General features: G+C 40.4%; 1 protein-coding gene across 3 annotated transcripts; it reads left to right on the forward strand.

The window, feature by feature from the left end:
* Positions 1–4,924: 4,924 nt before the first annotated feature.
* Positions 4,925–37,816, forward strand: fign (fidgetin). Of its 3 annotated transcripts, XM_037108625.1 has the most exons (3): positions 4,925–5,116; positions 6,384–6,418; positions 30,929–37,816. In XM_037108625.1, the coding sequence occupies exons 2-3, from the start codon at positions 6,394–6,396 to the stop codon at positions 33,163–33,165; spliced, it is 2,262 nt and encodes a 753-aa protein (XP_036964520.1). In that variant the 5' UTR covers positions 4,925–5,116; positions 6,384–6,393; the 3' UTR covers positions 33,166–37,816. The 3 variants fall into 3 exon arrangements, with proteins under 3 accessions (XP_036964520.1, XP_036964522.1, XP_036964521.1); XM_037108627.1 differs by lacking the exon at positions 6,384–6,418; XM_037108626.1 differs by lacking the exon at positions 4,925–5,116 and having other exon boundaries at positions 6,142–6,418.
* Positions 37,817–72,089: the final 34,273 nt, after the last annotated feature.

Genomic DNA, 72,089 nt, shown 5'->3' on the forward strand with positions numbered 1-72,089 from the left:
ATGCACGGATGTTCATACTCAGACCCTCTTTTTAAAAATAACTAAAATATTCTTTGAATACAAAATGCATCAGGATATAACCCAGCCCTGCTTTAATGCTTCAAGTCTAATTACACGTGAGTGTTATTAAAGCACGTCTTCTTCTTCTTCTTCATTAGTTTGTATGATTTTTTTTCTTTTTTTCCCAAAACAATGGGAAAAGAAAAGCGAGAAACAGTCGCCGCTCAGTCGCTATCAATGCAGCACACTCTCTTAATATTTAATTAAAATGGATCTGCTGGTAAGTGTGATCAATATCCGGCACCCTGACTAGATTGCTTTTCCAACCTCTTGTGTCACAAATAAAAATGTTTTTAATAATTACATATGTTTCGGTTGCATTTTGTTTTTTCACAGGATATAAGGCTGATACGGCTGCATTAAAGGTGCACTGTGCAGTTTTTGGAGAGGAAAATCTAATTAGAACAGAAAGATCCTCGTTGATTGATTGTCACGCGCGAACGAGCTGTCTCCGCTTTCACTGATGAATAAACTGAATAAACAAACTGACTTTAAAGGCCAATGCAGATCCATATTGTTTTACGGTGTGGTTAAAAGAGGTGGCAGGGTCCGCCAAATATAAACAAACTGTGTTTGGGGGGGGATAATCTTCGTCTGAATCCAGATCTTTTATTCAATCACGGAAAAAAAAAAAGAATAATCCTGGGTTTGTATTATTAGCTGCTGTTATATTTCTGTGTTTGAATTTCTTTTCCAAAACGACATACCCCCCTTTAAGATGTTAGTGGGTATTTCCCTGCTGTCGACACTTCGCACCAGTGAGTTTGTTGACTGTTCCAAATACTGATGACAGCTTAAGATGTGATTTCTCCTCCACATAACAAACCCCCGGCGTAGGTCCGCGAGCCTGTTTGTTCATCCGCTGGTGCATGAATCCAGCACCAACTAAGAGCACGTCACTTCTTGTTTCTCGTTTTCCTGCTGGTCATTCCTGTGTCCGCGCACGCGCGTGTGTGTGTGTGTAGCCGCCCGAGTGGAAGTAACTGTGTTTATGTTGCAGGTAAATAAGGCAGCCTCTCCCCCTAATACAGCCATCTTTCTGTAAATACACAGCTGTGGCTGAGCGGTGCAGCCAGCAGAGGAGAACGGAGAGGGGATTTGGCCACACCTAATCAATCACTGACAGATTACTGCTAAAGCCACTTCCATACACATTAAAGAGGGACAAATGCAGAATTGCAACTGAACAAGTTCTAGTTTTAAGCCAACAATGGGACTTCCTGGTGATTTATCAAAGTCACCACTGGCGAGCGGCACGCCCGTGTGATTGTAGTTCACAGCAGACAGAACTGAGGCGCAGCACTGAAAGGAGTGTTTATGCCCTCAGCTGTGGCACTGTCAGCCTTGTGGAATTTACTGTAAATCACATTGCTTTTATTGCAAGATTTAGTAGCTTATCCTCTGTGGGCTCTATTCACTTCAAGCTTGTCCCTATTAGGATTTTAGCCCCGCTCCATACAGGGACTGGGATACACATCTCGCAATAACGTGTGAAATCAAGCTTGTAATTTTGTACTTTTTGCACATCTTTCTGTTCATAATAGCTGGTGCTCTTTTGTAGTGTTTCACTGCTGTCTCGAGCCTCAGTGTGTGTGTGTGTGTGTGTGTGTGTGTGTGTGTGTGTGTGTGTTGTATTATTTCTACTCAAAGACTTCAGTTCCTGATGAGAATCTCTGCCTCTGATAGCCCTGAGAGAACAGTGCGGCATTTTTGCAAATTGGGTTGTTTACAGCCATGAATAGCCCCAAACCGGATTTGGTTAAGTTGTGTGATGATAGAACATGTAAATGTAAACACACAGTTTGGGGCAGGCATGACCTTTTTTTTCTTATATCTATTTCCGTTAAAGGTGCACTACATAGTTTTGGGGAAGATATTTTAGTCAGAGGAGAAAGAACTTCATCGACTGATTTTTTTTTTTTTTAATGTCTGAACAAACTATATAAACAGACTCTCTTTAATTTCATGCCTGAATAAACACACAAAGTCAGTTTGTCAATTTCATTCTGTTTTATATGTGGCGGACCCTGCCACCTTTCTAGTGTTCTGGGGACCTTATTTTCCTCTAAGAACAGCTCGTTTATTCAGTTATGGGAAAACAAATATTTCCTCATTAATATTGTAAGTATTAAAATTCTGAGTTTGAATTTCTTCTGCAAAAGCAACATAGCGCCCCTTTAAAGACCGATGCTACATGCTGTTTTTATTATACAATGTTGAACAACCATCTCTGTAAAGACCAATCAATAATTTGACAAACCGCTGATAAGGGAGCAGGAAAAAAAAAAAAAAAAAAACACCTCTGCTTTGTAGCATCAAGTTGAGCGCTCCTGTGAGAAAACGGCACGATGCAGCTGGTTCCTTCAAAGTCAGTGCTTTGTGGCAGAAACAATAAAGGCCCGGCGACGTCACTGAAGTGATCGCACATGACATCAGAGTCTGTAGGCAGAAGGTTAGCAAACGCAGTCACGTGCCGAGTAAAGCCCTCGCTCCTGGGGGGAAAATGAGCAATTCCACCGTGTGTGCACGGCAGAAAGTGTTTGACAGCTGTTCAGTTTTTATACAAGCAGTGATTATTTCTCTGAAATTCATCAACGGTTTGCAGCTTCTTAATCCTTTTCAGACATCAGCTACTTGATAACATATCCGATACCGGGCTAACTTCTCTATTTCCTTTATTCCACCGTGATGTCTGATGTGTGTCAAGGAGGATTGGAGTGTGTGATGGACATGAACTGTGATCCCTGTTGCTGCATGTGCGGGTGTCTGCATGATGTGTGTATTGACGTGCTGTAGCAAGAGTTCAGGGAGGCAGCTGAGCAAAATAATTTAGAGTGTCCTGCCTGCTGACACAAGGACAAAGGCACAGACTGAACATGCCCATATGAGGAAGGAGACAATGGACGTGGCTACACCTGGAAATGCACTGCTGTTGTTTTCGCCGTGACCTCCACGGCACACAGTGATTTTCACAGGCTGTTCCTACAAGCGTGGACACTCGCTTCTGGTCGAGTCAGCTGGGTATTAACAGCACATTTGTTATTTCCACCGTGGTTAGGAAAACTCTTGATGAGCACACGCGCCTGTTATTACGACTGCTTTCTCTGCTTCTCGTAGTTTTTTTTGTGTGTAAATCTTGGACATTTGTGACAAAATCTCCAATACAGAGATTAAAAACAAACAAGAAAGAAACACTGCACACTATCAGGGACAGTAACAGTGACTGATGCCGGACTGTGTGAGCTATCTTTGTCCAGCTCGGTGGCCGCTCTGTGTCCTGCCTTTTGGGTAGGATTTCTCTAAAGAGCTCTTGCAGTTGGAATTAGCATGGTGCAGTCAAGGGACTACTGAAGGCTGAATCAATGCATCACTCCCAGGGCCTTGGCTATGGATATGAGAGGGCATAATGGGACTTTTGGTGCCGATCCTCATATCATGTTTCTAACCAGGGTCTTCGTGCAACGCTTCCCCAGGAGAGGAGAAGAGATCACCCCCCTCTTTCAAGGCTGTACACAGATAACTGAGAGGGACTGCTGGAGGATAACCTGGAAACGTTTGTGTCAGGCAGGGAGAGGAATAGAGCTTTTTAAAAGCTTTTTAATGAATCAGATCCCTTTAAAAAGGTAGTTCTGTCATGTTTGTTGTGTAGGTATGAGGCTACCGCCAGCTGTCAGTTAACTACAAGGGTGAAACAGCTAGCTTAGCTCCATCTGACGGTAACAAGATCTGTCTGCCAGCACCTCCAGTGCTAACTAAAAAGCACATACTGTGTTGTACTACTGTATACATCTTGTTTGCATTTTTTACAAGATGGTTTTATGGAGGACTATTTGTTAGCAATTGTACCATTACGACTTGCAGGCACCTGGCCTAGACTCACCCAAATTCCAGTCTTTATGCTAAGCTACGCTAGCTAATGGCTGTTGTTCATAGTTAGCGGGCAGTTACATGGTATTGATCTTCTCCTTTAACAGTAGAATGGAACGAGTCTGTTGGTGCTCAGTGGGAGTCGCATATACGCAAATGTGTCCGCCGTCTTGGACGCCTAGGTACGGCAACACCACTTGGACAAAATGACTTGCACAACTGCAGTGAAACCAGAAATTTGTTAAGTTAGCTTAAGAGTATGATTACAGCTGCTAATGATTCATTCAGACGGCCGGACGTTGTTGCTTGTCGACATTTTATTTTGCTGTTATGTACTGTCCACATATTTTGACAAAATGTAGCCTACCTTTATGCTGTGGCAATATTTCTCTCATGAATTCCATATCAGTGTATATTAGCAGCTCACAGAACTGATGTACTAAAAATAAGGTGAAAGTAACAAAAAATCTGTCCATATTGACAAATGCAGTTATGGAAGGGTGGTCCATTTTCTGCGTCGAGGCGGTGGCCATGTTGGTGTTGAGCAAGACGATGTAGTTCATGTAGTAGTTTAACACAAAACTTAATGAAATTTTACTTAATTTACTACAAACTGAGACTTGAATGTCTTTTTGAAAAAAATGTCTTTAAAGCTGACGAACAACATGTCCAGAGGGGATCCAGAAATTGTCTCTCTCCATTATTGACCATACAAAGTTTTTTTTTCCCGAAATTAGTTGGGCTCCACGGAACAGTAGCACTATTATAAGGCTATTCAAACATTATACAGAACACATCATGTTTACAGATGTGCAGCACATGATGATTATATATTGGCTGTACAGTAATCTGCAGGAGGAGATAGCAGACAGCAGCCTTTCATCACACTTAACCCACAGTGAGACGTGCTCATGGCAGCCCTCCTATGAGCTCGGGATGATTCCCTTCGAATTTGGCTCCGGCCGCAGAGAGCATGCGCAGTGTGCAGCGCGCTGCCTCCAGTCAGTGGAGCAGCTGTCCAGGGTTTGGAATTCCAACATGGCAGAGGCTGTGGTCAGTCTTCCCCTCACTAACTTGGAATGGTTTCAAATCGCGAGCAGCCACGCTTAACCTCCGCTCGGCCGTTCATCTGCGCGCTCGCCGGATCGATGGTACTATAAACCCCGCCGCTGCCCTGTCACCTACACAGGTAAGTCTTTCTGCCTTTTTCTACCGGTGATGTTGACAATTAAAAAAAAAAAAAGAAAAAAAAACAGAAAGAGAGAGAGAGGGAGAGAGTGAGCCAGGAAGAGAGAAGGAGAGACGGAGCAGCCCTGTGCGCGCAAAACGCTCGCGGAGAGAGAGACCGCGCCGCGCGCCAGACAGACACATCTGCAGCGCGCGGACACTCATCTGCACTCCGCGAGCGGCGAAGCCGAGCTGTCATCGCTTATGAGAGGGCAAAACAATAATATTAATGAAATAATAATAATAATAATAATAATAATAATAATAATAATAATAATAATAATAAAGGGATGAAGTTCCGGGAATGGCGCAAGTTTTGCGATAAACGATCCTCTCTGCGTAGTTGTGAGGAAGACGGGTGGCGCACACGACGGGAGCCAGTGCGTTAAATAACTTTCCCCCGCGACGAGGAAGTTTTCTGCATGCGGGACTGAATTAAAAAATTTAAAAATAAGAAAAATAAATTTAAAAAAACTTAAGCGCAGGCGGGAGGTTAATAGATAGATGGCTTGTCATTGCGCTGCGTAGCGGGACAACTGCCGGCAAGTAATCTATTAAACAAAAAAGTAAACGGGAGGGAAGAAGAGGAGGAGGAGGAGGGGGGGGGCATCGCGCCGCTTCAGCCTCCTCTTCCTCTAATAGGCGGCATGGAGAATGTGTGTTTTGTGTCATCTACAGACTCTCACACGCTTCCTATCCTCTCGTCTCAACTCGCGCAAGAGGAAGAAGAAGAAAAAGAAAAAGAAGAAGTGACAGTCTCCCAGTCCGCGAGCGTGTGTGTGTGCGCGCGTGCGTGAGTGTGTGCGAGTGTGTGTGTCTGCCTCCCTCCGTCCAGGGCTCTCTCTCTCTCTCTCTCTCTCTCTCTCTCTCTCTTTCTCTCTCTCTCTCTCTCGTTCTCCCTCCCTCCCTCTCACTCTACCTTCCTTCCTTCCCCCTTTTTTTTTTTTTTTTTTTTGTATATTTCATTTCATTTCCACCCGCGCTGTCCCTTAATTACACGACCTAAATGAATACCTGAGGAGAGAACAAGGGGAGCGTGTATTTTTTTCTTCCCCTTCCTCAAAGTTGTGAAATCCGATAGCTGCAGGAAGAAAAAGAAAAGAGAGAGAAAGAAAGCAAGAAAGAGAAAACAGAGAGACAGAAGTGGCTTTAATGAGAAGCAACCTTTGGAATTCCTCCTCGTGAAAATTCCGACTCTGCTGTTTTTCCCCCTCTCCTCTTGTTTTTAGGCTTGAAGACATGATCACTAGCACCAGTATTTATGGTACGTTCATATTCTTTTTTATTTATTTTACAATTATCACTACTGTTGTTTGTTATTGTTGAATACTTGTCATGTTTGGAGGATAAAAAAAAACAAAAGAGAGCAAAAACACAGGCTGTTGTTGCAGTGATGCATTATTATTTTTTCTTTGTGCATGTTTGTCTCATCTTTTTAAAAGTCATGGTGATACATAGGTGCAGGGATGAGGGGCACGTTGTGTGGTTAATCATTTTGTATATATATATACATTTTGATATTATCAATTATTGTGAAGGTTACATTTTTAATTTGCTCTGCGTGCAAGTTCAACTTTCTGTCTCATTGCACTGCTTTCATATGTTCTTGCATGCACTCACACTGACAGTATGGTTCCTTTGTGAATTTATCCAGAAGGGGCTGCACAAAAAAATGTCCACCCCTTTTTACGTATTATGTCATTATTCAGCTACAAATGTTATATTTGTTGGATATGGTCGATTGAAAAATGACATTTATTTCATTTTGTGTGGATGCACGACGTGGCTCAGGATCTCTTGTGATTGTGTTGAAAATAGGTGAAATTGGAAACAATGCAACTCAGCAGCACGGTTTCACAATTATCTGTAAATACGCTGCAACTTGTGTTCAGTAATTGTACATTTGAAGGGTGTTTGAAAAGCAAAAAGTGCCCCTTTTTTTTTTTTCAGACTTGGTAGATAATACAATAATGCTATAATATAATTGTGGGGTAATTTGTGGTGCACCATGCGATGTAGAATGACTTTTACTACAACTCACTTGGACTTCATTCCTCAGTTAACAGGCTGTTTGCTTTTTTTTAAATTCAGATTTCCAACACTTTTAACAACTCACATGCCAAATTAAACCTCGCCCCGAATGCAGCGTCAGGACTGTTATTATTAATGTTCGGGTGGACGAGCCTCTCAACGGGTCTGAGCGTGAACACAAAGTCGGGAGGAGAAGTAACAAGTTGTGTGCTGTCTCTCTCTCTCTCTCTCTCTCTCTCTCTCTCTCTAGTTTTTTTTTTTTTTTAATTCAAACACTTTGTCCCAAGTGAACCCCCCCTCCACCACCACCACCACCTCCGTAGCACAATTTACTTAATTGTGTTCACACATTTCATTTGCATGTTTTGCTCTGAGAGGAAATTAACATCATCAGCAGAGAGTGAGCTGAAGTATGTTTTCATTCCTCTTCAGAAATAACAGCGTCGCAGCATCCGTCACTCAGTGGAGGGGAGCAGAAAAAAAAAAAAAAAGAAATAATGTACATTGCTACTAACGTTCATTACGGTTGAGTGTTTGGTTGTAATGTGTTTTGGTAAAGTGGGTTTTTAAAATTTTGTTGGTCGGATTTTTATGCGTTTCGTATTTGGAGCCCCTTTTTTTTTCTCCGTGTGCTGGTTGTTTTTATATCACAAAGGAACTTTTGATTTGAACTGCTCAGATTTGGATGCTGGCAAATAGTTTGAAGCAGTTCTTCAATTGATTATATTTTAACCCCCCCCCCACACACTCCAGTTTGTATTAACTTGTAATATGTTTCGATTGCGCCGCTTTTATATTTTGGATGACGTATTTTCATGCTGCCACATGTTCACAAGTTTTTGTTTTAAGTGTGTGGTGCAGGAAGAGGTTTGTCCTAAAATATCTCAATACGTCTCCAACGCTAAAACATTGGCGTTTATCAAACTGTTCCCCTCAGATCCATCATCCTAAACATCCTAATTATCAAGATCTGCGTTCTCAGTTCAAAACCTGGACAGGTTCCACGTCTGATCTCCTGCAGCGCGTGAGGTGATTCTCGCAGGTCCTTACTTAACCCCGGAACACCTCCGGCGTGCATGGAGAGAAGCTGACAGCTCTGTTTATTTCTGATAGGACGGCACTTATGATAGCAATCCAAGCTGTTGCCTTTGACGTCGAGCCTGCGAGCCCCCCCGAAGTTGACGACAGATGCTGACCCTCCTGTTTTCATCGCCCTCTTTACCGGGTGTCACACATGTTCACACTTCCAGGAGTGACTGTAAATACCGGCGAGAAGTTGCGCGGAGTAAACTAAATAATTGCGCCCAGTGACGCGGGGACGTAGTAACACGGTGGTTATATTTAGTTGTGTTGTGCTGAGAGAAAGGATGGCTGCAGGAGAGGCGCAGTCAAGTACAGCTTTGTTTAATGTATCCAGACACGCTTTTGTTTTGTGTTTTGTTTTTTGTTTTTACAAAAGAAAAGAAAGAAATCACAAGTCATTTTAAGATTTTCGAAATCGTATTTTTTTTAAAGGACAAACGTGTCTTTGTCATTTATTACACTCCAACTGCAGCATATGAATAAAATGAGGCTTTTATTTTGCTGAGGAATATTCCCGAAGTGTCGTAGTTTACACGAGAACGCAAACAGAAAAAACAAACCTTCACCACGCGACTTACATTCGTCTTCCACCTGATGGTCTCGTGCGTCTGTGTGAAGCCGCTCTGAAATGTCATGTCCACGGTCTGAATTTGTGATTGCAAAAGCTGACAGCATTAGATAGCGGGGCCGACACTTTTTATAGCCGCACTAATGAAGACAATTAAAGACAGCTCCTGAATACCTGCGGCTGACCCTGTGTAAACACCCCCTGGGATGTCTGCAGAGCTGTCGTGAATCAATGAAATATTCATCTTTGGAGATGGATCTATTTGTCAGTTATCCCATTCAGCCCCTCTGACTACACCTTCACGAGATCAGTGCAGGATTGTCATCTTTAAGCAAATATGTTAAGTGGTGTCTTCACATAAAAAGAGAGGAGGGAGTCCCCCGATGGGGCGAGACGCTCGCAGAAGGGACAAAAAAAAAAAAAAAGAAAACCTCCAATCTTTCTTCTTTCTCCCCTCCCTCCCTCCCTCCCCTCTCTTTCTCTGTTTCTCTGCCTCGCCGTTCGTCTCTCTCCCTCTCTTGTATCCACATCTCTGTCGTTTCCCTCATGGCAGCTCGCTATGTTATCTTTGTGTGTTTCTCTCTGCGCTGACAATTCTCGCACTGATCTAAGTTGGACTGCATTAGAAAGTGGAGGCAGCTGTCTGTTGCTATACTGAGGGACGTGTTTGCTCTACTGCAAAGATGAAGGACCATGAATCCTTGACATCCTCCCTTCCCCCCCCCACCCCTCCACCACCACCACCACCTCCTCCCCCTCCTCCTCCTCCTCCTCCTCCCACCATCTCATTTAGACACAGCGACTGTCTGCTCAGACTTGTTTTTTTTTTTTTTTTTCTCCTCTCCTCTGAGTGACAGCATATGGCATAGACGTTTTCTAAAATGCATGTGCCTACCATTGGCTGCGTGCGCTTACCCTTCATGTGTCTCCTAGCTACGGGCCTGTCATGTTATTATTCTTTTTTTTTTTCTCCATCCGATTCAAACAAAAATGCTCTGCGTTTAATTCGGTTCAACAGATCCTGGTTGATAAAACAACGCAGGTTTGCATTTCAGGAACTGTTTAGTCTCGTTGCACAGGCTTCTCTTGTTGCGTCTTATCATGTACATGAGGATCGAGTGCACGCTTGTGTTTCTCTTTTATTTCTTTGTTTTTTTAAGAAGCTAATCTCCCCCACACACACACACACACACACACACACACACACACACACACACACACACACACACACACGTCCTCTGATGTTACCACGATCCATACCATGATGCACAGTGCGCTTAAAGAGCTGATTATGATGGAAACACATGCACGAGCCGTGTTGCAGGGCTGCTGTATCCAGGCCATACATGCCAGGCGTGTTATTGAGTGCAGCATTTGTTGCCTTAAACTCCTTGTTCTCCCTCATTTCGACACATTGAAACAGAGGCTTTGTTTCGCACGAGGTGTCTCTGCACTCATAAGGAGACGAGGCAGCTCAGAGCCTGCTGGGGATTGGCTAGAATAGACAATCCCCAGGTGTACTAAACTAGGTTTAGCACTAAGGCTTTTAATCTGGACTTGTAGGAGATTCATGTGCATTCATAGATTTGCCTCTGTAATTATCATACCCCCAGTGGCAGCCAGAGAGACGTTTGCCTAAATCACTGATGTCCTCATTACACTGTTTACATTTTAATTAGACATGCAAAAATCTTGATTTTTCTTCTTCTTCTTCTTCTTTTTTTCTTCTTTTTTTGTGGTGGCCAAAAAAGATCACAGATTCTTCCCTATCTTTGGTTTTTGCAAAGATGGACTGCGCCTAGAGTAAAAGTCTTGCTGCACGTGTGTGCAGCTCACACACACAAAAAAACAGATGATTCCTTCCTCAGTTCTTGTCTCATCAAAGGTGCAGTAGGTAGAAAATGGGAAGAAGACAAAGATCTTCATGGTTTGATTTTTTTTTTTCTTTATGCCTAAACGAACTAAATAAACAAACTCTCTTTGTTTCCACTGACTGAGTAAGCTGAATAAACAGACTGACGTTAAAGGACAACACGGTCTCGTGCTGTTTTACTTTAAATGTGGCGGACCCTGCCACCTTTCTAGCCTCAAACACTGTTCTGGGGACCTTATTTTCCCCTGAGAGCAGCTTGTTTATTCAGAAATGGAAAAAAGACACTTCATAGTGCCCCTTTAAGGTACCCTCCTTTACATACCCTTAAAAGGATTTATATGTCGTATTGTGACTGAGAGTGTCATTTTATGACCAAGGACTGAATGGAGTGGCTTCATCTGTAAAAAAAAAAAAAAAAACCACACACACACACAACATGCAACACCTATGACTGAATCTGCCTCCTTATCTTCAAATTATGTCTTTAGTCAGATTATTTAATGTTATTCTCAGCCAGTGGATATCCAACCCTCAAGGACTCTGATTAACAAAAATCTACAATTACAGGGCTTTTTGAAAATAGCTGGCACTTTGAGCCAGTCATTGTGTGCCTGAGCACTGTTGCTTATCATTGAATAACCTTGGTGAAGAGAGGTGTTTTTTCCTGTCCTTCTTCCAAGGTGTTTCTCCTTTCTCTTTTTTTATGGCGTGCTGTTGGGGAGTTTCTGGAGTATTGTGAGAGGGCAGCCAGCGTTTCACAAGAGGATAAGAGAAAACTCAATATTTTGCTGTATTGAAATTCCTCTTGTGTTCTCACAAAACAGCGTCTGACTAATCTGGCGATCGAGGCCGCCGTTCGAGCTCGACTGAAAACCCCCTTTTAAGTACTTTTTCAGCTCTAACTCCATTATATGTCTATCCGAGCAATGGCTGTTTTAAAATGTACGTTTGTCAGAGTTCAAACCCTCAAATTTCTCTCGATGCTGACCTGTCTTAATCAATATAACCCCCCCCCTTAATTAAGATAACACCAAGAGGCTGTGATCTTACATAAAATGTAGCTTCCTCTAAATTTAATAAGAGATAAAATACCCCAAGAATGAAATTAGAATTTAAATACATTTATCTCACACATGAGAATCTTTTTATTTTTGCCATTGTTTGACAGTATAATAGCCTTACAATTCATGTATTTAAATACATGCCTGAGTTAACTTTGATATTTATATTCAAGAGCGTGCAAGCCTTTGCTCTGAATATAAAAACTTCATCTTTTGACTGTTCCTCAGTGTCCCATTCATCACATCCCGTTTGCTAATTGTCTAATTGTCGGCGATCAGGCGAGATGTGAGCCATCAGTGGTTCCTCGCAAAGTTTTCTCAGCGATTCATTCATCCTCCGCGGAGTCGGGTGGCTGACAGGTTGGCGGCGCGCCAGGTGCTGGCAGAGGGAGCCTTGAGTGCCAGGGACGGGGAGGAGAGGATGGTAGGAGGTCTGCCTGATGGTGTGGAGAGGAGGGAGATGAGGATGGGGATGGGGACGGAGGGGTGAGTGCACACTGCTGCCATGGAGGTTTAAGGCCTCAGGCTGCGGCAGAGGCAGCGGGTGTCTGCATTGACATTGTGACGCAGGATGTCTGGACGTTCTGAGGATAGACGGTGATGTTATGGATCGTTGTTAAAGGTGCACTGTGTAGTTTTTGGGAGGACATTTTAAGAGATCTTTATTGACTTTATTTATTCCTGAACTGAATAAAACAAACTGACCTTAAAAGATGAAACAGTTTCATAGTTTTTAACTTTGTTCATATGTGTCGGACCCTGCCACCTCTCTAGCCTAAAACAGTGATCTGGGGACCTTATTTTCCTCTGAGAACAGCTTGTTTATTCAGTTAAGAAAAAAATATATATATTTCTGAGTTTCTTTAGCTAGGTGTTATAATTGGAGGTCAGTTCATGGCTCCAGAATGATTGAATATGAAACAATGAGAAAAAAAAAAAGGTTCTGATTACTAGTAGATTAATGATGAACGCTGTCTCCCTCTTTTTCTCCCAACAACTTGACTCTCACTTGCTTGTTCAAATCGAACAGTCACTAGAAAGTCTTGTCGTCTGGCGCGTCATGGCCTATTTGACAGTCCCTTGTAGAGTCCAGGCGGAATTAGATTAATTTACATCAGAAAAATGAGAAGAAAAGGGGGGTTCAGCATCATCAACAGCAGCTTCATAAGGGCTGGTGCTTCTTTGGTGTTCATTATCAAGAAATCACCTCGGGGAGTCATGTTGACTTTGCGCGGTCTAAAATAGCTGTTGCAGTGGGCTGCCCTACGCTCACTTCCACTTGAGGTATCTAGGGAGGCAAGGTGGAAATACCAAATGCAGGTTTTGCTAAACATAGCAGAGGAAATCTGGCTACTAGTCGAGTCGCACTGTCTAGGATCTTGTGCGCACTAAACAAAAGCTGTCGGGTTAAAGGAGGCACAGCTCCAGAGGTTTGGCTTGTTGTTGCCCACAGATCATTTCTTTCCTAATGTGAAAAAAAACTACATGTTTATTGTTCCCGATTTAAAGGGAAAATGTACTAACATTATGTAATTGTTGGCATTCACAGGCCTGCGCTCACAGTTTATAGCCGTGTTTCTATACGCTACAGAACAATAGTAGATTCATTTACTCGGAGCGTGATGTTTCTGCAGTCCAAACCCTGACTGCATCGCCTCTCCCACATCTTTAAATGGATCCCATGAGTCTTCAGCTCTGTTGTTTCCATTATTCATTTCAAAACTTCCATGTAGCATGTCGAGGCTAGAGGGGTGAAAAATAATTTCGTGTCTAAAAAAAAAAAAAACGAAAAAAAAAAGAAAAGAAAAAAACTGATGTAGAGCAAAGTCACTGCTTTATGCAAAGTGTGCCATGCCTTGGGAGCATGTGAGCTGGCGTACTGTAGGAGGAGTGAGTGCTTGTGCAGAGGACGGTCTGTGTGTGTGTGTGTGTGTGTGTGTGTGTGATTGTGTGTGCGTGTGTGTGTGTGTGTGTGCCTGTCAGTCTGTCAGCCAGGCCTAATGTGGCTCCCTAGAGGTACCTGGGGGAGACCCATCTAGCACCCAGTCAGCCTCTGCTGGCGGCCAAGTGGTGACAACGGGTTCCCACAGAGAGAGGAAGTGTCATAGTATGTATGTAAACTAGTGACAGATGACTGGAGACATGTGGCCTGTAGACACTGGGCCTGAAAGTAAAGCAGATTTGCCTCTTCGACTTCCTTTTTCTTGCCCCCCCCCACTTGAGACTTCAGAGAGCGAGCATCAAGCTCCACAACAGCGGCGAATACATTGACAACAAGTCAAAGATGTGAATAAAAAGGATGCAAATCATTTGGCATGAAAAGACACATGCTATGCGCAAAAGGTTTCGTCTCCCTTTGAAAGGCGGCAGCAAAGGAGTGAGGAGTTTTTAGTGAGCGGAGCTTCAGGCAGCTTTTCTAGGCCACAGGTCATGTGGGTCAGTGTTACACTCCCTGCAGCCTCACTTCAACCCTCGGTCTGGAAATAGAACATGCAACGTCACCCAGCCAGGAGGGAGGTAGATTCCAGACCTCAGTGGCCACGGGCTGCACATGTGGAATCTGCTCGTGTAGTTGACCCCAAACGTTTGAAACTCAGAACGCTCCCAGTAGGATATTGTTATTTCATGCATACCCAAATGAGCACGGCTGTACGAATCGCCTTGCACAAAGTGGACCGGCATACTTAGACTCTTCACTGTCGGCTGTTCGCAATTCATCAAGGGATTCTCGCACTAGCCGGAGGCAGATTTATTTAACAGTACGCACATAACCTGTAAGAGAGGCGAAACACAACAAATAAACTGTGGAGTATTTTTTTTTATTTTTTTTTTTATTGCATATTTCAGCCAGCAGGCCGTTTGCCTACTTTCCTCTTTTTGAGCACTCATTGAAATGGATGGAAAGCTGGCAAATCACTGATACACAATCCAACCAGAGTACAGTGAAGAATCGACACGCTTATTGCAAGATTTCATCCGAGCTTTGAAATTACAAACCATCTAGCACCTCTTCTGTGAGGCCCTTCACTGTTTTGGAAAGAAGCAGTTAAAAAGTGTTTGGTGATTTAAATTCACACTGTTATGACAATACATCAGATTCTTCCAAGAGGGTTTTTGCAGAAAGAACAGGCAGTGGAGTGTGGCTGAAAATACAACAGGGTGAATCAACAGTTTCCTCCAACGTTACCTGGAAAGACAGGAGGAAGTCAGCAGCTTCATAGTCATAGAGCTAGATGCTCATTTAAGTCAAAGGCCCCAATATAACTTCATGTGTACAATTTTCTACTTGTTTAACTGAATTGTGATATTTATACATCTGCCATTAATCTTTATTGTATAGAATATGTACCGTATAAAAGAGTGAGAATAACCCTGATCTTAAATAAATTAGAAATTGACATCGTGTTGATTATTCACGCGTGATATGATCACATGACTGATGTTCAGCTTTCATTTTATTTTCACTTCTTTCTTTTACAAAAAACGCAAAGTTAACCAAAAAAAAAAAAAAAAAACATATTGGCACATACCAGACTAAAGATACACCGGCACTGACATATACGGCTGTCACCATGTCAGATATTATTGATCGTGAATTTACAATATAATCACAACATCTGTAGAACATTAAAACAAAAACTGCTATCAGTCAAATTCATCGTTCAACGTTGTTTACTGTGTGTTTTGTCCCTTTTATGGCAAATTAAGATTCATTAACCACAACTGTAGAAAAATGGCAAAATGACAGAAAGAATGCATTTTTCCATTATATGGTGGGTTGCAACCAGCATTAAACTGCATAGCTGCTGTGACAAAGTAGAAACATTGGCAATTGGAAAAAAGGCAATGTATTACTGACACAGAATTGTCAAGTGTGAATTTAACACCGTATCAATATTTCCTTTTTTTCAAATGTCACGATTGTCTGTATCGGTATATGATGACACCCCTATCTGTTTTTTTTTGTTTGTTTTTTTTGCAGCACAGGATTCATAGTTACAGTAACTTTGTCTTTCTATCTTCCCCTTCTTTTCTCCCCTGCAAGGGGCACTTCACCTCAACGTCCTTGAGAACATTCCAGATTCCAGATTTTGTATTTCCTCTCGAGGACACATCATGGTTTCCAGTACCAACCACCTGAAACGTAACCAAAGCATAAGATATTTAAAGAGAGGCAGAATGTTTATCAGAAATGCACTTGGTTAACATGCTACCTTGGTTTTATCGGTCTGCAATGACAGTTTTAACAAAGGTGGCCATTTGCAAAGTATTTTGGCAAATATTTCTCTCTGTAATCTGCAATACTTTTGCTTTTTGCACTCAGACAGAACATGATATTCATCCCTGAGGCACTTGTCATTCCACACAAGTGCAACATCTTTTATTCCTTTCCAGACCTTCATATCTTCCGGTTATTAGAAACAACAGAAAGCCTGGTAGATACTTCTCAAACTGAGTCTTTTAGCGTCTCTTCGACTGCGAAAATAGCCATCTGATGATATCGCATCTCTGATCCCACCACCATGTATGAACAGCCACATTCCTCCGATATTTGCTGCACATATGTAATCCACGTGCATAATATCTTATTCAGTCGTGTTAACCTGCACGAAGCGTCTGATCAGTATTTGATGATTAGAGTTGGAGTACAGGGTGATTGCGGTATTATGAGCCTCGGTGAGTTGTGATAGTGAACACCTGGCCCTCCTCCTAATAGCGTCCATTTGAGGGAAAGCTGTGCGCCCAAGTGACACCTCCTGGTCCCGCTTTCTATCCGGGGAGGTAAAATCTATCAGCGCTGATGAGTTCGTGCTCCATCAAATATATCCGTGCCAAACTGTTTATTCTGAGCTCCGATAGTGCTATTGTGCTGTTCTCCAGTCCGTCTGGTGCACAGATCCCGCTTCACATTGGGAGCAATGGCTGACCCTAGGTTGTGTATATTGATGAGTGGGATTTGTTTCTTAATAGAATTGTGTCTAATTAATTAGCTTTTAATTGGTTGAACTCTGAACGTGCAGATGCAGCACAATGTAGAGCGATCATTACTTTAAACCGCATCTTAATGAAACGTGTTTTGTTGTGTCCGTTGAATTTGTTTGGTTTTGTGACGTTTGGGTTCCTCCGGACTCGCCCGAGGAGTGGATTTATAGAGAGGCAGAGTCATCAAACAAAGGAGGATACTGAAATATTTGAAATGCCCACCTCTCAATTTCTATTAATTATCTCATTTATTTTTCACAATTGCGTTGTGCCACAGATTGACCTTATTTCTTTCCTTCATTTCATAATCTATTAAGGGGTGCTCTGGAATCACTTTCACTGCCTGGACTTTCTCGCTTTCTCGCCCCATTTCTATCGAAGCGCTGAACATTTTGAAGGGTGATACTCTGTCATTCAGCTGCTTCATACGCTTGTCTTCAATGGACAATTTATACAAATCATGTATATAATATAAATGTGTACAATCCATGTTTTGTAATGTTTAATTTGCTAATGATGAGGCTGCATTTCCAGTTGTTTGGACCCCAGACAGCTTCTGATTGGACAGTGAGTCAATTTAGATAATGCTACTGAGCCAGAGACTACACTAGTCTTTCACCATACGATTGTGTTTCCTGTCTTATCAGGTTTCATTTTCTCTGTTTTCTAAGTTTGCAAGTGTTTCAGTAACTGGTTGAACAGAAGAACACAGACCACAGTTTTACTAAAGCTTTTGTCACTGACACACTTGGCTTTTTATATCTTTAATAGGCCTTTTAATAGAAATAGATGAAAATTAACAAAATTAATTAATTTTACCTCAAACACATTTCTATATGAAATATATATATATATATATATATATATATATATATATATATATATATATATATATATATATATATATATATATATATATATACAAAATTGCATTTTCACATTTTTCTTTTTACAATAGTTATTTAAAGGTGCACTGTGTAAGAATTGACCACCTGTAAAATTTGTCATGTTAATCCACAATAGCTGCCGTCAGTTAGTTAGCTCAGTTAGCTGTGTAGTTAGCTAATATAGGAATATATCTTTACAATGAAACACATCGTCATAACATCAGAATTGTTGCATTTAAAGCATTTACATTTTTTAATATTTTCAACAAAAAATCTCACATATTGTATCTTTAATGTCATTTTAAAACCCCTTTTTAGTCAAAGTTGGAGATTAAGTGCAGCGTTTGACACCAGAAGGCTTATCTGCTAAAAGAGTCAATTTTCTCTCAACTCATTAAAAATCTGATTTTAAGAGGCAGGCCTACGAGCAGGGTTTGTGACATCACAAATAGTCTGGAGGCCAATCTTGGTCCAGTATTCAGCATACACTATGTGATGTGGAAAGCCGAAGCCTCCAGTGCACAAACACTGAGAATGGACTTTACAATGAAGTAGGAGATGCCTTAGTCTAGCAGTCATACTAAAACACATGTGCATATTCATATATTCTGGAATTTTAATGAGGGAAAAGTAGAAGGTGCCTTTATAAGGAAGTTCGGTGAAACTTCTGTTTGTTTGTTCATGTCAGTGGACTTCGACTCTAAACTAACGTCAGCTACTGCTGCTCTTTGTTAGCGGAGCCGAGAGAGGCACTGAGCTGAGGCACTCGAGAACCCGGAGAGTCAAATTCTTCAGACTTTAGCGAATAAATCTGACCTTCACAAATATCTTCACCGTCCAGCAACTTAAAAAAAAATCATCTACAGGCAAATAACAAATATTAGAGATGTGTGGATGAAAAATGTAGTTATGAAATGTAGTTATAGGGTGACAGCATCCCATAATATAAAACCTGTAAGTCTGGCAACAGTTCCCTGAGTTTAAACATTCTGTCAGAAAAATGTTTCTTTTTTTTTCAATGAAAATGAATACCAAGTCTAATTTTTCTGTTCTATACTGAATGATTTTAAAGCACAGAAGAAAAACCTTATCTCAAAACAACATCATGGGAACTTCATCTGACAATAGCTTCCAGTAATTAATGAATATATAGATTAGCCGATCCAAATAGATTCATTATTTGTCATATTTCCAGCAGAAATGTGAAACATTTGCTGGTTCCAGCTTCTTAAGTGAAGGATTTGTTGCTTTTCTTTGTCATTTATGATAGTAAATAAAGAGTCTTTGGGTTTAGGACCATTGGTTGTCACTATTTTAACATTTTATTGATTAAAAGATGAGCCCTGAAAATAAACGTCAGACTGATCAATACTGAAAACAACTGTTTCTTGCAGCCCTGTTGAAAGGAAGCGCAGCAGGTTCAATCTGCTAAACCAGTCAACAGGCGATCTGCTCTCTGCACGTAATCTCATCTAGCAGAATAAGCTTGAAGTTGATTCCTGCTTCTCTTTATTTAATACTTGATGACTGCTGATTGTTGGCAAGAGCATACTTCAGAAATCTATCATGATTCAATTTTCTGTATATTTGCACGTCTTTTTTTTGCTTGGAAAATCCCCCCGTCACGGCTTCAGGTTTTGTGGACAGATTTTCTTGGTGTTGTTGCGTCTAAACAATGCTGCACCAAATGTGTAACCCATTAGTTTCTGATTTGCTTTCGACGCTCCAGCCACAAGAATCATCACATAGCTGCGGTTCAATTCTGTAACAAGCAGGTACAAAAATACATGTGCGTGACATTCTTCTTTTCATCATGTAAGATTTGAGATAGTCCGATAATTCTTCTTATAATTCAGCACACTTTTCTCTTGCAATATTTTTTGTCACATAATGAAAATAAGTAATATTAACGTCCAAACTTCCTTTTAAAAAGCGAGCGCTGTGATTCAGCCCCGCTGCTGCACTGACCATGCCACCTTAGCTCTTAGAAGCCATTGTTTGCCAGTGGGCGAACCAATCTCCTAGACAGCTCTTTCCTTGTAAAAGTTCCCCTTTATGGCTCCACTACTTCACTTCAGTAACTTTATTACAGTATAGCTGAGAGATTTCTATTTCATATTGACCTAAGATTGCTTCAGTTGTCTCATTTCACCTTTTGTCTGGCCTGTGTTGGAGAAGTGACCTTCTTTGAGACTTGCAGTCGATACCACAGAATGCTTCAGAATGCTTCAGCGAGAAGCTGCCAGTGGTTGCAGGCAAACATCCCCTTTCTCTGTTCACTTGGATATTTTCAATTAGAGTTCAATTTGAACTTTTAATCAGTTTAACGCATAGGGAACAATAAATAGAACAACAGATGGCTTTTCTTTTTGCAAAACAAATTTAGCTTTTTGAACTCCGCATGAGAGTTTGCATTCAGTTCTGAATGAATTGCGAGGAGCAGTGTGGGTTAATCCAAACAGATCTTTATTTTTCTATAGAAGGACTTTTCTTCCTCAGGTTATTATACAGGAAAGACAAATTGGTAGTTTTGTGGTGTGTGCGATGTTTGTGTCATAGAGAGAGGGTTAATCAGGGGTCAGGGTAAACGTTCTTTTGTGGCGTCAAGAGGTTTCTTCTTCATTGTACGTACTGGTGTTTACCATCTGATCAAAGCAAAGATGTGTTGCTGTATATGTTTGAATGTAAAATGACACACAGTAAAATCTAAATTTTTGATTTCATAAAAAAATGCAAAAATAAGTTTAGCAATAACTTGACATACTATATATGAGTTCACATCAAAGCAAATATTATTGAAATTAAAGTTCCAACCACTTATTGAACATTACTAAGTACATTTACTCAAGTACTGTGAGGTAGATGTGCTTTACATAAGCATTTCCATCTTTGCTTTATTGTACTTTTCACACCACTACATATATATGATAACTTTAGTTACTAGTTACTTTATAGATTACCTGCTTCAGAGCCAAAGTAACACATTTTTGAATTGATTTATCAACAATGGGATAAAATAGACACATACTGGACATATTTGATGACTTACCTGTTACTTTGTGCATTACATGATGCATCAGAAACAGAATTTATTGATGAGAAATAAAACAATTGATTCTTGTAATCAGAATCATGCTGAAACCAGGCTGATCATCATCTTGTATACATAAAGGTAAATATATATGTATGCTTTATTTTTCTTGTGATAAATGATATTAGGATAAAACTTTTTTGACCAATTTAAAATTTCTAATGGATTTGTTCCTAGCTTAGCTAATATTTAAAACGCTGAGAAAAAAGGAAATGCTAGAAGTCGTTATAGGGCGTTGATATGTTGAAACCAACAGCTCTTTGTTGGCTGCCGACTGTTAACAGAGCAGCAGTTTCTCCGAGGTCAAATCGATGCCACTGGCTGTGTGATCCAGCTGTTTGTTAAATATCTATTTGTGTTAAGATCACACTGTGAAAAATGAGATTTTTTTATAACGCGCTTTGCTTCCTTTCTTAACCAGGTTAACATGGCTGTAAAGTCTAATGGTTGAGTGGGAAGTAATCACAGTTGTGAATCGGACCAGTGAACAACATCATCGGTTAATTTCCAACAGGTCTCGGCCTGCTTGTTTAAAAGTCAGATAGCCGGCTCCTGTATGGTTCAATCAGACCTCTGCCTTACCATTAAAATTCAAGATGTGATAAAAAAAAAAAAATAAGAATAAAAAAATCCAGAAAAAAAGTGTTCCTGTTTGCATGTGTCTTTCCCCCGCCGGCCTGTGGCTCTTTGATTGGAGTCTTCCTGGGGGTAACAGGACTTTGGGGAATGAAGATGTTAGCGAGTAGCTTTTGGTCAATGAGTCTTCATGTAGCAAGGTCACAATCTGCCTCTCTTCTCTTTTGAAGTGTGTAAGTGATCCCTTGAGAGGCAGACTAGCCAAGTTCATAGAGGCTCACAAAAACCACTGCCTCGACTGTACATGTGAAACAAGTTTCGCCAAAGTGCTCTAATTCAACGACTGTGTTCTTTTAACTAACAAGCCATTTGAGTATTCATCAGTATTATGCACTACAGAACACCATGAAGCCTGTCTCCCGTAATTGTCTTATTTTATTCCGTGTACAAGTTCTACTTGTGTGTGGAGAGCTGTTAGTTTAGCATGTGTGTGGATTTAGCTGTACTTAGGGTAGTAATGGAAGATGTAGCCTCAGGGGCCTCTTGGCCTGAAGAGTCATGGTTTAATTAGCATCAGTGAGACAGAGAAATGACAGCTCAGAGAATCTCTCAACCTCGAGATTTACTGTATTACAGGGGAAAAATGAGAAATGCATGTTCCCCTCAAGCTAGCCGAGTTTATCATCAACTCAGCCCGCAATGAAAACCCCCACGGGACGTGAGAATATCCAGGGTTTGTAACAAAGAATACATTATATGGTCAAATTGAAGTTTTTCACTGTAAAGTTTGCCATTTATCAGAGAGTATGACATCTTGCAATATTTATGTAGAATTACAGCAAGCTTCACATAGCAACGTCTCTGTTGTATGAAAAACAAAAGCACAAGCATGTTGGGGCTGGGCGTATAATCAGTATTAAACAGTTATTGTAATGTCATCATAGATTTAGGATTGTAGGACATTGATATGGCAGTGTTATGTGCATTTTCTTGGTTTTGAAGGCTGCATTACATTAAAGGGGTGTCATTTTCTGACCTACCAGACTTATTGTCACAAAATCATTATCGAAGTATGTGGTCAAAAATATTGCGATATCTGATTTAGTCGTCCGGTCCTGACAATTATGAAATGCTTTTGAGGAGATTACACAATAGCAAGATATAAGATATAAAACATTAAAGTATTGCAGTATTGTTTAGAGGCTGTATTGTTCAGCCCTGCAGCCAGGCCTTTTGTAGTGTGAGTGAACGACAGGCTCCTTCAGGTGAGCGGAAGACATAAAGGGCTGGATATCTGCAACCTCTGCAGTGACAATATTATATCTTTTTTGAATGTAAGTATGTTAGTATTATAAATTATAAAGGCATCTACTCAAGCATTAATCAAACTATCAATCTATGTTCAAATTTCTCAATATAATCAGATTAGCAGTTTAGTTGTTCCCACACTGAAGAATACCCTTCCTTTGTTTAAGTAAGACTTGTAATGCTATGTCGTGTTATTATTGTGTGTAAAGCCAGAGAGACGGGGCTGGTTGAAGGGGGGGCAGACCACTGTGCGTTATTATCACAATGCTTTAGAGGCTGGTCAAGGTAGTGAGCTGTGTAGCACCATATACATATATTACCTTGTGTGTATTCTACTATCTCCATCACTCTGAATATTATAGAGAAGAACAACTTCGCATGCATTTTCTTATTGTCAACAACTGCCATGAAAAAAACCCCAAGGCCACACTGATGATGTAAATCTGTAAAAACTGGCACCTAAATACATCATTTAAAAAAATAAATAAATAAATGTAAAAAAAAAAAAAAAAAAATCCAGAATGAAAGGCTAAGTAATCACTTTAAACAGCTTAAACAAATGCATTTCATGGATTAGGTGGTTGTTTTCTTTGATTTTTCATCTGCCTGCTAATAGACGTGGTAATTACAGCAGCAGGACGACGTGTTTGGGACTGACTCAGAATAAATACAGCGCCCCCGTTCGTTTCGGTGAGGGAAACTGGAACTCCCTGCTACTGTCCTCAACCAAACAACATTTACACAGCACTCAGTCATGTGTTTTTTAAAGTACTCTTTCAAAGACGTTTAGAAATCCAAAGTGGATATTTGTACAGTTGAAATATGAGATGATTTTTTCTAATTGGGAACATTTACATCTTCTCATTACATTTCAGATGAATTATTCAAATCCTCAACAGCCTGGTGCCAGCAAACAGTTCCACTCTGTTCCCAGCTGCTGTTGAAATAATGCTCTGTTCTGTAGATTAATGCATTTTTTGGGGCTGTTTCAGACTGACTTTTTTTTTTTTTTCTTTTTTCATAACCTCCATCTTGTGTGTGACATAAACACGAGATGACTTAAGCTGCAGGAGCACATTTGCAGCAGCTGCAGATAAAACAGGTATTAGATGCCAAGGATTTACACTTTTACTTAGAGGTGAGACCATGTGGCAGTGAATCATCTTGCTGGTGGAATAACACACGGTTTGGTTGCAGCTATATAGACAAGGATTGGTGAGATAATGAAGTCCTGGTTTAACTGTCAGCTTAACCACCAAACTTATTTCATTGAGTCAGTTGTAGAGCTGCAGATACCATCCTTCTCCATCCTGTACGATGGTATCAGGACACTGTCACCACTTGTTCATTGTTGGGATGTATTTACAGGGGTATAAGCAAATAATTCAAGAAAACATTCTAGTAGTTTTGTGCCCTTTATTTTGTGGCTTTTTGTTTTGCGCGTACAACGTGTTGCAAACAGGAAAATCACTGTGTGCAGTACAGTGGCATTTCGTGTTGGATGTGTGAAAACGGGGTTTGAGAGGTGTTTAAAGTTAAATGACTAGTTTTGTATAGCGTACAACTCAAGGCTCTGTCGTAGTGATCGTGTGTAATGAGGCCAGACAGACGGGCTAGACAAGGACGGCGGTGATAACTGCATTTTAATTCTGCTTGCCGCAGTATTAAGCTTCAACTGTTAAAGAATGCAACATGTCTTGCATTCATACAACTGGTGTCCACACTAACTGGCAAGCACAGATTGCCAGGGACTAGATATGGCACAACATGCTTTTTATGACAAAAGAAAATCACAACATTATTCCAATAAACTTCCAAAACATGCCCAGACATATAGGAATCATATCACCTGATATTTTGTCAAGTTTTCTTCTTTAGATTTTATCAATCTTCAATAAGGTAATTAGTCTCTATAGGTTCTCCCCTGCATATATTAAGGATAGACACATAGTAGACAGCTCATCTCGCTCTTTAGTAAGAAGTCCATAATATTTCCACTATACAGGAACCCACTTGTTTCGTTGGGAAATTTACCATGATGGAAATTTACCATGATTAACTTATCCTGAATTTTTAAATCCTGATCCACTATAAAATCTCGTAATCTCCCATCCCTAACAGGGACCACATTACCATCACACAGTATGTAGTGAACTGTTCAACACTGTGTGTTTAATAGTGTAACTGTTTTGTGAGTTTTCCAGTTTAATTTTAATCACCACTGACACTGGAATTTTCTTCCTGGTAGCGGTGCCTCCATTTTGGACGTGTGTTTCAAGGAACACAAATGGCATTGTTTCAAGTGAGAAGCCAGTAAGAGATCACGTTGAAAGCAGTAGCTGCTCAAAAAAGCTGGGCCGTGGGCAGAGGGCTGGTGTCTGATCTAGTCTGTCTGCTGCCCTCCCCAGGTGTGGAATTAGCAATTTCACAGCTAACTGTGGTAATAAAGCACACTGTTTGGAATGTATTGCAGTAAAACACCATCAAGAAGAATATCAAATACATGAATTATGATCAGATGTCTGCACACACGTCAACTTACCATTTTTTGCCATACAATATCGCAATAACCCGATGACATACGTATGTCCCTCCACACGTGTGCTTTGTCCTCACCAACTGAATCAGTCCGTGGTGTTTCTTCCAATGCTGCATTTCAGCTTCCTGAGTATAGAACTGATGTCCACATGAAGACGCTTTGTGTTTATTTGAGATTCACTGAGATGTTGACAAACCTAGAATTATTTATAAACTTAAGCGATCAGGCGTAGATGAAGCAAATGATTTCCTAATTAACATTCTCACAGTAAATTAAGTTGATCTATTTCCATCAAGTATCAAGTGATGTATGATCCAGATATAGCACGCTTGGGCCATTTGCTGCTCGCTTTTATCAAATCCTTCATATTTTTTAGTGCATACTTTTGCAGGTAGTTATGAACATTTGTAATTACCCCATTGGATATTAGATATTAGATTGTATGTGAATTATTTATCAGATTGATCTTATCAATGATTCTGTTCAGTATCAGAATCATTAATTGATGTCTCACAAGCAGTCTGCGGTGCATTTTCTTCAGAAACAGAAGGCAGTCATACAGTGCGCACACAGCAGACTCTTACGTTTTTCACACTCTGTTTCACCTCAATAATTCTGCAACAGGTAACAGTGTCTCACATATTAAGGACGTCTGTTTTAAATAACTAATCTATGTTAATTTAGCTGAAGCGATAACAGCTCCGTCATGATGGTCTTGCTTTGCTTCCTGTATGATCATTATCATGATTACAAAGACACATCCAATCGCAGCGAGGCGTCTGCCTGACAGGCAGGTCGGTTTCAATAAACATGCTGTGAGCGCATGCTTGTACAGTCATTCTCCACCTTTTATGCTCAGATTAGTATAGAATCCACTGGGATCGGTGGTCTTTGATAGAGTGGAGACATGTAGTAATTTGCTGCCATGGGTGGTCAGGCTGTGAAATGTATGGGCAGCCGCTCTGGAAAAGACAGTGACTGAAGAAGGCATATCTTTTCTAAATGAGGGGTTAAATGGCACCCTGCCATCTAAAGATTGGAATTACTGCCACATGGAGCTCCAAATTGAGTTTAAATAGTCTTAACTTGATATGTGAGATGAATAGGACTCTCTAGCCGTACCGATTACCATTTCACATTGTATTAGAATGTTTTGCCCCACCCCTACTTAGAATATCTCCGGTGAATTTGAATATGAATATGAGCTTGTTTTTATTTATAAACGTAATTACTGTCTGTCTGCAATATTTGCACGCTTGTCAAGTGGAGCGGTCTGTGTGTGCAGAATAAAAGCAAAAGCTCCCATAATTATGTTTACGTCCGGCGATGAAAATCCCAGGGTTGTAATGATCAGTAATTATAAATACTTTCCAGCGTGTCTACTGCCTCAGCTGGGACTATTGTGTGGTGTGAAGTGCAGAGTTTGTGCGGCTTAATTATGACATTGTACATGACTAAATGTACCAGTCTGCTCGGGCTCTGCAAAACACTTCCAGTGCATAATCATGCTCAAGTCTGACTTTAAAGAGCTCATTACAGTTAGTTTTCTAAAGAGCGGCTTATTAAACACAGTTACCTAATAAGCATCTTTGGTGGTGCAAATTGGTAAAAATGGTAATGAGTCTGATTAGGCCACGTTTCAATTACGACAGCTTTCACTTCCCTCTCCCTCAGCCCTCCCCCCAAACCAAAAAAGAAGAAGGAAAGTCCAGCTCTTTATGCTTGGGAATCCTCCTGGAAGGCATTCTGCTTTCGCTCTCTCTCTCTCATGCACGCTCGCACGCACGCACGCACACACACACACACACACACACACACAGAAGGAGGAAAGAAAACCGCTCTGCCACCTCTGTGTTTCCTTTCAGCAGCACAGTAATGAATAGAGAATTGTGCAAGCGGCGGTCCAATTTACGCAATGGGAAATTGGATGGACAGAGTGGAGGCCCACTCTTGTTTGCTTAAAAATGGCCTAGGCTACCAGATTAATAGTTCCCAAAAAGGTCAGCATCTCTGTTTCATCGATGATGATCGCTGAACCAGAAATTAAACGCCATACAGCCATAACGCCATGGCATCACATGTCAAACGCATCGTGGCTCCAACTGGTCTTCAGCTGGAGTGAGATTGTCTATAAAGGAAAAACTGTATAATTTAAATTGTCAGGACATTTTTTTTTTTTTTTTTAGACAAACTTCTCAAATTAATCTCAAATTTAGCAGGGTTACGTAGTTTTGGTGCATTACGTAGTTTTGGGGATGACATTTTAACCAGGTGAGAAATATCTTCTTTGACTGATTCTTTTTTCATGACTGAATAAACTGAATAAACAAAGGGACCTTAAAGGACAACATAGTTTCATACTGTATTACTTTGTTTATATGTGGTGGACCCTGCCACCTTTCTTGCTTCATATTGCATTCTGGGGACCTTATTTTCCTCTGAGAGCAGCTTCTTTATTGAGTTATGGAGGAAATGATATTTCTTATATTGCATTATTATCTCATTGATACTGTATAAAATTTTAATTCAGAATTTGAATTTCTTCTCCAAAACTACACAGTGGACCTTTAAGATATGAACTGACTTTTATATTTTCAGAAATTGGCCAAATGCTGGACCAAAAAGATTATTCTCCCATACTACCATCATCTCAAATGTACCATAGAGGATTGCCCAGATCTGTGAATTGACAAACACATTAGTCTAACAAAGGCTTTATTTGTTGGTGGCTGATCAGTGGAATTTGAGCTCGGGCCCCGAGGCTATCTGAAAACATTCCACTAATGGAGCGCTCTGTAATTATACCATTTCAAAGAAAGACAAAGGAACCTGTGGATGTTGGATTTGAATTTCCAAGCAGTTGGAATAAAGGACAACGTTTTACCTTAATACCAAAGTACAGGATCATTATGCTAATGCGGCGTGTGTGTGTGTGTGTGTGTGTGTGTATGTGTGTGTGTTTACGTTAGTGTTTGTATGCCTGTTTGTTTGAGGATGCATTTGCGAGCCTTTCCCATAACCTTTGTCCAAACCCAAAAAGTCTATTCCTCGTTCAATTTTAAATAACTTATCAGAAGAAAACTGGTAGACACTGATTATTAGCACAAATGATGGTGATACTTTCACTATGTTACAGATATTGTATGTGATACTAAAACTGCTTTGTTATTCAACACAGGTCATATAGCCTTGTATTCTTCTCTGTGTAGGTTCTGTAAGATAGAACAGATTTTTTTTTAGCCTGTAGAAGAGAAACTGTCTCGCTCCACAAATCTAAATCTCAGGTTGAGTTATTTTCAATATAGAAAGTCTTTCTCAGGCTTCTTTTTTTTCTTGTGTGCACTGTATTTATATAATCATCTTGGATGGTTTCCATTTTATAAAATACCTGATGCTCCGAGATCTCAAGTACACTTTGTGAGTAGCACTTCTTTGATTGTCCAAAGTGGCACATTGTTCAGAGAGGATTAACAGTAATAGGAGAATCTCACTCAATAAGCTGTTATTGACAAAATGTGCCTTGAGTGTTAATGAACTCTGCTCAATGATTGTACAAAAACCATTATCCTGATACTTGCATTGCGGTGTCAGTAAATGCTGTGAACAGGCGGAGAATTTTGGCAGACAACATAGTGCTAGTTGCTATTGCCCAATTACTGTTGTTTGTTTTGAAGGGAACATTTTTCTCAGCAATAATGTGGAAAAATCTATATTTGACAGTTTGTTAAAGGGGTATTTCAGTGTTGGGATAACAAGAGGGTAAACACATCAGCTGTGTTTGACAAGCTGCACTGGAAAAATTATATAAAGGAGACATGTTATGCTTATTTGCAGGTCCTTCTTTGGTACTACTTGAACAGGTCTACATGCTTTAATGATAAGATAAAATAAAATTAAAAAACACATCAGTTTTCTCATACAGCTCTGTATCCCCCCTCTCTGTTTTAGCTCCAGTCTCTTTAAGACCCCCCTCCTAAATACTCTGTCTTCTCTGATTGGTCAGCTTACACATGCCTGAGCTGGCACCACTAACAACAACAGAGCAGCTGTGCTAAATCAATTCATAGATGCCAAAGTAGCTATTAGGCATAAATTATGCAAATTTGAGACTCAGCATTGCAGTGTGATGTCACAGAATCACAAAATTAACAGCGCGACGATTGACGAGGCGTTTAAGGAGCAGTTTTTTCTGTGGGAGTGAGGAGCTTGTGTTGACCTTTTTAACTTTTAAGATTTTGTTCATGTACAAGTATTTCAGAAAAAAACAGCTGACCAAGAATATGGTGGGTGACAAATACTTCAGTAAATGTAAACGCATGTTAGTAAAGCTGCAGTCAGTGAGTTTTTGAGTTCTGAAGGGTGTCATTCACACTTTCATATATACATTTAAAATAAATACGGATTGATTTACACGAAAGACATCTTGTTATTTCTCTTATTTTTCTCCCTTTCCCCCATGAGGGTATATTTTTTTTATCAATATTCTATTTTCTGTAGGTTCACGAACCTCTCTGTTCCAGCATATTATTGCCACCGTATTTGTCAGCCCGAGCTTCTTTTTGCCTCGGGCTCTTTTTCTTAATCATTAGCTTGGATGGTTGACAACCATGTGAGCCATAGCATGGATCCCTTTGACTAAAACCTTGTAAATTAACACAATTAGTGCAGCATCATCCTGCTAATTAGCTCCTGGTGTCTACTGTGGCGGGTGGGCAAATAGCTGGGAGGGCGTCAGAATGGAATCCACTGACAAACACTGCGTTTGTAATCTGCCTCTGGACAGTAGCTGTTTGTTGGCTAAATCCTATGATATGGACTTAACCTACTGAAGTATAAAGTATAGCACTGCCGCGGCTGCTTAGCAAAGGCATGGAGCATTGTAACAGGCGGGGAAAGTTTGGTTGAATGCATCACCTCTCGTATCTTGTTGTTGCTTTTCATCAGATTAGTGTTGATGTAAGATGTGAGCACTATCGCTGATTGTTTTGAGCTGTAACATATCTAATAGTCTGCATTCTTTGGGGGTATAGTACATGATCTGATAATCCCAAGCAGAGTAGGAGATGACAGCATGTGTTAAAACTTTTATTTGCAGATTGACTTAAGGATTTAACTTGATTATGTATGTCATTCAAACCCCCGGGGCCATGCAGAGAGGCTGAGAGAGGCTGCAGAGAAAAAGACAAGTGAAGCATGTTTTTTTTTTCCCCTCCCTCCCTCACTCTGTGGACTAGGAAGCAGTAGGCAGACTGGATGTGGATGTAATTCATGCTGGGCTGAGGGGTTTGTGTGATGAAAGCAACAGAGCGCTGCCAAGGAAGATTGCTTTGCTGCTCTCCTCCAAGCAGATTTGAAACTGTCTCAGAATGCCTCAGATGAGAGTTGGATTATAGACTGACCCGCAATGTCTGTGTCATTCTGCTCCGTGTTAGGTGGATTATACCACGCTAACCAGGTGTTGGGTCCTGTGTCCTCATACTGAACATGATGCCTGTTTAGTTAGGGTTGTCTGTCTGTCATATGGGAGACATTTGGACGTTATTGTACAAGTTGTGTTTATTTTCCAGATGATCATATGGAAACCTTCCCACCTTTATTCCACTCAAACAATAAGAAAAAACAATTATCTATTAATGCATTATGGACATTTTCACAGTTTTTGAATCATATGCTTTTTGATCATTGTAATGGAATGATGGATGATTGACCGATGATTATTAACCATGATTTAATGCTTACTTTGCCATATTTTTTTCCTTATATTGAAAATCTAGGTCTAAAGATGCAGTGGACCCCAGAGCACACACAATGGGCAGAGCAACACTTTGACATCTCATCCACTACCCGCTCGCCAGCACACAAAGTAGAGGCCTACCGGGGGCACTTACAGCGAACGTACCAGTACGCATGGGCAAATGATGACATCTCTGCACTGACTGCCTCCAATCTGCTTAAGAAATATGCAGAGAAGTACTCTGGGATCCTAGAGGGCCCAAATGAAAGAGCCCTGCTGTGTTCCTACTCTGATAGCACCAGTGGACTCATGAATGGACGAAAGTCAGAGAATGAGTCCTGGCAGGAGGGGATTTACCCAATGAACTGTGCTCCAGATGTTATATCTGTGAGCAAAGCTGGAATGACAGCTGCCCTACCCCCTACAGATGTGTCGGCTAGCATAGGCAGCTCCCCAGGGGTGGCCAGCAGCTTGTCTGAGCCGAGCTATTCCAGCAGTAACTGTGGGAGCCACACAGCCACTACCCTCCACTCGGGCCTCCCCTCTCAGGAATATACTGCCAGCTACAACGGCTCCTACCTGCATTCAAGCTATAGCGGCCAGAGTACCCCAGCCCTCCCCTCCCCACACCCCTCTCCTTTGCACAGTGCCGGGCTCTTACAACCACCACCCCCGCCTCCTCCCCCTACCTTAGTGCCGAGCTACAACGCCGGGTCTCCAAACCTTCCCAACTACAATTATCCTCCAACAGGGTATCCTTCTCAGACTGCTGTTGGCCCTGGTTATAGCCCTGGGGGAGCGCCCCCCCCTTCGGCTTATCTACCGTCTGGTATTGCAGCTCCGACACCAATCCCTCCTTCCACACTGCCTGGCTACACCTACCAGTCCCATAATCACACACCAATTGCACCAACACCTTTGAATGGCAGCACATCCAACTCATTAAAACGAAAAGCTTTCTACATGAGTGGACATGGAGATATGGACTCTAGCTTTGGTAATTTCAACTACAACCAACAGCGCTCTTCACACAGTCCAATGTACAGACTTGCAGACAGCAGTATCACAGACTCAAACAGGGGTAATGGCTTTGACAGGAACGCTGAGGGGGCGTCTCTAGCATTTAAGCCAACCAAACAGACAATGTCCTCCGATCAACAAAGAAAATTTATAATACACTCTGGCAGAGCACTAACTCCTCCATCCTATGGATCAACCAAAAGCTCTGTGGGTGATCTCAGAACTGGTGAGCCCTATGGCAAGTTTGGATCCCCCATCATGAGCGAGCAAACTGAAGAGCACAGACAGCACCTCTCTCACTCCCTAACAGGGCCTGACATTGGTACGGCTACCTCGTCCATCCTTGCTGCAGAGGAACAACTGAAGAACAGTGACTCCAACTTGGTGGAGATGGTGACCACAGAAATCCTTCAACAGGGCCCTCCAGTCGACTGGAACGACATTGCGGGTCTGGATATGGCCAAGGCAGCCATCAAAGAGGAGATACTATGGCCCATTTTACGGCCAGATATGTTTAGTGGACTTGCCACATTACCTCGGAGCCTCCTTTTATTCGGACCTCAGGGAACTGGTAGAACACTGCTGGCCCACAGCATGGCCAGTCAGCTAGGGGCTGCCTTCTTGCGACTCAGCAGCTCAGCTTTGGTGACCAAGTGGCTTGGGGAAGGCGATAAGATCATACAGGCTTCTTTCCTGGTGGCCCGGTGTCGCCAGCCGGCTGTGGTGTTCATCAGAGAGGTGGACCTGCTGCTGTCATCCCAGCTCAGTGAGGAGAGCCCAGTGAATCGTCTCAAGGCTGAGCTCCTCATGCAGCTTGACAATATTCTGACCTCTGCTGAGGACCATGTCCTCGTGGTCTGCTCCACCAATAAGCCTGAAGAGATCCCAGAGTCCCTAAGGAGGTACTTTGCCAAGCGATTGCTCATCCCCTTGCCTGATGGGACAGCACGACACCAGATAATCAGCCAACTGCTCTCACAGCACAACTACTGTATTAGTGACAAAGAGATGTCACTACTAGTTCAGAGGACAGAGGGCTTTTCGGGACTGGACGTGGCCCAGCTGTGTCAGGAAGCCGTGGTAGGTCCTCTCCATGGCATTCCTGGTACCGACCTGTCAAGCATCCATCCTGCTCAGATGAGGCCGGTCTCCTACCAAGACTTTGACAATGTGTTTTGCAAATTCCAACCCAGCATATCACAAAAAGAACTTGACATGTACACTGAGTGGAATAAAATGTTTGGTTGTAGTCAATGAAAGAGACCCATCAAACATGATCTCTTTAAACCCTGTAGTTGAATACAGATAAGTGTTTGGCCTTCAGTGAACAAGAAATATTACAAGCAGTGGTGACACAAACACGTACAGCAAAGGGATTGTCCTTGAAGGCTTTAGACAAAAGATGACATTCTGGACTTCACACATTGGTAAAAAAAAATAATTAAATGCTTTATGTGGCTGACGCCATGTGCTCATTAAAACGACCTGGAGACAATGCCCCCCGTTTTTTGTATATACATATATATATAAATATATATACATACTATTCTGCTGATCTTGAGATTTAGTTGCTATCAAGTGCCTGAGGTGGTGCTGTTTAAGTTTTCTTTTCTCACAATCTTCATTGGTGACATGTGCTAATATGAAAAAAAAAAAAGCTTTAAAATGGGACAAAAAACTTGCTTTCTCCTTTCCATTAGAACGGTGTTCTACAGCTGTGTCTGTTTTCGTGCTCTTTGTGAACAGTTGTGGTTAATTTGAGCTAAATTAAATTTATTGGCATAATTACAGTTTGGATTCATTACCTTCCACAGGTTTTATGTGTGTGTAAATCCTTTAATTACAACGACACTGACATTTTTGCTGGATTTGTTCTCTGGCAAACTTATGGTGAATTTGGTTGCTGTACTGGCCTCTCCACTATAGAAGAAATTACAAAAACAATTCTTATTTTACAATGTGACTTCAATCGAATCAATAAATGACTGTGTAATTGCTGTTAAAATATTGTTGCAGTAGTAATTTGCAGTGTTTCACATAAATGTAATATTCTACCATTATTTCTTTTGATGTTCTCTATTTGAAAACTCAGGAAAGTGATGATGATATGTACAGTACCTCATAAGCTTGTGTTGAAGCACTACAAAAGCATTTGGCTTGCATTTGAAATTCCACTATCAAACCATGTAAGGCTATATAATACCTCAAAAAGCTTAAAGTGAAACGAGGAGGTCCCTACAATGAATGTACAAGAGTCATTCGAAACAAATCATTCGTTCGGGTTTTCTTTGCCGCCTTTGCTTTAGCTTGTGGTCATGCACAGCTGAGAGAAATCCGAAAGGTGCAGACAAACATCTCGGGGTTGAGGAAGACAGTGGCCCCCGAGCTATTCCATTCCATCCTGCTGCCGTTTTATCGTTAATGAAACCTAAGGATTATGTATAGCCTAAGTTCCTTTCTACCTCAGTTTGTTAGTTATCTCTGAAAGACAAATTCGCGAAGACAGCAAAATGTCAGCACCTATTCTGCCTGTTTGATGAGGAGAAACCTTTTTGAGAGAACACCAAATGTTGTGTGCAAAAATTTATTGAGCTTTACATTTTGATAACCCTGTTTCTCACCACATAATGCACTTAAAGGGGAATACCACTGAATATCAGCTTCGGGATATGCCTTTGCCTTAGGACAATTTGGTCTGTATCAGCCAACATTCACCACTTGATCATGTTTCGCCCCTGAATCTGTGATGTCAAATAGAAAAATCTAAACGTGATGTTGGGTACACATGTTTCTGGCTTGGAACCAATTCCGTTATTTTAAAGCAAAGTTTACAGAAGAATTGGTTTTACTGTCTCAGGCCATGACTGTAACATTCAAGAATTGAGTGGCATTCCTTTTTAAGAACATGTCTCACTGTACATGAAACTGTTATTTTTACTCTATGTTTGTCATTTTCACACTCAAACTGTTGTGTTTACAGTGTTATCAATCAGTATTTGCTGCCATTAATCAGTACATTTCCATGCAACATTTCCTTTTTTTTTCCTTTCAATTTTTTTGGCAACGAAAGAGCCGGGCTGAGCTGACAGCTGAATTGGCAAGTTAAAATGTTATTGAATGTATTATGTCCTCTGAGCAGTAAAGGAAAAGCAAAGCACTCGCACATTGAAAAAAAAATGCCACTGAAGTAGATAGCACTGTAGGTGTAGGCGTATAGTACTGCAGAGGCACTAAAGGACCTTGTGTTTGTTTTTCAAAGGAGGTCCCTTCATGTTTGTTTCCTATTGCACATGTTTTACCTGGTCTTTTTTTTTTTTTTTTTTTTATCGGACAGTGTGCATATTGATCACTGCAGCCTGGTTTTGGTATCATTAACTCTTCCAGACCTGTTTCAGGATGTTTACAGAGCATCCAGCACAGAAACTACGTAGCAGCAGATACAGCTAGCAAGCTTGCCAGCATTAATATCTGGTTGTAGTTTCACATTATTTGTGGTTACAGATATTCAGTATTAAGATGGGTGACGGCATTTTCACTGAATGCACGTAAGTCAACCCTGCCCCACACCATTTGAACAACCCAGGAGCGGGACCACTCTCACAATTAACTTGGTCACTTAATTCATTGTTTTTATTCATTCAAGTTGCTTTTTTCACTTACTGTGCACATGCAACATATCCAGCAGGTCGATAGCCAACATGAAAGTCTAGTTGAACGCTTCAAACATGAAAAATACAGGCACATTGGTTCAATATTAATGGAAAATACTTTGTACATTGTCTTTTTATTTTCTCTGCCCAAGCTGCAGAATTTTAAGAATTGTAAGAACTGCATATCTCCTCTCAAATACTGTGTCATTTATTGGAACATTTTGAGGTTTTTAGTGGTTGAAATTGTTCTTGAAGCCAAAGTAGAACCGTTTTCTTTTCAACATGGTGTTTCAACATTGTTTAAAGAAGTTGTGAATTTCAGTGTCCATAAAGGTGCGATATGTAAGAATTAAGTTGATGACATTCAAACTTCATCGCCAACATAATGTGCAGAAATAACAGCTTTGATGTTAAGATGTCTGTGTGTTGTTTTTGCTGAAGATAGCATGCTTACCAGCTAGCCCCTGCCTGCACGGTTCAAAGCTCCTGTGCCAGTAGTGTAGACACCAACTCTCCAAGTCTGGACCGCTAGCTGCACGGCTAACTAAGCTAACTAGCTAATGGCTGCTACAGTTAACAGTGCCTCTGGTGATATACTGCCCCCTTTTTGTCTGGAGTATGAATTCCACAGCGGCTTCTTACATATCGCACCATTAATGCAACAGGGTAAGTTGTGGATATTTGAAATTGGTGATTTTATAGTGCTCTCACTGGGCATTTCCAAGTGATTCTATCAAAGCATGTCAAATATTGTGAGTTTTGTGAAGCATTTTTTGGCTTTATCCTGTCCTGAGTTTATGAACAGTCAGTCACCTCTGCCTGGACTGCAAAAAGAAACATAGCTGAAGTGAAACGCTTTAAAAATGTTGATATTAGCAGAAGATGTTACACACCACACAGTGTATTGTCACACAGGAATATAATTGCTTCTGTGTCCATGGTTGCTAATTTTAAGAAGCAATTTTGCTCATGGCAAGGTTTTTGACAAGAAGGCGATAAGAAGCCCTAAGTGCCATTAACAAGCACAGATTTCACGAGTTCAAGAGGTTTGACTGTTCATGAACTGACGGAGGTATGTATGTTAAAAGGCGGAAATGTTCCACTCAAATTAAGTAGTACTTGTAATCACTCGACAACAACAGATCTTGTCACGTATTTGCAGTGCAGATGAGCACAGTGTGTAACACGGGAAGTTACATTTGTATGTTTTTAGACAGTAAAAAGGCTCACAGCAAGATCTGATACGAGGAAAAACAATTACGGATTTATTTCGATAGGGTGTATATTTCACATGCTATAGATGTTATCGTTAAACTAGTCATTCATCGTTGGGGGTGATGTGATGAAAAGGCCAACAGACAGACTTGAGCCGAACCTATGATAAGCACATCGAGTCTCACAGTGACGCCAACTCAGTCACTTCTGTCAGTATTTCTGTAATTACATTCTGTTGAAAACTGCTTTTGATTCCATCCTGATGTAGTTTTATAGTCCGCCTTTTTTTTTCTTTTTTTTTTTATAACCATTTCTACCTCATTACTACATATTGTACATGTAGTACTTACGTCCTGTCATTTTGAATGTCATGCATTTGTGGATAAAAAAAAAAAAAAAGTAAAAAAAACAAACAAAAAAAATTAACAAAAGAGAAAAAAAAGCTTGCCCTTGAATCTGAGCAGTCTACCTCAAAAAGACTGTCTTTACACTGTCAAGTACAAGTCGCAGAAAAAAAATGAGGCACCTTGAGGGCAAAGATGAAGAAAAACCTGCACATACAGTTCATTTACAATACCGTGTTTCAGTTGAATTGCTGTGGGCTGTGTAGGTCTTCTACAAGGTCGCCAATGCAAATCCATTTCCTAAAAAGTACAGTAACGAGTTGCTTTAATCCTTTGTTAATTGTTGTAGTGCGCATGTTAATGTGTGTGTATGTGCACTTGCAATGACCATGCAAGTATGAGGGACAACACAACGAGATATGAAAAATTTGTACTTTTCATATACATGTACAGAGAATAAACTTGCACATAGCTGTACGTATTGTACATTTGCTAATGATATACAGCATACATACAAAAAAATGCACCACATACATGTTTATATGTGTGTATGTATCGCCATACTTACAGTACAGTCGGTTTAAATGTATTTTAATTTCAAGGTACATACTGAATAAAGATGTTTTCTTTTTTTTTCCTTCCTGAAAACTGGATGCATTTTGTACCTTCACTTGATTAAATTTGCAACGGTGTGATCGATTTTAAAGCCTGTGCTACTTCCCTTTCATGCAAGTGTTCAATCCATGACAAGTTAAATCATAATTTTCATTTGTTTCACTGGTGTCATAGTGAAAATAATTCAGTGTGCAGCGGTTTACAGAGGCTGATTTGAAAGCTTACGTTTTATTGCACTCCTCCCACCAGTACACCTCTGATGATCCATGATAATTTATAAATCCGTGCCGGCTGTTTTTCTTTCTTTCTGTCTTTTCCTTCTTTTTTTTTCTAATAGAAAATGAACAGCCGTGCTTAAAATTCCTCTTTCATGCTATCATTAAGTAGTAGGTGTTATATGCGTGGGAAGTTTTCTGTGCAATTAACATAAATGAGAAGAGACACAGTATATTGTGTCAGTGTTGGTAATTCTCTTTTTTTATCCTGTGAGTGCATCAATATCAGCTGTGGGTGCAGTTTGTCATCGGATCTAACATATACCGACTAGTTCATGGTTCTACAGAAAAAAAAATAATGTTTTTACAGTAAAAACACATTTTTGTACATGTATTATGTCATCAATGCCAAAATCACTTGGGGAAACATCCATCCTTTGCACTGAAAATCTGTAAATAAAACATGTTTTCATTCTCATAGAGCCTTTCTAAATAAAGACTTGAGTTGTACACCGATGTGGAGTAATAACATTAACTAATTTACGAAAAAAATACTAAGCAGTGTAAAAGGAAAAAAATGGTCACTTCATATCATCGGTGCCTGTCGGCGCCTGAATGCTTTCCCACCACGAGCATTGATAAGCTTGTCAAGGCGAGAATACTAACACTTCAAACACAGCTGTCTCCCGTGGAGGATCGTCCTTGGAGGATGGAATTGTTCACCAGTCTAATTCAGCGTCGCTATTATGCCAAGGAACATCGCCCGAGAAATTACCTTGACTAGAAAACAGGGGTAATTCATTCAAGTTAATTGTAGCCATTCCATCTCTGAATGAATTTTAAAAAAAAAGAAAAGAAAACGTATTAAAAGTTATAAGGAGACGAATCTGACAGTTTTAATTGAATATGTACTTAGATCTGACTTAGATCTGACTCCTCCAATGCAGGCAAAGCCACATTCACAATCGTTTTGTCACCACGAGTCAAACAGCACAGCAAAAGGCATAAACCATCTTTTGAATTTGTTCCATCCGACTAATGAAGTCCTAGAAATATTACCCGATGCTCTCCATGTTCTTTGTGTACTTGAAATAAGAAGTAACTAATTACATCTACTGACATTACTTTTAATCAAGTCATTTGGGTTCTTTTACTTTTATGTGTTGAGTATGCATCGCACTATGTAAACTACTCTGTAAAATCATAATTGAGCACTGAATACAATTTGAATTTAAATCTCAACCTTTCATCTGCATATTTTGTAGCCAATAAGGTCGTCAGGTCACAAACAGGCCGATGAAAACGCCGACATACAGACAGAAAGCATAAAACTCTGCAGCAGGCGCAGGTCTGGGGATGTGTCCACAACCACAGAGCAGAAAAGAGCAGGAGCTGTGAGTAATTCAAACGCTCTGGAGGAACTGGAACCCTTTTGATTGAATGTCTGTTATTGATCATGCACCAACAGCTGAACACTCTGAGTAGCCTTTGAAAAGAATACATTGAACTGTAAGTATTACAGTAATATCAGCAGTTTTACTCAGTAAAGTAAATATACCCCCTATACTTGAGTACAGATTTTCAGCAGTCTGTCTGTCACTGCAAATAATCTTTAGTGTATAGTTAACGAGTGATTTCACTTCACAAAGAAGGAGATGTTTCATAATCATTTATTAGTATGTAATTAATGTAGAACTGCAGCTTCAGTGTGACAGCTTACAGAAAAACAGCATACAGGAAACAAGTCACCTTAATAGTGAAAGCATTAAAGGTGCAGCATGCATATTATCTGGTATTTTTGTTCACTGTGTAACAAGATTTATTGTCTTGAAAAGATTTTCAAATGTGCCTCTCAGCACAAAAATGACAACTCCATGGGAACAAACTAAACCCTGGACGTTTTCTCTGGAGACAATACGCAGAGGGCAAGATGTGCCTCGTCATCTCTGGTTATCTTTGTTTCGGTATTGCCCCGTTTGGTGGCCATTTTTACAACTTGTCCATGCTTTGCTAGCGGTGAAGAACCATAACCACTCTCTTATTTAGCCTTACCGCAACGCCATTTTTGGGAACCACAGGTTTGTAAACATCAATTGCAACTCAATAATGGCCATCCAGACAATGTTTACAAAAGAACTCCACGGCATTTATTAACCATTTATGGTAAACATCAGTTGCAACGTTACAACAAGCAATGCTTTATAGTGCTTTTTTTGTTTGTTTGTTTTTAACAGGGAAATCAGCTTAACATTAGATAACTAAATAAATAAATTTACCATTATCAGTGATGGTCTTTGTAAAGCAGGTGTGCCCAAACTTTAACACTGCACCACAGGCCAAGTACGTATTATGTTGTATTCTTAAGATACTACGTACAATACGGGACCCCAGAGAATGCAATCTGGTGATCCATTTTGTGTTTCTGAGATGAATTGATTTCGCTCTTGTGTTTAGGATGTAAGAATGGGTGAAAACACGTTTTTGTGAGGTTCTTGGATTGTTATTTTCAATTTTTATTAATTTTTTTCAATCCTTTTTTTTTTTTTTTTTTTTACATGTTTTGGGGCTTCCGTAGAAGGATCCCAAGTTACCTTAAATGACTGACTCACTGCACACATTGACAGTATGGCCACCATGCTCAGATTATAAAACAAAGGAAACCAATTAGGCCTATTTAAAGAACATTTAATCTCACACAAAAATAAAACAGCACAAACAGCAAATAATAGTATATTTTTCATAGCAGGCCAAATCAAACCTTCTTGGCGGTCCAACCTTGGCCCACGGGCCCCACTTTGGGCACCTGTTATAAAGTGTTACCAAATAACTACGTGTTTAATTCGACTGTACAAGGTGGTAAGTATCCGAGCAATTCATATGTGTGTTGTGACAAGTGAAACCGTTTTCCATGTAGCCACCATAGTGTCAATAACACTTTAAACCGAGTCACTCACATTACATTGTTCCTTTAGCAGGTTGTCTCTTTCACAGTGTTAAGTGTGACTGACGGTTGTCATTCGATACACACATACAAACACCTCAGTTCATTTTCACATACATGCTTTGTTTTCATGTTTACCACCTAACAGTGTCTATCTTGGGCTTGTGCCACAGCAGCATGTTTGTTACGAGAGAGCGCTAGATAGGCAGATATATATAGAGAGATATACAGTGCACATCCTCCACCCTGCCGTCTCTGAGATTCTAGAAACGACCATGCCCTTTATTTCTTTTTCTTTCCACAGATTTTTTTTTTTTTTTTTTTTTTTTAAACAAGAGCCATTTGACCAGGAGAAAGAGCAAGAGGGAAAAAAAATAGATAAATCCAGACCGATAAGAGAAGGGAAAAAAAAATAAAGTTGAGTCAAACAAATTACACTCAAGTTATTAGTGGCTATTTTGTAAATATCAAAGATCCACTTGTCCCAGTGTTCTGTGCTTCATTTGCATTCTGATGAAACTGGAGTGGATGTGTGTGAACTCGGAGGTTATCTGTGGAGCTGCAGCGCTGAGGCAGACGAATCAGACAGCTCCGCAACCACATGGCTCAAGAGGATGAGCCACAGACCTCTCTCAAATCACTTCCTTCATAACAATTAAAATATGCAAAGTGATAATTTTCCTTAAGTAGCCTTAAATGTGCAATCTATTTAAATGTGAGGGAAATTGCCTAAAGCTTGCGCTCCTCTCTCTCTCTCTCTCTCTCTCTCTCTCTCTCTCTCTCTCTCTCTCTCTCTCTCTCTCTCTCTCTCTCTCTCTGTGAGTGTGTGTGTGTGTGTGTGTGTGTGCGTGTATGCGGGGGGTGGGGACGGGTGGGGGATAAATTATGCAAATAACAGAAAGGACTCTTGAAAGCCTAATTTTTCCGTAATAAGCATACTGTTTCATTTAATTTTTTGCCTCTTATTAAAAGTGACAGTTCTTTTGCTCTGTCTGATGGCTATATCTGACACAGGCCCATGGAGCTGACTGCTAGACTAAATGGTAAAGCATTTTTGTAGCTTTTAGATGATGGTTACATTCACAAAGTAATTATGCACTAGAGAGTCCAGAAATAAGGTTTAATTACACAGTAATCGCTTCTGATGGACACTAGGAAGTGTGAGCACTGCCAGACTGCAATCCATCAATGACAAACCTCTGGCCAGTTTTAATTCCTCCTCATTTGCATCATAACCTCGGCACCAAGTTGCACAAATGCTGTTAAATGTTAATAGGACCTGTCTCTCCACTCAAAATGGATGCTTAAGCCATTTCAATTCTCCCTTTCTCCCTCGCTCTATCTGTTTCTTTCACTCCCTCTCTCCCGCATAACACACACACGCACACACACTCTCTCTCTCTCTCTCTCTCTCTATCTCACACAGTCCATATCTCCTCTCTCGCCTCAATTCTCACATTCTCATGAGTCTTCACATAAATAGCCCCTCTTCAGAAGGGAAGCTGAGCACAGGAGACAGTGCACGGTCACTGCTGTGCTAATTGGGAGCAACATGTAAAGTTTTATCTCTCGAGTGCTAACAAACCATACAGACAAGTATAATTCCTTGCCGTGTCTGTGTGGCTGTATCTGTGTGTGTGTGTGTGCCTGCGAGTACAATACACACACTCATTCACACAGCTACTAGAGCATAAAGGTTTGTTCACACCATGAGAGGGAAGGCCCTCAAGTTATACCAAATCCCTTTCCTGGAGGACCGGACGAAAATGATGTTTTTTTTTTTATTAATTGAAAATTGTTATTGCCGCTCCTCTTCAGACTTCTATAAGGTTGATTAAAGCCAGGATGTCTCATTATCAGTCCACGTCCTTCATATATTTTAAGTATACTCTTTATTATACCTGGGACCTGCAGGGTGTTTTCGAGCGCTAAAGGTGGACATTACACCCGGCGGACCACTTGTGTGAACGGAGTGGGCCGTGTTTATTTATTGCAGTTACGTGGAAAACAGCACATTTTGTACTTTACTAATCCCTCCGCAGCACCAGTCCTGCCATATACTCTTAGATACTCATGATATGACCTTGTTAATCCCCAGACATTCAAAGCAATTTTATCTTGATTTGAAAAAATAATGAGATGTATGGAAACAAAGATAAAATATATTCGCAAGTTAAACTGTGACCCGTGAATATAATTAGAGTGTGTGAATGTCTTCAGCGTTATTTTTCTCCATTTTTTTTTTTTTTTTTTTTTCTGCGAAAGTTCCAATCGGCCTAAATATTTATACTTACTTTTGCAGCCATCCAAAATTTACTGTCAGCTGTAATTACCGAGGACCATCTTGACAGATTTTTAACTTCTCAAGAGCCTTAATGAAATACTTGTTAGTGTGAAAACAGGGATTTAAACTCTCCTGTTATTAAACAGCTTTCTCTGGCTGTTTCTGTTACAGCTACAACAACTTATTAATAAATTGATTAGTGATGAACTATTAAAGGGTCTCTATGTGGTTTTTGGTAAGACATTTTAGTCAGAAGAAACATATCTCTTTGTATTCCAACACAAACTACATAAGCAAACTCTCTTTGTTTTCATGACCGAATAAAATGAATAGAAAAAACTGACCTTAAAGGACAACACAATTTCAGACTGTTCTTATTTTTGTTTATGTGTGGCGGACCCTGCCACCTGTCTATCTTCATACAGTGTTCTGGGGACTTCCTCTGAGAACAGCTTGTTTATCCAGATATGGAAAAAATGAATATATTTAAGGACTTCATCTTGCACTTTGGGGAGCACTGGTCAACATTTTAGTAGACATATAAGTGTATATGGATATATAAGTTTAGTTGCAGCCTTTCCTGTGTTTCACAGCGTGAGTTTCTTAATTCTAACTGTGCTAAAGAACTGAAATCCACGTCTGAAGTTTCACAGTTTACATTAAGTTAAAAAAATCCCAGTCTTAATGACATCATTCAATGCAGAAGCATGTTATTGCATCTTTTTAATGTAAAGAATTGTCGTATCACAAGTTCTATTCCGCGATGGAAGAAGTCTTGAGATATTTTACTGAGTAAAAGTAGCAATAGAACACTATAAAAGATACTACATTATAAGAACACACTGGCATTTTAAAGTTTTCTTCAGCATGATATATGTAAAGTACCCAAATTGAGAGCACTCCAGCAAAATGGCAACAGCAATGAGTGTCATTAAAAATATTACTTATTCTTATAAATGTTCTATAAATGTTTTATTGGAATGTTGGTACTGTGGATTCAACATGTAAACAGCGTTTTAATTCTGTCCGCATTCAGAAATTTGTTTACAAAGTGTTGATTCTAGTTTAAATAGCACTTATTGTCAAGTGAAAATAAAAAGTAAAGTCAGTGACTGTCCAGCTGACTTGAAATGGAAGTCCATGGTTTAGGTTGGCAGTCTGACAAAGAATCCCAGGCACTCTCGATTGTAATAAAAACGCCCACTCGTTTGGAACGTTCCATCTACCCATTTCATTTGCAATAAACAATTTCACAGAGAGCAGCAGTAAAAGTGCAACACATACACAAAAAAACATATCACATAACATGTGAGCTCTACCACTTTATGCCACTCGCAATAGCAATACAATATAACCAAGAGTAGCAGCACAAATACAAAGACATGAACAAACGTACTGACATTAGCTATCACGGGACATCTGACTTTTAACATGTCATGCCTCTTTACTGCCAAAACGACAGTGCATATGTGATAATAATCAAAAATAGACCTTACATATCTATTATTGCAAAGGGAAAAGGCTCCAATACAAGACAAACACAAATATAAAAACAGCAAAGTGAAGAGTAAACAATACAATACAAAAGTGCACAGCAATGTGGAAAGAGCCACATTTGGTTTGTTTTGTTAAAATTGAACTTGAATAAATGTTACTTTCCACCACTGTTTGGATGAGATGTAGGTTTAATGGTGCAAAATGTAAGAATTTTAGTTGAAAATGATCTTTTCCAATGTATTGTGCTGCAGAAATATTTAATGAAGTTAGCATGCTTAGCATGAGTTAACTAGCTATGGGCACCTATAGCCAGCAGCACTTAGCTGTAAATCTGGCAATGTGCTACCCCCATTTGTTTAAGTATGAATTTGACAAGTGACCAATTCTTACATATATTGTACATTTAAACTTAAACTCTTTCCATCTCTTACAAATCGCTCCTTATGAAATTTCATCCTTGTGGTTGTGAAAATGTTGGTTCCACAGTTTCTACTTACATGATAGGTCCTGTGTCCGCGTAACGCTGAGGGGAAATCTGAAGCATCTGATAACTTGGTCTGCAGTTTATTCATTACTCCCCACCGCAATTGAATACACAGCAGCTGAAACATTCACAACTATTTTTCCTCTTCAGCTGCCACACAGAGAGCAAGCCGCCTGACTCGGGGTCGCAGAGGTCAGCGTTTTCACATTCAACAGCCCTGAAATAGGCAAAGTGACGGCAAGCTCTGCTGGAATCACCTGTAGTTTATAGCAGCGTACATTAGTGCTGCAGCAGCGGGAGAGATGTCCCCCTCTCTCGGCGTGCACTGTGCTCGATAACAAGCTGGCCTCCTGCACCAGTGTGATCACGTCTAAATGTCCCCGGGTCAGCGCCGTCAACCATCCACTTCCTATGTTTATAACAAATTCTGGGTTGTGCGCTGTAATATGGCTGAACAAATGCAGTGCACTCCTGTGTGTGATCTCCACGATTCAGATAATTCCTTTTCACATTTCCGCAAAGTGGCCAAAGTGGCGTGTGGTTACCATTACTGTGTGGTCTTCTTTGAAAAATATAATGATGGGATCAACCGCCATCCCTCTAACACCGGGCTGGTGGGATAACAGTCAGTATGGGGTTTTTTTTTTCCTTTTTTTCCTCTTCTCTCATCCACTCAGTAATGATATCACATTCTAATTGGTGTCAGTTCTCTTTAGCTGTTTTATGGTCAATCAATGTTTTAATTAATGTCTATAAATTAAAGCATAACATCAAAATTGAACTAGAAGTCTTGTATGAGATGTTCTAATTGCTATTATGAAATCCTAATTAATAGTAATATTTGGAGCTTTTATGTACTTCAGGTCACAAACCTTCAACACGCTGGCCGGTGGAATTAATGAGCTTTAATCCAGTTGTTTCATTTCTTTACTCAAAAGTTGCTTCTGTTATAATACCATCGCCGGCACGAAGGAGGCTCTGACTGGTCGGATTGGTGGATCTCTTTAGTCTGTCTTAACCTCTGCCTGGGAACAAGTGGAGCTAATGGGGAGCAAAGACAGAGGAGTGCATGTCCGATAGCCGCACACCCTCCAGTCAGGGCAATCATGGGAAACACCGAGCGTCACTCTTTCAATTTCATCCTTTCCTCTGTGCGAGCCGCCCTCCATAACGTCATTATCTCCAGCAAGATCTGCAGGGTCCTCTGACAGGGCCATGTTATCCAGGCACTGGGGAAATGCAAATTGATTTCATATCAGCCGTGGCATTTTTAAGGCCTCCACATGTTACATAGACTGTCATTTCAGGCAAAGATATGAAAATCAGAGGGAAATGTCAAACTGTGGGGAGACTATATTATACGGAGTGTGTTGTTTACTTTGATCACCGGGCTCATGGAACAAGATACTACTTAATGCCATGTTGTCGGTAGACTATTTAAGAGGTCTCTATTATGCTTTTGACCCATACGATTTCTCACATAATGGCACTGAGTCGAATATACACGATTAACATATCGCAACAGCAGCTAACAAGAGAGCAGATGTTGAAAGGTGATTGATTTGAATGACAGGGGGGTCTGACAGAGCTGTTATTCAAGTAGCTCAGTGTTTTCAAGCCAACAGTGCATCACCTGGCCAGGGTTTGTGCGAAGAATTATCATGTGACTCAGTTTCCCTCAGCTCCGTAGAGCCCTTTATGTTCTTTCCGCCCATGTTTTCCAGTTTTCTAACAATTGCGGTGTCGTTTTTTTTAACCGAAGCAGGCATTTGTTCTCAGCCAAAAAAGTTCTAAAAACCTTTTTGCTGACTACCTCTTCATACTGCATACAGCTTGCCGTGGGTGTCCAGTGTGGATGATTTAAACTAATTACACAGCACATAGAGCAATAAGGAAACGCTTGTGTTTTAATTGTGATAATGTCAAAAGAAAAGAGACTTTGGAGAAAATTCACTGCTTCTTAACAGACTCAGCTCATGGAAACAGAGTTTCCAGTTTGGAAAGAGTAAAGGGGAAAAGGGCAAAGTTGATTTCTGAGTCTCATTCCCAACTCGTCAAATCATGATGATCTGCAACGGCAGCTGACCCAACCTACAATCCCAAACAGTATGTGAGGAAATAGGAATGGGAATGACAAACTGACCCTTAAATCTCAAGAAGCATCAAAATTGTTTGCTGGTAAATTTACAATTTTAATCTTGGAAATGTTCTTTGGAATATGTCATCAGCCTCCCCTGTCACTATCATTTCTCTCTTTCTTTACTTTTAACCTGCAATGGCCTTGATACACCGTTATGAAATACAGAGTCCCCTGTGTCCACCTGGGTGTCATGTTTGCATCACTGCTGACTGAAGCCAGAGTTGATAAAAACATCCACGACAACCTCCGTTACTGGAGCTCGGAGTGAATGCTGATTGCGTCCTTTCCCACAGAAGACAAAAGCCAGATGTTATTGGGTGTTAGTGGGTTATTTGTCCAGCGTGAGAGATGTTTAAGATAAATACTGGCTAATAATTTGAGCCCAAACTAATAACTATAAATTGCTCTTGTCCAAAGTAATTTAATACTGGCTTTCAAACATAACCTATTTAGGGGAACACAATTACTGAAGGGTGGAAACTGAGGGGGATGTAAGGAGAGTGGAAAGCAGATGGCTAAAGATGAAGGTCAAAATATATTGAGAAGTTTGTCAAAATTTGATGACATAAGCAATCTGTAAGCTGTTATTGTACCCAAGCTTGAGGTACAGAGAAACATATTGAAATTACAAAAAAAAAAAAAAAACACTACAGCTGCCAGCGCACTGCCAGGAATGATTGCCCCGAGTGCGTTTTTTTTTTTTTCCCCTCGCCTTGCCTCTCTCTTTCTGTCCCTCAACCCCTCCTTCACACGCATGGCTGCCTGCCAGATGTGAAGAGAGGCATATCTGGATTTAATGATATTACAAATGCCTTTCTTTATGCTCAATAATAACTCAATTTTGATTGATACACAGCTGTCAGCGCCTTATCTCGATACAAATAGAGTTGTCTGTCACGCGGCATTGAGTCATCAATTTCAGCCGGCGATGAGGCTCGTTTGCCGCACCTAATCATCTGTCTCGTTGGGAAGCCTCTGAGGCTGATCAGATAGCACTTGTAAATACTCGCAGCAACAACCATCACAACACGAGCTTTCAGGGGAAAATTGAGTGGGTCCCATTATTGCTCGCACTTTTCGCAATGTCCAGGATTTCTTTGTACATAAAGCAAAGCCTGGAATAAATCATGCGCTACACCCACATTTCTATTGATTAAAGCCATTCCCATGCCTGCGTCTGGTGAATTGTTCGCAGAATAAAGAGCAGCTTTATATTTTGTCCTGTCAAAATGTTAGGTCATTCCATCAAGGCCAGCCAGTCCCATACAATAGCACAGTAAGTCTTCTGTTGAAAAACACCAAGAGGCAGAGAATGAATTCTTTGTATTTTCTGCGATTTGAACCCACCAGGAAAGTAGTGTCCATTATTTTGTCCACTGGATATTATAGCTTTGTGCTGTGAGTAAATACCAAATGTTTGCATATTTTTGTTTCTCTACACAAAGGGGGGAAGTATTACTAATGTATTACTAATGAGTAAGTAACAATTGTGGCTATGATGATATATACATATATTTGTTATTGCTACTGGATGCTTGAATTTCCTCCGGGATCAATAAAGTATCTATCTATCTATCTATATTTATTCTTAAGCTGTCAGCATCATTAGTGTTACAGAATATGACAAAAAAAATGAATAGTAATAGTAGTTCACAAGTAGTTTAACTGAATCCTCATTATTTAATCATGACTTATTGTTCTTGACCAACCTCAGGTAAAGGTACATCATACTAAGTAAGTACTCGGTGGTCCGTTGTCACTTGTCACTATGATTTAGACAGTTAATTACTGAGTTATTCATCATCTACTATATTCCTCAAATCACATTTACATGTATTCAGTAATTGCTCATTAACAGTTCATTAATGATCAGGTTGAATTCCTCACACCCTGCGCAGAATCTCACATTGTTGTGTGTCTTATTGAAAAGTGTTACCGTTACATCTTCACATGTCTGCATTGGAGAAGTCAATCGAGGTGAGTTATATAGTGTACACTTATAAACACAGTATATCTGCGTATTACTTTAAAACTACATTAGAATGTGTATTAAACCATTTATTAAGTGTTTACTGCTTTTAAAATGCTGAAAAGGTGACTGTATGTTATGTGCTGGACAATAGTTATGTAATTACAACTGAACATGTATGTTTTTATCTTCTAATCTGCCTCTTACTACTTGTTATCATGCACAAAGACATTCATGTAGTATGTTGTTGCTTTAAAAATGCCTCAAAGTGTGTGTGCATTATCACACCAATGCATGTATCTTAATCAGACTGATAACAAGCACTGCCTATCTCCTCTAAAACACTGTCTTGCATTTTACTGCATCCTATACAATTATCCTGATGAGAACTTGAAAGGCCTCTGTTAATGTGGGAGTGTGAGAAGGCCTGTAGCCTATAGACCCTGCTTTCATTCATCTCACTAACATCAGGGAGCTCAAGCTTGGCGTCACTCAAAGCTTTTTTCCTTTGAAATTCCCCAGGCAGACCCACAAATTAAGCTCACTTCTGTTTGACCAAAGATGAGACCAGCCCTGAAGTAAAGGCAGCTTTCCCTGCCTTTTCTCACAAGAGTTTGCAATCTATCCCTTAGAACTCCACAGACCTATAAATCTCTTCAAAATCTCTCTATTCACTGTCAGTCCCGCTGTAAAGAAGCATATGGAAAATACCTTCAGACCCAAATTTCGGTCATGATCTGGCAGCAGAGGACAAACACGGTTTGCTTTTGAATGTCAAGAGTGCAGCTGCGAGAATGTGTCTCATTTCTGGAGGATGTTTTAGTCAAACATTAAAAAAGAGCTGTACCTGTAAACATCTCTTAAATAGGGCCAAAAAAGTAAAGATATAGAATACAAGAATAGTTGTAACAAGTTTGGACAGCAAACACTGCTTTGCTTGCCTTTAGGAGGTAAACATGTAGGTCTGCCTGCTCGTGTATGGTTGAAAATTTGACGTTTCAATCCATAAATGTAAATAGCCGGCTCCCTCATTTGTAATGATAATATATTGTTTGGATGACGCTTGATTTCCAAGTTGTTGTTTTTTTTAAAAAAGCACTTTTTTATATAAGCTGGTGGGTAGAATGTATTGATTGCGGATTCATGCAGCTTGCAAATAAATATTCATTATAAAGTATGATTTTGAAATCGAAAATGTTGCACAGATCTTTTTTTGTTGCGTGTGTGTGCACACATCCATATTGCATTTTTTTGTGTTTTCAAGGAAGCACTGTGTCAGGGTTTACATCCTCAGACGGCAGGGTAATTGTGTCCACAAGTTAAACCTTTCCCGAAACTTGCAGGACATCTCGTGACAAGCAATCACTCTTAATAGGATTCTTCTCCTCCACAAAGATTCGCAAGGAAAGATTATCTGAATCTATTCTGAGCACATTCAAAGGCAAGGGACCATGCACTCCCCTTGCGAGTTCATTATCATTCTCAGGTTATCCCAGGCCCAGTGAATCTGGAACGCAAATGAATTAGTGAGAATTAAGAAGTCTCTGTGGTCTGAAACCTCTCCAAATCTCCTCCAAGATGAAAGGTACACAGCCATGGCTTATGCACCGTCGCTCTCCCCGCCTGAGCCCCCACGGTAGTCCTATATCTACAGACCTACCCCGGGACACCTCCACCCCCCCTTTACACACACCGCCCCCTTTCAGAAAATGGAAATGGTACGAGCAGTTAATGTTGCCTAACGTCTCCTGACCGCGAGGTTTTGTCGTGAGGGAGAAGTTGAGCAGGGCTGCAGGACTAAGGCTGCCATCGCTGGCGATTAATTACAGCACTGTGGTGCTGGCACTTCGACATGGTTGATCCCTCTGCAGGCAGGGCTTCCTCTCATCTCAGCCTCTCTGTAGCCTTCAAAGGGCTCTCCACTGCCTGCAAGACTGAACCTAGGCCAGGTAAGAAAGATGCCATGGCTCCATTGTGACTGTACTTCACATATTTCAATGGGACTTCAGTTGTGGATTGTGTCAGTATCACTCCCCCATTGTCCAGTGTGTTATTACGGACATGAAAATAGATGACGTTCCCCTGCAAAAAAAGGGTCGATAGATAATAACGATAATTTTGATAGATGCAATATTAGATAAGGCTTTATTGTTTTTTTCGAGCAGATGCAAAAGTCCCCGTGTTTTTGTGTGTGTGTCTGCTTCATGACCATTTTCTCCCTGACAAACTAGATGAAATATAGTAATAGTCTGTCTGTGCTCAGTATTTTTCCCTCCTTCCCTGCCCGTCAGGCCAGGCCTTTGTAACAGACTGCAGAGGCTGCCTCTCTCCCTCAGCTCATTCAGCATCACACCCTGCTCTTGTGCTGGACATCAAATGACCAGCTCACCCCCTGAGGAGCTCTCAAGTTTCTTCATTTCAGCAGCCGCCTGGCTCTCCCCTGGTCAGCAGCCGGCCACGCAGGGAGAGGGGACATCTGCCTGTCTGAGGATAAGGGACAGGCTGCCTCACTATCCGTCTGTCAGCCCCTCAGACTGGACCCCTCACGTCATTGCTCCACTCCCCTCCTTGTTATTCTGGAGAGAACGCCGGGATCTGATATGTGGCATTGTTTGTGCAGCACTGGTCAGAACGACAGAGGGGAGTAAGGCTAATGCACTGTAGGCATGATCTGCGACAGAAAACCTCACTGTTGCCCAAATTAAAACCCTGCGAGAACAAGAAAATTATCACAAACATAATCTACTAAAACTAGCAATCATATATAATAATGATAATGAAAATATTCAATCATTAGCTCTCTCATTAACTGTACAACTCCTCCTGATTTACTATAAACCAGCTGCTGAGCGACAAAAGCGTATAACTGATTAATTACTACTCAGCATTAGGAACTCTTTATGTGCAACTTCATAACAAGTGAAACATAGAATTGAGTAGTTACCAAGTAACCTCCTAAAATACCAATGACTTAATCATTAGTTACTCTTTTTATGCTACGTCAAGTCAAGTGAAACATATTACTCAGTATATACCAAGTAAACTCATTAAATAGTGATTATTTATTCATTAGTTACCATTTTGTGCAACTTTAAATGAAGTGAAATTATGCTGAGCAGTTAACTAAAAGACTCATTAAATACTAATTACTTAATCATTAGTTACTCTTTTTGTGTGAATATTAATTATTTAATCATTAGTTACTCTTTTTGTTTAAATACTAATTACTTAATCAGTAGTTACTCTTTTTGTGCGTCTTTAAGAGGAGTGAATAACAATATTGAGTAGTTACCAAGAAGTTTCATTGAATACAATTGTTTTAATTATTAATTACCATTTTTGTGCAACTTCAAGCAAAGTGAAACACAATTCTGAGCAGTGAGTGAGTAATCCCCTCTCACATATCCACTCATTAGAAACTGTTGAGTAGTTGAGTGTAACGGATTGTCCCCTGATGTAAACATGTTCCATTAATGATTATTCCACAATGATTATCTCTATCTAATTACATGCCAGTTTCTCCATCCTGTTTCATCAGAGAAAGGCACAGCGATCAATGGAGACATATTTGCATAAAAATCTATTTCACCGTAACTGCAGGATCAAGACTGAGCTCCCTGGATAAAGATGCCTTTGGCCTTCTCCCCTGTCTAACCTGCAAAGTAATTTGTTTGCTTCCTAAACTTAATGTTTGTTCTCTCCCTGCACTGATTTATAAACGGGGTTAGAGTGCAGTAGCATGTGGCTAAAGCAAGCGAGGAGTTTCACTGAAATCATACACAAATGTTAATTACCACTCAAGCTGCTAACCTGCTGCTTGAGCTTCTGTTTAATTGGATTATATAGGAGCTATTTTAGCACATGCATATCGAATTTATACAAGTTGTGAGTCTTTGCGTCTACTACAAATCGCCATGTGCTCCAGTTTTTATCGTGGTCATTTGCGCCCGGCTATTGCCGAGGCAAAACAGAACAATAGTGTAGAATCTGACACCCTGGTGCACAGAGAGAAGCAGTGTACTGTAAATGATCCTGTGCGGTTGACTGCTGGCCAGCAGCCACATCTATATGAGCAGAGGAGGACCACTCCGAAGAGCCCACACCTCCTGGACCGAGCCGGAGGTGAAGGAGAGAGTATCACACTCTCCTTGTCAGCTGCAAGGGTAATTACTGCTGGCTGAAATTACTCAACATTTGTTTATTAGCTCCCCAGAGCACACTGTAAATAGATTGTCTGTTATAGTCCGATCACATTAAAACCCCGTGCCGTGCGAACACCCCCCCACCACCACCGCCGCCGCCACCACCGCCGCCTGCCTCCTGTTTGCTGTGAGCCAGCCTGCTGCTCACTTATTGAGCCGCTAGAACCAAGGAGCCATGTTAAATGTGATTGTTTTCCATTAGCTACATCCTGTCTAATACCTCACTTGTGCGTTGCAATTACTGAATTCTGCCATGCAACATAACCTTCATTAGCTGACTGTAGAGTCCTGCAGCTCCAGTAGCCCCCTTACCATTTTTCATTTTTTGTTTTTTTGTTTTTTTTTTATTCATGAGTGGGGAGTGTTTTAATTCAATATTGATTTCTACATGGGCACTCCTCTGCTTGTGCCTGTGCTTTGTGTACTGCATGGTTACCATGCATTAAGTGTATGCAGTGATCGAACGAGAAGAAGAAAAAAAAGAAAAGAAAAAAAAATCACCAAGCCATGTCTTTCCTTGTATTCATCGTGCTGGTTGGTTCCTGTCAAAGATGACATTCTGAAACATTTGACCTGCTAAAAATGAATTCTTGGCCAGAGCCCAGTGACAGTGGAGAGCAATTCATTCCCCCCGAAAATGTAAGAAGATAAAAAGCAGAGGCATGCAATAGTCCTGTCAAAAGCAAAAGAGAGAGAGAAAGAGAGAGAGAGAGAGGGGGAAGAAGAGAGAAATGGAGTATATTAATGTGAATGAAAAATGTGAATGAAATTTATATTCACGGCTGTCTGCACAGAGATCCCTTTTCACACAGTTTGAAACACCATGCAGTATAACTCATCTCCAGAACAACGGCGGAACACTTTGGTGATAATTGCCTAAATGTTGTTCCATAGACAGAGATATTTGTAACAGAGATATTTAGCTGTAAAATGAACTAAAACAGCATGCTTTGTGTGTCTGTGACAGGTAGAGCATGGCTCCCTGGGAACCAGAGTAATAAAAACGCTATCTTTCTGTGGCATCTTCCCTTTTCCCTCTAATGTTACCCTAATAAAAGCAACCGCTGAGGTGACTGCGCGCAAATAAGGGCCTAAAGCTGCTGGACATCTATCCCAGCCCCCTGGAGCCACATTACACACACCTAATGGCCACTCGAAGCTTCATTAGGATATTAATTCTCCACGTTTCTGAAGTGATTCCATCCGTAATGTGACAGTATCTGGCTGCTAGGAAGACAACTTGTTGTTATTGTCGTCCCACTCCCTCCATTCCACTCATTTTATCCTCCACCCCCGCTCCGACCCCCCCCTCCTTCACTAAGCATATTGTTATTCTTATAGTGCCACTGTCTCAGACTTTCTAGGGGAGAGAAATCTGATAATACTGGGTGTCCTTTGAGATGGAGGCCAATGGAAGAGCTGTGAGCGCTGCCAAAAGCGTAGTTCCATCTGACCAGGGGAGCAGATGGTCAGGTCCACCCCGGGTCTGGGAAACAAGAAGCGACGCTAAACATTAGATGTCATTTTGCATTTTTAAATACATATCACCTCCCCCCACCTGCAGGATGTCGGAGTCCAATATTCACAGCCAGCAGTCATGTGGAGTGCGTGTGGCAATAAAAGATTTGTCTCTGAAAGAAAAAAAAACAGAATCGTCTGAAGGTAAAGTGAGGACAGCAGAGTCAAAGCGCCTTTTAAAGATCTTGTGACACTTTGTTCTGACACTTCAAGGTATTAATAATATGTATATAAAAAAATATAAACAAAAATGATAGTTGGTAAATGATTTATAATAGTCACAAGGAAACATTTGTACGGGGTTTAACTGGTGATTGGCCAATGCATTAAAAGACACTTAAGTTGTCCTTAAATCTCCCGTACAAAGGCAGGGAGCAGTAATTAGAGTGGCAGTGAATTTGAGAAACAAGGGCTCAAAGTTTTTAGGCGGTATGGCCAAGACAGACAGAAAGGCTGAGATGCTTTCATTTCAAGTCTTTTAAGGCTAATTAACAGACTCAAGAGGATACCTAAAGATACTGCGCCCTGGCTTTGGAAACTTCACTAGACCTACTAACAAAATGTTTGCCTTTCTATCCATTCTAACCAGCTCGCTTTAGAAAATAACTCACGTTTAATAATTATTTACAGTGTCTATAGCTCAAAGAGTTGCCTTTGGCCTCTGGATGAATACATCTGCCTTCGGTGTTACCAGGGAAACTGAATTAGGCGTATATGGCTCTATGAAGTTACCATTAAACTTCTTATGTTGGAGAGAGGATACAGAGAATACATCTGATATATCCACTTGAAGGCGACTCTCTGGTCTACAATTTATTTCTTCTTTGGAGTCGGTATCTGATTTGACCACTGAATTACTCCAATATCATCGAACGGCAGTTTTAGACGTACGCATGCGCGAGTTCCATACCCACCGTTTTAGACATGCGCATGTGCGGGAGCCATCGTTTCAGACGTACATGTGCGCGAGTTGAAACTGAACCTTTAAGACCGTGTACTGTGTTGCCTAGATACAAGAGAGCAATGCGGTGCACATGCCACAGACGGATGCCTATTTTTATGTTTTTGTTCATGTATGATAAAATAGTAGCCGTACAACTGGGCATAGTAAGTTTATGTTATAGTAACAGTAATAGAAATAGTAATGTTTATGTTAGTTATAAACGTCAAGCATAGTGGGAACCCCAGTACGAGTGTGGCAGTACAAACTACTTCAACCAAGAAACATGGACCCAAACTGTTACACACTGCCTTGATGGAGTTCAGCAGTATGTCCTATAGCTGGTGGTTAAGTGTTGTGCGGGTTTCCGCGCATGCGTACGTCTAAAATGTTGGCAATCGCACATGCGTATGACTAACAGAAAACAAGCGGTTGGCTAAGCAGAGACGATGGTGAGCGAGCAGGTACGTTCAAGATTAAACTGAGAGATGTCTTTTCAGGGGTTTAATAAATGCCAACATGTGTTTCAATTAGTTCTTATCTGTTTGAGTAGGGGTAGGCCTAGTTTTAATACATTATTTATATTGAACTCAATATGGTAGGTTATGTTTGTTCATTAATTAATCCTTAATTTTTTTTCTAATTCTAACGTACATTATCCACCAGATCATGAAATTCACTTAAGGGTCAAAGAATGGCAGTTAGATGACGAGTTCTGATAAGCTATCTACTTTTAGCTAGATATTAGCTGTTTTTCCTTCACTTGTCCATTGTGAACTCATTTAGTTGCTGTCACTATTACTGTAACAAAGTGTCAGTACATTATAATAGATGGTTTTCATACACCGATAATGGGGGAATCAGCGGCTTATTTTTAGCTAGGTCTAGCCGCAGCTATCTCACAAGCTAGCTTTAGTGCCCTTTTACATTAGCTGTCTGAGTTTTTTCTCACCTGGGCAGCAACAAAAAACGCGAGAACATTGTTATTAACAATACAGCAAAAGTGCAGATGTTGCATTTTGACTTGTTTCAAAAACGTTTTTTGATAGACATTACAAAATTGCAATGCAGGTCAGAAAGCCAAAAAGCCAATTCTGACCAAATATGAAGCCTGGCTGTTGTGTTTTGTCTTTGTGGCACATTAGCATGTGTAATGATGTGATATAAACCATTTATTCGCTAATTATATTCTCGTCCTAATGCATGAAAAACCAGAACCTGAAACACCAATTATGTCTTTTTCATTGACATTTTTGTCAATTATCAGTATTTATTTGTTGTTTTTCTTGTGCATGATCTTGTTTTTGATGTAATGTGCAAGAACCAAACACTGATATTTCAGGCTGAAGCAACTGCTTTAGTCAACAATTTTCAACATGTATTGCCTTTCACTGTTTTCTCTGATTGTAAATCTCAAACTAACATCATTTTCACAGTTTTCTGACATTTTTAGACTTAGACTAAATGGTTGATCGATGTATATTTAGCAATTACTGGTTTTATGCCGAGTGATATCGTAGTTGGTATAGTTAACATTCAAACATGCACTCACACAAAGCTCAGCTAATTCAAAGGCAAAAAGTATTTTATATTTCAAGAATTGCATTCCGCTTTCACACCAATTAAACCTGAAACCTAAAACCTCTCCACCAGTGTGATCCTATCGCGTCTGTGCTCACATCCTATATCTTGAAGTAACAGCAGTTTCTTGGAGAATATCAAAGTATGTGTGTGTGTGTGTGTGTGTGTGTGTGAGTGGTGGTGGCGAGGTGGGGGGTGATGAATTAGGAATATTCAAAATGCAAAGAAAATTCTTCTCTTGTTTAAAAGACTGCAATATCAGAAGGTTCGGGGTTGGTGGGAGGGAGCCACTCATCTCGGGCGAAGAATTCCATTCATCCCGATGAGGCTCCTCAAGATACAACTGAAGTGTAGGATTCTGACATTTCTGAAGTGAAATGATAATTGCCTTTAAAGACCAAGGAGGGAAAAGAGAGAGGAGATGAAAGATAAAAGGTTGGAACTAAAGAGAACATTAGGGTGGTGAGAGGGAAAGCAAGCCACAGAGACCAGCCACATAAATAGTCATGAAATGAGAACTTTCTGCTTTGTATTGAAGTTAAGAAAGAAACATTCAGCGAGAGGCCAACAGGCCAGACTAAATAATCCTTGACTGAGCCTCCCATTCTGAATCCCATATTAGCTGCCCAGATTTTAATGTAAATATGCCATTACGCTGTCATTACAGTGATCAGACTGCATGGCTTACAGGTCAGCCCAGCCACTGTTAATTTTGCAGGCACCAGCCTTTTTTCTGTCTTTTGAAATGTTAATAACTTTCTATTAGTTAATGTAGCGTGACTAAAATTTAAATTAGACATAATTTATTTTAATATCTGTGACTAGCTTGTCTGACCATTTAGCAATGGTCTCCCGCTGAATACAACATTCTAAATTGTGGTAATTTGCATTAGATGGTTGAAGCACGCCTTGTCTCACTGTTGTGCCGCCGTGAAGTCAAGGATGATTCATTTCTGCTCCTTAAGGTGCAAGTATCCGGAGTCAAATAATGCCGTCCGTCACATTTAATGCATGGGCTTTTAGCGGCACAGTAATTCCTACAGTTGTTTTTAAAAAATGCGATGTCATTAAGTTTTGTTTCAGCCTTTTAACCATCAAATGTAACAGGAATAGGTTAAATTATTGATGCTTACATGGCTGGAATAACCTGTTAGGAGGCCCATATAAGCCCCGGTTGACCCTCCCACATGCCACCCTCTGTGCATTGGTACCCTGTCACCTCCAAAGGCAGCAGTGTACCAACATGTCATTAAGAGGAAAATGCAACCAGTCATTCAAGTATATATATGTAAAGAAAAAAAAATTATAATTTCTTATGTGGACATTTTCATTTATTTGTGACCAAAGGTGATCACATGTGAAAATGTCCATTTCACATTATATTATTCTCACTTGTTCAGATTTCAGCACACGTGATATAACAGCCAACTGGAAGCAAAAATTGGCTAAAATTTGGGATTCATTCATGTGAACAAGGAAATTTCATGGGATTTCATGGCTGTGTTTTTATTTTTCCACATGTAGAAATTGTCCACCCGAAAAAAGCCAATCACATACAAACGTATATAATTCACATATTTAAAAAAAATATATTGGTTTTAGTGGAAAATTACATGTTAGTTCACATGTGAAAAATCTGGAAATGCGAAGAGGAATGCACAAATGTTCACTAGTGTAAATTACAATTGCTCATGTTGAAATTTTCATTCATACAGTATACAGTTTATCACAGGTAAAAAAAGAAAAAAAAGAAAGAAGAACGAAAAGAAAAGAAAATAGACAATTGCATGCAAAATGTGTGAAAATGTGAAAGTTTCCCTGGATTCCATGTACCATGTTTTGTTCCTATTATAATTATAATCATGTGATTGGTAAAGCCAATTACATATGAACATATGTGGTTCTCATGTAAAAATGTCCAGTTCACATGTGACATTATGTTCTTTTACTCAGTTACATAAGGATTTATGCCCACATTAAAATTGCCAATCACAAATGTGCAAACTTTTTAAAGTAGTAGTACAAAGTAGGGAGCCTAAAGCAGATGACCATGTGACAGCTTTACTTACTGATGTTTCCTCTTTTACTTTTCACAGTAAACTCAGCCTTTCTGTTCGTCCTGTAGGTAAAGATGTACTGTTTGTACGTTCTATTTAATATTACATATTTTCTACAAGATTAAAATATGTTCAGGCGCAAGGTGATATTCGGTTCCCCAAACAGCACACAACAGAACAAAAATAAAAGGTAGCATTTACTCATCATGGAGGCCTGTCCATCTACTGTGAGGGCTGATATTAACTGGCCTACATCACACCTGTCAGCCCCTTTATCTTGCCGTTATAAATGATTTGTGCTGCTGCTGTTTCTTTTTGACTCACAGATAAGGTCGGTGGGCAGAACTTGTCAACAGACACTTACTTCCCGCTAGAGTGTCAAATCACAGGAGCGGATTCACTGTTATATTGCGTTTCATATCATATCAGGCGTTGTCAATACGCTTATTACTGTATCAGCTGCCACCATCTGAGAGCATGTTTTGTTTTGTTTTTTTGACAGGGACCAATATATAAACAGAGCTACATATGTGGGATTAATCAAGCTAATTAGTTATCAGTCATGCTGATGGAAAACAGAGTCAAAGAGAGAGAAAGTTACTGTCACTGATTAACACTGTTAGCGGGCACTGGAAACAGATATGGGCTCAATGCGGAAAAGGTTAAGAGGCACAAAACACGCCACAGTCATGTACGGCGCTGAACACACACACACACACAGGTGCATTCACACACAGTTGTGCATGCAGAGTCGAGCAAATAGAATTAGCCTACGATTATATTTATGCATAAAAGATTGTACAGACTGTAAAGCCAAACTGGGCAAATTATCTGGATGCAATTTGACTTAAGTATGAATATGAATCTGTACTGTACATTCAAATATACTGCATATAAAGCTTTAAAAAATATCTTATTGACGGTACAGTCACAACGTGCTCGCGCAAACTGCTCATTAACTGCATGGCACTTCTATCAGTCCATTTTCTATCTTTTGAAAAAGAAATGGAAATGTGCCAGGAGTTAAGGTGATGAGTCGGAGAAGGTGGGGGGGGAGAGAGAAAAAAATGCAAATTGTCACTGGAAATGTCAGCACAGGTTTCAATTAATCAGATTTTCCTCGTTCACTACCATAAAATGTTTCCAGTGGTCGATGGTGGCACTCCAAAAATTTCAGACTGCGCCGAAAGCGGGTTTTGAGGAGGATAGGAGAAGCCCAGCTGATTGGAAACATCTGGGTGATTGTAGGGAGCACTCCCACATTATCCAGCGCTGGCTGAGATTTGACAGTGCCCTCTGAAGTGACAGCTTTGACCTCGGCCAGTGTGCATGCGTGCAGCTGCCAGAGACCGGTCTGGCTGGAAAAGAGGACAGAGCCAGACGCTCTAGGCGCTGGATGGTACCGCTGCTTTTGATGGGAACTCTGTTGACAGCCAACGCTTCAGTCGGACTAAAATGCAACCAGCTTGTTGGTGCATTTGGTACCAAAAAACTGACCATACCACAGCTTTTCAGAATAATTGGGGCACGTTGTGGAGATGCGTGCCATAACGTGTTGTTTTCTTTATGATTCGCTGAGGTGTGATGTACTGAGTAGTGAAATATAGATATATATTTTTTTGTTGTTTTGTTTAATCTCTATAAATGTGATGGTATTTTTCTCATCACAGACTTGTGTTTGTTACATTGTCTGCCAGAATAAAAATACTCCTGTATACAGAGCAACATTCAGCAGCTTTAAGTCCAGTGATTTTCAGCAGATGTACATTGTTATTCCAAACAGATGTGGCTGCGAGGGGGGAAAACATAGAAAGCAGACAATGCCTTTTAGATCTTACCTGCCTGCAACTCAGTGACAGACTGTGAATTGCAGACGTGTTAATTATGATTAGCGGAGCAGGTTTTGCTTTTGCAATAAAATAAAACACATCTCCACAATTGTTGTTCCCCAAATTACGTATTTAAAGGAGCCATTATAAAGAGAGTTTTGGTTTTTCTCGTGTTTCCTTTCTCTTTTCTGCAAACACTGGAATAAAGGAACTCGTCATTAGATATTTCAGCTCAGCATCACCGCATAATGACATTAATATTAATGTTTATGGTAATGAACTTTTTCTGAAGAGGAACACTTATTCATATTTGATTCATTAATGTAATGAATGCAAGGAATGATCAGATAATATGTTCTTGTGTCCTTGATATGCAATGAGGAGCATTAGGCTGACTTAAATTCAAGATAGGTATGCCTAAGCTGTATTAATCTACGGCGGAATATAGAGGCTATAAACTCTCTGAGAAAAGGCTGCGAAAAACCTACAATGTTATAGATTAAACAAAACAGAGTGAAATGGAGTTCATTTGCATCACCCTCCTCTTTTCAGAGGAGCTAAACTGCTTACCATTATTCAAAGATATCTTTTAAATAAGGCCCAAATATGCGGGTGAAACCAATTTAACGAGTGGCCACCAAAGACGTTTGTCAAATGATCTATATTGAGATTTTGACTGTGTAAGCCTCTTATCATAACTGCTATAAAACACACATCATTCTGTTTCAGGACTGAATTTCAGAGATATGAAAATACAATAAATGTGACATTTTAAAGCTTGGCTTACTTGTTAATTACAAAACCATTTCAAAATTGAACTTGGGGGAACTTAATAAGTGCATATTTGTGTTGAGGAGTGAGATTTGCTGTGAAAAGGGAGAGAATACCGGCTGATGTGCTCCACGAGGGATCAACCAGAGGTCTGGCATTGCAGGTCATTTGATTTAGCCGCTAATCGAGTTGTATTGCAGGTGCTTTTCCTTATTTAAGTCACTTACGATCTCCGCGCTCTTTAGGTTTTATCCCAAAAATAAAACTATTTCACTCGGCGCTGTGTGGATTCTGTCGGCGTTTAACGGTATACGCAACAAAGGATCGGAAAGGAATCACATTTGCACGACGCAGGGGACAATAAGGACAACATCACTCATCCAGAAGAGCTTAATTATCTCAAAGAAAAGCAAATTAATGCGTCCTCTTTAATTGTCTGTGGATAGCCAACAAAGAGACGTCACTACACACCTTGTACAACAGAACGGTGCAGCATGTGTAGGTGTACGTAAACATACAGTGTTGTTCAGCAAGCCTTCATTGTAAACTCTAACACACCAGCATCCCACCTTCTGTAGCCGCCACATTCGGACACTCACAAAAACTACAGGCTGTCAACAGATGGTGCGGCCATATTTTGTGCATTAATTACAAATTTAACATCAGCGGTTGTTTTTGTGTCAAGTGAAACTCTCTTCTATCAACAGGCCGTGTTCGACGAGTCTCGTGTTACTGGACAAACATCCGCTAATGAGCGAAAACAACATGGGTTTGAAATCTACAAACGTGACAGTGACTGAGAACGATTCAGTGTGACTTTTAAGGAGATGAATGTGCTGAACACCCTTTCATTAAAGGTGCAATCATAAGAATTTGAGCATCTTAATTCTCCGGCAGCATGTCACCACAGTAACTGCTAACTGTTGCTAACTGTAGCTGCCATAAGATATTTAGCTCAGCTAGCCATGCAGTAAGCAGTCCAGACTGTGTTTTAATGTGAAGAAGGACTGGCCGAAACAAATTTAATATCAGCGGTTCTCTTCAATAGGACTGTTGAACAAGTCAAATATTTCTGGACACAGGTGCTAATGAGCTCAAAAAAGAAAAAAACATGGAGAAAGAGAATGATTTAAATTCTACACAACTGACAGTAAGTATGCATGATTCCGTGTGATTTTGAAGGAGATGAATGCTAAACATCCTTTCTTAAAGTTAAAATATGTAAGAACTGGCTCCCTTCTTACAAAACAAAATAGAGAGCAGCATATCACCACAGCAACCGCTAACTGCTGCTAACTGTACCTGCCATAAGCTAATTAGCTCAGTTGGCTGTGCAGTAAGCACTGACTGGGAGCTCGGAGTGGCTAGCTGATTAGCACAACAACTTCAGTTTGTATCTCTGCAAAACAACACACATGCTGTAGATATAATGTCAAAACTCATATTTCTTTACATTCTGTTTATCATTTTGTTCATTTCTGCATGTTTTAAAGGAGGACTATGAAGTTTGATGTAAAACATGTTTTTCATCCCCTCAGACAAAGTCACAATTTGAATATTTACTAAATTAATGAGGTCATAATAAAAATGTTTCCATAAGTGAATAAACAAGCTGATCTCAGAGGGAAACAAGGTCCCCAGAACACTGGTTGAAGCTAGAAAGGTGGCAGGATCCGCCAAATATAAACAAAGAAAACAGTTGAAACTCTGTTGTCCTTTAAGGTCAGAGTGTGCATTTGAATAATTCACTCATGAAAACAAAGCAGGTTTGTTTATTTACTTTGTTTGGGCATAAAGAAAAAAATAATTAAGATCTTTCTTCTTTGGTTGTAATTTCTTAGCAGTGGTCTTAAATAGTGCACCTTTAAACTAAAAATTCCTCCATATTGCTCCTTTAAATTAAACAGACCGACGCCAGAAATCCACCACATAACATTAAATTATACACTCTGTGTCTTTACACTGACTGTGTGGCTTACTCGGTTCTCCGTCTCGCTCAGCAAACACTGCACACACTCCGCCACACCGCCCGGTAAAGATGGATGAGCAACACTCCTCGGTTACTACAGCCACATTTATTTAGAAACAGTGGGGAGAGTTTTGGAGGTGAGGAATAATTCCAGCCAGCGGTTGGTGCCCAGTTTGAGAAAGAGGAGGAGGACCACCATGGGGCACCTGACAGTGATGAAGAGCATGGGCACATGCTGGCAGATTCATCTTGAGCCGCTGGTGAGCGAGGGAGAGAGGCAGAGTGAGGAGGAGAGAGAGATGGAGCTCAGGAGGGAGGGCAGACAATGGCAGAACACAGGTTTAACAATAAAAACAGCATAGAGTGTTGTCTTTGAGGTCTGTTCTGCAGCAGCGAGGTGCTGTAACTCTCTTTGAAACCTGCGGGAGAGAGCGAGGCGGAGAGACAAAATAGACAGAGAGAGCTCAGGATGCTTTTTTTTTTCTTTTTTTTTTATGGGACTTACAAATTGACACAGGGCTTTCAAAACATTACCTGCTACTTGGCCGGTGTTGGTCAATTACCTGTCACTCCACAATTCTTTTTATTCCCCCCACTTCCTCCACTGTGTCCCCTGTGTGGTCCTGTGATAGGGTTGATCCTGATCACAGTCCCCGGCTCATCTCTGCGGTCCAGTCGGCTGTCAGAGAGGAGCTGAGCGGTGTGCTGGGAGCCCAGAGATGTAAACGAGTGCATGCCTTTGATGACTGAGAGATGCGCCCCTTCTAGTTTTGTATTCATGTATTAAAGCTGCCCTCTGCTGTTCGCATTCCCAACGACAGGAGATGGAACAAACGCAAGTTTCACCTCAACAAAATCACAACGGCGTCCAAAAGTCTGGAAAATCAGTGGCACACTTTGCTTGTTGCACCACGCTCCTATGTTACGTGTCAAACTTCCTTCTCTCTGATTGATGATTACAGGGGTATTTATAGAGCAATAAAAAAAGGGGGGGGGGGGGGGCACATGTGAAAGGTTATTATCGCTGCCGTCTCTTACACATAAGTGACACCAGGGATATGGATGTAAGTGATAATGGTCGTGGGCGGGGGTGGGGGGCAGGGAGTTGAAGCTGTTGTAGCATATGTGGCTGATTAGGTACCTGTGGATGAAGCTCTTAGTTTGTCGTGTAATTCAGGTCTCAGCAGATCGTTGCTTCATATCTGACGCAGACAGATGTTCACAGAGAAGGTTGAGGGGGGAGGTTTTTTTTTATTCTAATTGTCTTTGATTCTGTTGTTTTTTTTTCTTTCATATTCTTGTTAATTGATGTCGATCAGTGACGCTCACACAAAAGAATAAATGTTTAAAGGGGCGCTGTGTAGTGTTGGAGAAGACATTCAAACTCATAATTTTAATATTTACAGTATCAATAAGGTAATAACACAAACTCAGAAATATTTTTATTTTCCATAACTGAACAAACGAGGTCCCCACGACACTGAACACAAAAAGGTGGCAGGGTCCGCCACATATAAATAAACAAAATAAAGCAGTATGAAATTTTGTTGTCTTTTAAGATCAGTTTGTTTATTCAGTCATGAAATTGAAGAGCTTGGTTATTTAGTTTGTTCAGGCATAAAAGAATCAGTCAATGAAGATCTTTACTCCTCTGGTTAAGATGTCTTCCACAGAACTACATAATGCAGCTTTAACAACCTCATTCACGTGTTTGATTCCCTCCTTTTTTTCCCAAATTGTCTTTGACCTCACTGTATGAAATGAACATTTCTTTTTTTCTTTTTTCTTTTTTTTTTCTTTTTTTTTTTTCCAGCCTGACAATTAGATTATTGCTGTGATCCTCCAGAAATGTGCGGGCTGAATGATAATAACTTTCCCGAAATGCAAGTGGCCCATATGCTAACTAGGGCAACATATTTCCCCCTTCACATTAACATATCATCTGAATTCATTTACCTGACACAATTGCAGAGATCAACACAGCTGATGTGTCAGCTACATGTATGTGTTGGCTTGTAAAACCGCCTGCACTCAAAGTCAAGTGGATGTTAATGCCCCACAGACCCGTCCGTCTGATTTCCCTCATAAAGCACGGGCGCATTTGTGCACTAGCTCTCCTTACATCTTTTAAGAGAAAATTGTGGAGTTTAACCTCCCAATATTATCTCTCCTTTTCTTCTTTGTGCAGGGAACAGGCGTACATCCACAAGGAATTTGGCAGAGTCCACACAGTCAAGACGCTGATAATCCCAAGTCTTTGACTGCTGATAAGACGGCCAATTTAACATAATTATAAACCAGTAGTTTGAATAGTAACGATTCATTAATTCAGTACATAGAGGGGGATGATAATTCTAAATCTAGCATTTACTCACAATTATCACACACGATAATGATTTCATTAAATCCTGCTTAGTTTTTGGCATTATGAACATAATTGTCACACACTAAAAAAAAAAAAAAAAAAAACAGTTTAACATAATAAAATCATTGAGTGTAAATTAAAGGATGTGTGCGCTGCATTAGAGAAGGTGAGGCTGACAAATCCCTCTCTCAAAACAAATGCTGTTGACCAACACTATTATTACCTCCATGCTTAATTACTTTTTGCTTTTTTTTTGGTTTAATTGCCTCAATAAAAATAATCTATAACGCTTTTTTAATTACACTTTCCGAGTGACCTATGTAAAGAGAATTTTTATTATGTGCGCACAGTAATTACCCTGTCACAGTCCAGTTAGGGGCTATTGTCTGGCTATCCTTTGCTTCGCTGTAACCGGCATGACCAGCATGCCTAACTACCTATTTACTGAGCTCATAACTTTTTCAAGGCGAGCACATTTGGTCCTGTTTTTGGGGTTTTTATTTAGTCAATCGCAGCAGCCACAGCTCAGCTCAAACACATTTAAACACTATTTGTTCTACACCGTAAGCGCGGATTGCTATTATTAGACAGCACAACAAATAGTAAACTAAATGCTACCATTAACTATGGTGCGCACACATGGATAAGTTTTGTGTGTGGGATTTATGAGCTATGAATTCAGAAGGTGTGGGTGGTGAGTGAGCGAGTGAGTGAGTGGGTGGGTGGAGGGGGGAGGGGCGGAAATCACTTTAATTAAATGGCCGAGGATATTGTGCAATCTGTACGTCGCTAATGAGTCGCTAATACAAACACAATAATTGTGATATTTTTTTGTCAATCTTCGGGAATGGCGTGCTTACCTAAGTGTTATTGTGGCTCATAATTGCTTTTAGTTCCATTTGGTCGATCATGCAGTTAAAAAAGCAGCAGCACAGGAGCTGCAACAGACTTTCAACATCTTTTTTGACGACTGTATTGTCAGGGGCGCCGCTCCACTGTCTCCCTCTCCATGGTGGTGATTTTAACAAAAATCCCCTTCCTGCGGTGAAAACACTGGCAAATGGTGTGACTCCATCACAAGAATTTATTGGACACATCGTTTTTATATAGATGCTAAATAAAGAGAATAATGAGATTCTATATATCAGGATGGATGAAAATGACCACAACGCACATGAACTGAGAGAAAACAAGCAACACAAATCAAAGTAATTGTGTGTTTATTATTGCAGTTGCACACGTTCATTTGCCTCCCCACCCCCCTCTTGATGACTAGAGGCTGACCCTTCCTTTGTATGGGTGGCCTTGTCAGTCCTCATCCAGTTCCCAGCAGCCATGGCCTCCCCAGTACCTCGCGCTCTCAGCTGACAGCAGCTCCTCTTGGAATATTCCTCCAAGACACAACAAAAAAGAAAATTAAATTACATTATATCAAGAAAATGTGTGCTGCTTTTCATGGCTACCTTTAATAGCAGTATCCAACTAACAGTATGATAGTTACATTACCTGCAGCAGGTACATTTATACATTACCAGTAAAAACCAGTATGTATATTTTGGTATCTGGTTGGATAAAAAGCTTAGGTTTGAATTTTACTTTGACAAAACTATCAGCAAACTGCGACAAATATATGACGTGTTTTTTATGGGAACATTAAGCAACTCTGCTCTGAAATGGCACTGTTTTTACCTGTTTATTGATTATTTGTTTTCTTGATATTCTTGTTCGTGTGTATTTGGTTTGTGTGCTCTGGACATTACTGAAATAACGGCATGCCCCTTATTGGTTCCTCGGGATTTCATTAAATGTTGAATATACTGTGTTTAATGAACAATTACCAACACTTATGCACACACCATCAACCAGACAACTTGTACTTAATGCAAATATAACATAATAAAATATAATGCAATCAAATCCAACAGCTCAACCATAAATTCTGCCTTTACAGAGAAAATAATGTCCAGGTTTAGTTGACAGTGTCGGACAAATACTGGACTGCATGTTAGTGAGAAGTGTGTCTCAGTTGTGGCAGCTCTTTTGTACCAGACTGCATTATGTTGTAGGTTTACATCATAAAGTGAACACGACGGGATGCAACGGTTTAGGTGATAATAATAAAACAAGATAATAACAGATTAATTATGTGCCATAATATATCCATGCCAAAACAATTCAAACAAATGTTTCTTTGATATTATTATTACATTTACTTTTTTACCTTTAAGTCACGGTCAAGGTTGGGTCACATTACTTGTAATGTAGTCACCTACTGAATACAAAATATATTGGAACTTTGCAACAACGCTTGTCTAAGAAACCCTGGTTATCATGTCAATAAAATCTTAATATTTTAAAAACCTAATCACAAATGTGGTCAAATAATACTTGACAATGTAAATATGAACAAACATGTGTCAAATGTAATCTGCATTGGTGATGTTAACCTTTTTTTGTAATCTGAATATACATAAACCTTGGTTGAGATGTACATTCCACTGAGGTCTGTATTTAGGATTAACTGCGACCGCCAGGAAACTTGCGAGACAAACACTGAATGGAACTCATAACACATTTAAGCCTCGGATGTTCTGGATCATTTGAGCAGTTTAGAATATGACCCTGCTCTAACACTGCTCTAGTGCTGACCGTGTTAGCAGCAGAGAAATTCACCATTTCCAGCTGTACCATAAGTACAGCCTCAGAAACGTAAAGCCTCAAAGCAGATATATATCGTCCTCAGAATCTCTGAGCGAGGGCTGAGTGGGGAGCGGTGGGACAGCCTTGGGACTGGGGGCCCTCTTCATGCTGGCTTGCCAGAGAGCCGCCCAAAGCATGGACAATTAGAGGGGTCCCTGGTGCCTCTTTGCTCTCTGTGCGCCTGGTGGGCTGCTCTATAAGGCACCGGGGGGCTTGAGGAACTGACTGGGCTGGCTTGGCTGGCTGGGCCAGAGGCATAGAGCTGGGGGAGGCCTGATCTCAATAATCCCTTTGCCCCAAGAGGCTGTCACACCACTCACACTGCTGGAAGCTAGAATGGAAATGGACCGAGGGCTTTCTGAAGCTTTTACCTGCTCGAAGAGCTCATCATTGAGAGCACTGGGAACTCACTGAGGTTCAAACACCGAGACAGGCACTATTTTATAAAATTGAACCCGTGCCTTTGATTTGACACGCAGCACAGTGGGTTTAGTTGTTGTTGGGGTTTTTTTTGCATTACCGCGCTGGCATTAAATTTTGTATGCAAATCTGTAAACAGATTGGCTGCTTAAGTGGTTCTGAACACATCTTCATTTGCGCTGCCACAGGAACAAAAAGGCATCATCAGATGTGTTTTACACCCCATACATCTTCACCTCTCATGAGATCTGAGACTCCTTTACTTAAAAGATGGAGAGGAAAAGAGCAATAACCCCGTCGCAATTCTCCACAGCCATTCTCTGCTTTCATTAATGTACAATTTCTTCACGAAATTCCCCAGACCGTGGCATAATCTATTGGCCTGGTGGAGTATATATGATGTAGAATCACCTTGTTGTACAACTTAAAGTGAGCTGTCCCATATGAATATGGCCGCAGTCAAAACCATTGGCCTAATTAGACCGACATGCTTCCGAATGTGAGGGGAAACTTAGCGCAAATGGATAAAGGTCTTTCAGCACTCTTCCAGCGGCTGTCTCAGTCCCTTAATGTATTACCACCTGCACCCGCAATCAGCACAGGAACATTTAAATGACTGCGATTCAGAGGAGACCGAGCGCCAAACTGGCGGGAAACGCATGAGAGGTGATTTAAGATATTGGCTGTAATGAAGCTGACCGTTGGCGGGTCTGCTCTGAATGTGATGGGGGAAATTAGGGGCGGGAACAGGTCACAGACGTACATATGCCGGGGGCACGGCGGCAAATGAAATGCAGAGCAGAAGTCTGCGGTCCAATGTGCTGTTTACTCCGTGTCAGGTAAACATCAGGCTAGGTGAGCTCTGGGTGTCTGTAAAGATGATATAATCAATGTTTTGTGTTTGTTTTTCAGCAGCTAGAGTATATTGTGGTGTTCCCTTCTTATCACCTCTGACTGCTCTCTTCCCCAGCATCAGCCCTCCCTTTTATAGACTCCAACACAAACACAGAAAACAAACAGCCTCCCCTGAGGTTGAAAAATAACACTTTTCTTCATAGTTCTTCTTAGGTGAGCTACCTAAACAATGATTACACAAAACAATCACGCAATGAAATAATCCAAAAGAGAAAAAAAAAAAGTGTCTGACTACATTAGTTTTGCGGTGTGTAAAAGGTGGAAAGACAAACGAGTAATGGAAAAAGGACAGCCTACGGAGGTGGAACATGAGGGGTTGGAAGACAGGCAACATCTGGGTACGGCTCCTCAGACTGATGGCTGCTAACTGATCCTTGTGATTGTGATTGACAGGCGCTGACCACCACTCTACTGGCCCCGGCTTCTCCACACTGCTGAGCACAGCAGGTAGTGTGAAGGCTCGCTGAGATTCCCAATAAAATGGACATTACAGGGAAAAACAACAGCCGGCCTCTCAGAGGTGAATGTTGGGCACGTAGCACTCCTCCATCACACAATGTACCAGGGTTCACTGACTCTGCACTGTTTTCGGGATTGCAGAATATAGAGCCACACTCAGGCAAACATCTTATTGAAAAAGCTATAAAATGACCGGTGGTCCTCTCGAGATATGCTCTTTGGTCGAGCAGGAGCTCAGCCAGACAGAAGAGTGAGACTCAGACTCCGCAGTGGATGTTGCGCTGTTTCATTACATGGAAATGTACATGGAATTAGGCTAAATAAAGCAGACCTCCTTCATTCCTTTTTTTTTTTTTTTTTTTTTTTTTTTTTTGACAGGTGCAGCTGTTAAAAGCGTGCTTTAAATAAGTGTTTAGTGTTTGTCCTTGAAAATCGTTGAACGCTATTCATGCAAAAATGAAAGTATATGTATAATGTAGGTTACATAAGTGTCGTCTTTACCCGGTAAATATTCCCACGAGCGATGAAAATAAAGGCTCAAATCCATTTACATCCCTAATTTTCACATCCATTAAAGAGATGAATGCTTTGATACCATTGCAGTGTTTATCTGCGCTCTCTGGGGATTCATTAAAGTGAACACTCCTTTCAAAATATAATCTATTGCTTAATTAAACTTCCCAAATATGAAATTTGAACCCACATATCTGGAGAGAAGTTGCCGCTTTGTTGTTCCCTCATTTGCACAATGTTTTTAATGAACAAGTTGCTAAGATATATTGCCATTTGCATGTAAATAAAGCTTTTCCTCAAGCACTTAACAGCTTTGATTTGGATAATATGTGATTCTTTTTTTCTTTTTTTTCTCTTTCTTTTTTTCTTTCTTTTTTTTTTTTTTGCGCTGGACCAACCTCCCAAGAATAAGGATTCAAGCCCACCGACTGCTTAGTAAATTTCACAGCTTCTAGCTCTGAAGCACATCATTACAACGTGTGAAATTTTAATCAGAGATGTTGTGAAGAAACAGCGATCAGCCAACGAACATAATTAATGTCCTCTGTCATAGAGATTATGATGGCAAATTTGAATGTGCAAGTGTTT

The sequence above is a fragment of the Acanthopagrus latus genome, chromosome 9 (assembly GCF_904848185.1).
Source record: "Acanthopagrus latus isolate v.2019 chromosome 9, fAcaLat1.1, whole genome shotgun sequence".
In the NCBI taxonomy this organism is placed as follows: Eukaryota; Metazoa; Chordata; class Actinopteri; order Spariformes; family Sparidae; genus Acanthopagrus; species Acanthopagrus latus.

Excerpts from the sequence above, each read along its gene's own strand:
- fign (XM_037108625.1), top strand. The coding sequence starts at position 6,394 with ATGATCACTAGCACCAGTATTTATG. Across the intron at positions 6,419-30,928 it reads CACTAGCACCAGTATTTATG|GTCTAAAGATGCAGTGGACC; the intron begins GTACGTTCATAT and ends TTGAAAATCTAG.